Source organism: Arachis duranensis, chromosome 2, assembly GCF_000817695.3.
Source record: "Arachis duranensis cultivar V14167 chromosome 2, aradu.V14167.gnm2.J7QH, whole genome shotgun sequence".
Lineage (NCBI taxonomy): Eukaryota > Viridiplantae > Streptophyta > Magnoliopsida > Fabales > Fabaceae > Arachis > Arachis duranensis.
In genome coordinates this window covers 85,114,633-85,180,521 of record NC_029773.3, presented here as the reverse complement: position 1 = coordinate 85,180,521, position 65,889 = coordinate 85,114,633, and the positions used below count along the sequence as shown (strand labels likewise).

The 65,889-nt window shown below is 36.3% G+C and overlaps 4 protein-coding genes across 10 annotated transcripts; 1 reads left to right on the top strand and 3 right to left on the bottom strand.

Moving 5' to 3' along the window:
* Positions 1-17,246: 17,246 nt before the first annotated feature.
* LOC107475465 (uncharacterized) lies at positions 17,247-27,808 on the top strand. 4 transcript variants are annotated; one of them, XM_016095105.3, is made up of 19 exons: positions 17,247-18,406; positions 19,129-19,671; positions 19,755-19,874; positions 19,958-21,913; positions 21,984-22,100; positions 22,345-22,527; positions 22,631-22,693; positions 23,316-23,387; positions 23,476-23,733; positions 24,455-24,574; positions 24,706-24,765; positions 25,006-25,046; positions 25,149-25,226; positions 25,310-25,394; positions 25,878-26,054; positions 26,199-26,446; positions 26,679-26,741; positions 26,856-27,448; positions 27,552-27,808. In XM_016095105.3, exons 1-15 carry the CDS (start codon positions 17,561-17,563, stop codon positions 26,007-26,009), a joined length of 4,674 nt encoding a protein of 1,557 aa, XP_015950591.1. In that variant the 5' UTR covers positions 17,247-17,560; the 3' UTR covers positions 26,010-26,054; positions 26,199-26,446; positions 26,679-26,741; positions 26,856-27,448; positions 27,552-27,808. The 4 variants fall into 4 exon arrangements, with proteins under 4 accessions (XP_015950591.1, XP_015950588.1, XP_015950587.1 ...); XM_016095102.3 differs by having other exon boundaries at positions 19,955-21,913; positions 26,859-27,448; XM_016095101.3 differs by having other exon boundaries at positions 19,955-21,913.
* A 117-nt stretch (positions 27,809-27,925) lies between these two features.
* Positions 27,926-31,020, bottom strand: LOC107475623 (uncharacterized). The gene is made up of 7 exons (XM_052257929.1): positions 30,939-31,020; positions 29,707-30,041; positions 29,552-29,611; positions 29,314-29,426; positions 28,801-28,869; positions 28,507-28,558; positions 27,926-28,345 (listed from the first exon to the last, which is right to left on the bottom strand). Exons 1-7 carry the CDS (start codon positions 31,018-31,020, stop codon positions 28,214-28,216), a joined length of 843 nt encoding a protein of 280 aa, XP_052113889.1. The 3' UTR covers positions 27,926-28,213.
* A 3,961-nt stretch (positions 31,021-34,981) lies between these two features.
* On the bottom strand, positions 34,982-40,451 carry LOC107475464 (uncharacterized). Of its 4 annotated transcripts, XR_008005870.1 has the most exons (4): positions 40,077-40,224; positions 37,999-38,070; positions 37,543-37,661; positions 36,446-36,528 (listed from the first exon to the last, which is right to left on the bottom strand). XR_008005870.1 is itself a non-coding variant. In XM_016095100.3 (2 exons), the coding sequence occupies exons 1-2, from the start codon at positions 40,341-40,343 to the stop codon at positions 35,251-35,253; spliced, it is 1,545 nt and encodes a 514-aa protein (XP_015950586.1). In that variant the 5' UTR covers positions 40,344-40,451; the 3' UTR covers positions 34,982-35,250. The 4 variants fall into 4 exon arrangements, 1 of the variants encoding a protein (XP_015950586.1); XR_002371046.2 differs by lacking the exon at positions 36,446-36,528 and having other exon boundaries at positions 36,535-37,661; XR_008005871.1 differs by lacking the exon at positions 36,446-36,528 and having other exon boundaries at positions 36,535-37,661; positions 37,999-38,043; positions 40,077-40,207.
* A 22,966-nt stretch (positions 40,452-63,417) lies between these two features.
* Positions 63,418-65,287, bottom strand: LOC107475463 (uncharacterized). Its single transcript, XM_016095097.3, has one exon. It carries the CDS (start codon positions 65,040-65,042, stop codon positions 63,627-63,629), a length of 1,416 nt encoding a protein of 471 aa, XP_015950583.1. The 5' UTR covers positions 65,043-65,287; the 3' UTR covers positions 63,418-63,626.
* Positions 65,288-65,889: the final 602 nt, after the last annotated feature.

Genomic DNA, 65,889 nt, shown 5'->3' with positions numbered 1-65,889 from the left:
TTAGGAGCTCTGTCTATTTGTATGGATTGATTTTATTGCTTTTTCTATTTTAATTTACGCACGGATTTATAATTTAAGAATTATTTTCGCTCTTTATTTTATGAATTTGGGTGGAAAGGAAGTGTGACCCTTTTTCTATTTGAGTTCTTGTAAAACTTGGAAAAACTCTTTACTTGAACAACAGTTTGAAAACATATTCTCCTAAATTTTAATTATCTGGATTTAACAGGATACGTGACATATAATCCTTTTATTTTTGGGTAATTAGAGTTTTTGTGGCATTTAAACTGGAATTTGATCATGCAGCTTCTAATTGGAATTAATTGACCAAGGAATTGGCAGTTAATGAATTTTAGAGGAGACTAGGAAGGTGTAAGGAATTAGGGTCTAGTCACATACAGTTTGCCATAAATTAAATCCTGTATAATTAAATTAGTTAGTAAGAAAAGTTAATCTGGAAAAATAGATAACTCTAAAACCTTAACTATTTCCTCCATATTTTATTCCCAACTCATTGCTGCTTACTTTCTGAAATTCTTAAGTTACTGTTTAATGCTCTTTGAATACCAAAACACTCTTTTCTATTTGTCTAACTAAGCCAATCAATCAATCATTGTTGTTTGATCTATCAATCCTCGTGGGATCGACCCCTTACTCACGTAAGGTATTATTTGGTATGACCCGGTGCACTTGCCGGTTAGTTTGTGGGTTGTAAAATCCCGCACCAATTTTTTGGCGCCATTGTCGGAGATTGACTGTGGTTAACAACTATTCGTTGTTTGATTGCTTAAATTAGATAATTTTTTATTATATTTTTTATTCTATTATTAATTTTTATTTTACATTTTTTTACGTTATTTTTTTTCTTTTTCTTTTTTTCCTTTACGTTAATTTTTTCTTTTTTTCTCCTTTGCGTTATTTTTTTTTCCTTTTCGTTTACTTCCCCCTCCCCTTTATACCATACCCTTTTTTTATTTTACTTTTATTAATTAATTAAAAAAATAATAAATAAATAAATAGATAAAATAAAATAAATAAATAAATAAAATAAAAATAATAATATTTTTATCTCTTTACACAGGTTACCTCACTGGGAATTCTCTACACTCTGACATAGAAATTCCCATCTTTTCTTGTTTTCTGTTTGTTTATGCGCAGGAACAGAGACAAGGAACATCTCTTAGACTTTGATCTTGAACCTGAAAGGACTTTCAGGCGACGTTTACAACAGGCAAGACTTTACAAGGCTGCAGAATCCACTATGGATCCTAACAATGCTGATAATACCAATGTGGCAAATTCTAATGAGAATGAGCAACAAAGGAGAGTGCTTGACTCTTTTTCTGCTCCTACTGCAGATCTGTATGGAAAAAGCATTGTGGTGCCTCCTATAGCTGCGAATAACTTTGAGTTGAAGCCACAATTAGTCACCCTAGTACAACAAAACTGCCAGTATCACAGTCTTCCCCACGAAGACCCAAATCAATTTATTTCTGATTTTCTATAAATATGTGATACTGTGAAGACAAATGGAGTGAACCCAGAGGTGTACAAACTCATGCTATTCCCGTTTGCCTTGAGGGATGGAGCAAAGCTATGGCTAGATTCCCGACCCAAGGAGAGTTTGGATACTTGGGACAAGGTTGTTACTGAGTTTCTTACTAAATTTTTCCCACCAAAGAAGCTGACTAAGCTTAGGGTGGAGGTTCAGACCTTTAGACAGAAGGATGGTAAAACTCTGTATGAAGCTTGGAAGAGATACAAACTACTGACTAGGCAATGCCCTCCAGACATGTTCTCTAAATAGACACAACTAGATATCTTTTATGAAGGTTTGGGTGAAATGTCCAAGATGTGCTTAGATAATTCTGCAGGAGGTTCACTGCACAAGAAGAAGACACCAGAGGAGACTATTGAGCTGATTGAATTGGTTGCAAGCAACCAATATTTATACTCATCTAACAGGAATCATGTGAACTCTGAAACCCCTCAGAAGAGAGGCGTGTTGGAAGTAGAAGCTGTTAATGCTCTTCTTGCTCAGAACAAGCTGATGTCTCAGCAAATAAATTTACTTACTCAACAGATGGGTGGCATGCAAGTCTCAGCTATCAACACCCAAAATTCACCACAGGAAGTCTCCTATGACATGGCAGGTAACTTTATGCAAAATGATAATTATGATTATGCTCAACCCTCTTCTGAACAGGTGAATTACATGGGGAGTGGTCTTAGGAATCCCAACAATGATCCATATTCTAAGACATACAATCAGGGGTGGAGAAATCACCCAAATTTTGGATGGAGGGATCAACCTCAAAACTTCAATAATAGTTCTCAGGGCGGTTTCCAACAGAACAATAATTTGGAAGCAATATTGACAGGTTTTAGACATAAAACCAGAGCATCCATCAAGAACCTGGAGATTCAAATGGGTTAATTAGCCACAAAAGTTAATGAGATTGATCAAAGGACCACTAATAGCCTTACGGGTAACACAATTCCAAATCCAAGAGAGGAATGCAAGGCTATCACCGTGATAAGTGGACAAGTGACAAGTACGGAAGCACAAGTTTTGCAGGAAACCAGAGCCTCAATTAGAAACTTAGAGGTGCTAATGGGCCAACTGAGCAAGCAATTACTTGAGAGGTCTAAAAGTACATTTAAAGGTGATACAGTGGTGAACCCATGAGAAGATTGCAAGGTTATTCAATTGAGAAGTGGTAAAGTAGCTGGCTCTGAGACCAAGGCCAATGAAGAGTTAGTTGAAAAGGAAGCTCCAGAGGAGAAGAAGGGATAAGTAGATCACGCCCCTCCAAAGCGTGCGGATAACCCATTCCCAGATTCTCTTGACACTTATCCTACTTTGCCAAAGGCTCCTGAGTACAAGCCTAAAATGCCATATCCTTAGAGACTTCAAAAGGAGACAAAGGACAAACAGTTTTCAAAGTTCTTGGAAGTCTTCAGAAAGTTGCAAATCAATATTCCTTTTGCTGAGGTTTTGGAACAAATGCATCTCTATGCCAAGTTCATGAAGGAACTGTTGTCAAAGAAGAAGCCTTTAAAGGGAGATGAGACAGTGGTCCTGACTAAAGAATGCATTGCCATCATTCAGAATAACTTACCAAAGAAGATGCCAGATCTAGGGAGCTTTCAAATTCCATGCACCATTGGAAACACAATCTTTGAGAAAGCGTTATGTAATTTGGGAGCAAGCATCAATTTAATGCCCTTGTCTGTGATAAAAAACTGCAAATCCAAGAAGCACAACCCACAAAGATAGCATTACAGGTGGCGGACAAATCTATGAAGCCTGCATACGGATTAGTGGAGAATATCTTGGTAAAAGTGGGTAAGTTCTTCGTCCCAGTATATTTTGTGATTCTTAACACATGGGAAGATGAGAATGCCTCTATAATTCTAGGAAGACCATTCCTAGCCACGGGAAGAGCTCTGATTGATGTAGAAGTGGGTGAATTAGTGCTTAGAGTGCATAATGAGCAACTGATCTTTCATGTCTTCAAAGATATACATTCAACAGGTGAAGAAGAAAGGTGCATGCAGACTGAGCTTATTGATCTAACCCTTCAAAAATCCCCTGATGATACACAGCAGAATCTGCAGCTCAAACCTCCCTTGGCAACAATCAATAAAATTCCTCCTGACATTAAACCTAAGTTTGGTGTTGGGAATGCATCATCTACCAAGGAGGAGGTTCCCAAAAAGAAGAAAGTACCCAGAGGATGGAGAAACAAAAAGACCCCACTGAAGGTTTCTCCCTAGGAATGAAGGTGGTGTTGACCAGCAATCTAGCATGGGTTTATACAGTAATCAGAATTCTCTCTTTGGAGCATATTGAGCTACGTTATGGAGACACAGGAAAGAAGTTCAAAGTAAGGGGTGAAGAGCTGAGTCCCTATGATCCTTCTCCTTAGAGGAGCTGACCGTTAAACTAGTGACGTTAAGGAAGCGCTTGCCGGGAGGCAACCCGATAAATTCGTATCCTTAGCTATTTTTCATAGTAGTAGTTTTCCTTTTTTTATTTGATTTTTATTGAGTTTTTACTGTTTCTCTGATCATGCAGCTATGTTATTCCATGAATCGAACACCTCAAACTAAAAAAAAGCACACGACGCGCAAGCATCGCTGACGCGAACGCGTCAGTCATGTGTGCATGAAAAACAAAATTTGACAGAGAGTTGTGCAGGAGTGGCGCGGGCCCATGCTTGGCGCACAAACATGACCTGTACGCGTGCGCATCGTTTGCAATTATCGCCATCCACACGTGCACATCATTGACGCGTACGCGTGACCTGCAAAATCGACGTAAATGAGTGTTTGGGGAGAGAGTTGTGCTGCCTCGGGGCTGGAAGCGTGCTAGAGGCACAAATTTACTCACGCGTATGCGTCCCTAACGCGTGCGCATCATTCGCAAAAATGGCCATCCACGCGTGCGCGTGCATGACGTGCACGCATCGTATGAAATTATTGGTTCCCAAGCCATGCGAACGGAGAGTTGCACGTGCACGTGGCTGGATTCGCACGAATCGCACAAAATCAAGGGCACGCAGACACGTGCCTGACGTCCACGCGTCATTAAGGAAAATTCACGACCCACTCGTACGTGTGCTGCACGCGTACGCGTCGCCTTCGCCGCACAACTACACTTGTTCATCGCACAGTTTTCACTTTTCTTTCTCTCTCTCCCAATCCTAATTCTCTCTTGTTCTTTTATCTTTATATTCTTCTTTCCTCTCACTATTTGTTTTTATTTTCAGTTCTTCTTTGCTTGAGGACAAGCAAACCTTTAAGTTTGGTGTTAACGCTTCGCTTATGGGTTTTCTGGAATAAAAGGGAGGCGAATCATCTTAACGGAGGAGCACAACCTGAAGAATAAAACGACCACTAGGATAACTAAGGTGGTTGAGTTCCTTTTATTTTTTATTCCTCCCCTCTTTTTCTATGTTATGTTCCGGTTTTCTGCTGTTTTGCTTTGTTTGTTGCATGATCCTTTATTAGTTAGAATTCTAGGACTAGTTTAGTTTTCTATTAATTGCTTTATTTCCGAAAAGATGTCTCATGTATTACTCACTGAGCTTGAATTCAAATAAAAAAATACAGAAGTGATGTATTGCATGAGAAAGTGAGTTTATATTAAAGAATAGTCTTATTTACTTAGATGTGGTGGTATTTTTTGTAATTCTGAATGCATGATATGAACAGTGCATATTTAAATTTGAATAAAAGAATGTTGATGTACAAGAAACAGGAATTTAGAGAATTATTATGATTTCTCTGAAATTAATGAAAGTTTAATCCTTGAAGCAAAAGAAACAGCAAAAGAAAAAAATAAAAGCAAGGTCCAAGGCTCTGAGCATCAATGACTAGGGAGGTCAGATATGATTAAAAGCTCAAAGAGTTGTTTCCCTAGTCACATGCTTGTGGTGTTCTTGTGTCAAGTAATCCTTGAGACAAAACATTTAGAGTCGAGATCAATTACAGAGTACGCCAAAGGCTTTGAGCACCACTGTCTGGGAATAATTAAAAAAAACTAAATTTAAAAATATTTAGAACTTAAAGAGAGTTCCCGAGTTAAGTGCTTGTGGTGTTTCTGTGTCAAGTAAGGTTTGAGACAAAACATTTAAAGTCACGGCTAGGCTCAAGGTGCAAAGCACCAAAGAAAAAAATTGTTGTGTTCAAGGATTAAATTGAGTTACAAAAGATCAGAGAATTCATAATATTATCCGGATTCTAATTCCGAATGACAGTGACATTCTTCTGATTCAAAGGAAAGTGAGATGCCAAAACTATTCAGGATTGCAGTTGTAAACCCCACTATAAGAAGAGACATGGGCTTAATCGAACTCACATTCTCATGCAAATTCACATCCTAAGCTTATATTAGTTCTGGTTGCTTGAGGACAAACAACAGTTCAAGTTTGGTGTTGTGATGCGTGAGCATCTTTCCTATCTTTTCCTAGTGAATTTACATCTAATTTGTTGAGTTTAATAAAGAATTAATTATCTTTTAGCCAATATGGATGCTAGTTTGAGTCTTTTGAAATTTTGTTTATTTTAGGTAGCATTCGGCTGGATTTGGTGGAGTTTCTGCAGCACAATAATCAAAGGAGATGGCAGCAAGGAGTGACGCGTATGCGTGACTGACGCGTACGCGTGATTTGGAGAATTTCACAGTGACGCGTGCGCGTGACCGAGGCATCCGCGTGACTCGCAAAAAAGACCATCGACGCGTACGCGTGACATGCGCCACGTACAAAAAAATACAGAAAATGCTGGAGATGATTTTTGGGCTATTTTGACCCAATTTTCAGCCCAAAAAACACAGATTAGAAGCTGTAGAATAGACAAAACAAGTGGTCCCCACCCATCAGTTGAAGACGTGTTAATTAATTCGAATTTAAATTCAAATCTTATTTTGAGGAAAAGATATTATTTTAGTTTTAGATTGATTTTAATTGAACCTCCAAATTCGGCATTGTAATTGAACCTCCACTCTTCTTCTCATCATTTTGGGGTGAATTTTGAAGTGATGGTAGTCGGTGTCTCTTTCGCATCAGGAATGATGTTGATGAAGATGCACATGCTTCTCCATTTTTCATGTGAATCTTAGTTGGTGTTACCACCTTAATATGTTGTCCATCTGATGCATGAGCATCTTTTCTATTATTTCCTAGTGAATTTGCATCTGAATTGTTAAGTTTAATCAAGATTTAAATATCTTTTTGCAACTATGAATGCTACTTTGAGTTATGTGCAATTCTATTTATTTCAAGTAGCATTCGGATGGAGTTGACGGAGTTTCTGTAGGAAAAGAGAAGAAAGTGAATGATTCTGTCAACTCCGACCTCCTTGCATTCAAACCAAAATAACTTGAGCTATAGATATTCAATTTGACGTGATTTTAGCGGTATTCGAAAGCTTTCCAATGATATATAATAGTCTATCCTTTATTCAAAATAACACTGGCATAGTGGCGCCTAACTTGGGAGCGGAAAAAAAGGAAGTTATGAATGCAAGCTGCCATAGTAATTTAAATTCTTGAAGTTAGGCACCAGTTCAACACAGAACACACCATGGAGGAACTGCAAGGGTAGTGCCTAACTTGGAATTTCCCAAATTAGGTGTCAGTTCATCATCAAGGCATGGTCCCCACACCAATTGAAGCAATGCACGAGACTTTTATTTGATTATTGATTAAAACATTTATTTTAATTATAATTAGGAAAAGATATTATTTAGTTTTAGAAAATATATTTTACATTAATCAGGATTAGATATAAAAGGGAAAAGAATCAGTCATTCGGGCTTTTCTTTTCTCTCTTACCGCAATCCGCACTTTATAGTTTTTCAGAATCCTTATTTTCTCTCTGAACCATGAGCAACTAAACCTCCACTGTTAAGGTTAGGAGCTCTGTTTATTGTATTGATTGATACTATTACTCTTCTATTTTAATTACTATTTTGATTTCAATTTCAAGAATTTGTTTTCGTTCTTCATCTTATGAATCTAGGTGGAACGGAAGTATGACCCTTATTCTATTTGAGTTCTTGTGAATCTCAGGAGAGTTATCTCTAGAGGATCGTCTCGCTTGAAAAACAGGCTCAATTGTGGTTCTCTAGAGAATCTCACTTGAACAATAGCTTGAAAATAATTTCTCCTAAATTTCTAATTATCTGGACTTAACAAGATACGTGACATATAATCCTCTTATATTTGGATAATTAGGGTTTCTGTGGCACATAAACTAGTTTTGAACTTAACCCTCTAATCATAATCAAGTTACCAAGGAATTGGCGATTGATGAAGGTTAGAAAAGACTAAAAAGGTCTAAGAAATTAGGGTTTAGTCACATATAGTTTGCCACGAATTGAATCTTGCATAATTAAAATAGTTGGTAAGAAAAGTTAACCCGAAAAATAAACATCTCTAAAACCTTAACTGTTTTCTCCATATATTTCACAACCCGTTTACTACTTGCTTTATTAATTCTATGAATTTACTGTTTAATGTAATTGAAACCCAAATACCATTTTTTGCTTGTCTGACTAAATGAATCACTTAACCATTGTTGCTTGATCCATCAATCCTCGTGGGATCGACCCTCACTCACCTGAGGTATTACTTGGTACGACCCGATGCACTTGCCGGTTAGTTTGTGGGTTATAAATTTCGCACCAAGTTTTTGGCGCCGTTGCCGGGGATTGACTGTGATTGACAACTATTAGTTGTTTGATTGGTTAGATTAGGCATTTTAGTTTTAATTTTATCTAATTACTGCTCTTTAATATTCAAAAATTCTACCTAGTATTTTTCCTTAATTTTTGAAATTAAGTTTGGTGTTACCTAGTTAATTTTATTTTAATTTTCTGGTTCATTTTTTTATAAATTTTGAATTTTCTAGCTTAATTTTATTTATAATTTTCAAAAATTTTTTGCTTTAACTAGTTAATTGTTTTGTTTTATTTTCTTACACAAGTTACCTCAATTGGGAATTCTGTACACTCTGATATAGGAAATTCCACTTTTCTTGTTTTTTGTTTGTTTATGAGTAGGAACAGAGACAAGGAACCTCTTACAGATTTTGATCCTAAACCTGAAAGGACTTTGAGGTGATGCTTGCAACAAGCTAGACTTTACAAGGCTAGTAAAAATCTAAGTGAGACCTTTGAAAAGGAAACTGCAGAGTTCACTATGGATCATAATCATGCTGTTAATGCCAATGTGGCAATTTCGAATGAGAATGACCAAAATAGAAGGGTGTTTGGCTCATACACTGCTCCCAATCCAGATATATATGGGAAAAGTATTGTGGTGCCTCTTATAGCTGCAAACAATTTTGAACTGAAGTCTTAGTTACTCACTCTTGTGCAGTGAAATTGTCAGTATCATGGACTCCTACAGGAAGATCCAAATCAATTGATCTCTAACTTCCTGTAGATTTGTGACACTGTGAAAACAAATAGAGTGAATTTTGAGGTTTACAAGCTCATGCTCTTTCCATTTGCTGTGAGGGATAGAGCAAAGTTTTGGCTAGATTCTCAATCCAAAGAGAGTCTGGATACTTGAGATAAGGTAGTCACTGAATTTTTGCTAAACTCTTTCCACCACAGAAGCTGACTAAGCTAAGGGTGGAGGTTCAAACCTTCAGGCAGAGAGATGGTGAGACCCTCTATGAAGCTTGGGAGAGGTACAAGCTACTGATCAGGCAATGCCCTCCTGACATGTTTTCTAAATGGACTCAGCTGGAGATCTTTTATGAGGGCTTATGTGAAATGTTCAAAATGTATTTAGATAATTCTGCAGGTGGTTCATTGCACATGAAGAAGACGCCTGAAGAGACTACTGAGTTTATTGATTTGGTTGCTAACAACCAATATCTTTACTCCTCTAATAGAAATCTTGTGAACTCTAAGACTCCTCAGTAGAAAGGCATTTTGGAAGTAGAGGCTTTGGATGCTATTCTTGCTCAGAACAAAGTTATGTCTCAGCAGATTAATATGCTTACCCAACACTTGAGTGGGATGCATGATTTAGCTGTTAATGCTCAGAATGCTCCTCAAGAGGCTCCTTATCACATGAATGGTAGCTTTATGCAAGGTGAGAATTATGATTATGCTCAATTTCTTTCTGATCAGGTCAACTATATGGGGAATGCTCCTAAAAACCCCAATAATGATCCATATGCCAAGACCTATAATCAGCGGTGGAGAAAATCACCTAAATTTAGGGTGGAGAGAGTAACCTCAGAGGCCACAGAATTTTAATAATGATTCTCAGGGCGGTTTCCATCAGAATAATTTCAATAACCACCAGTTTCAATCATCTCAGCAAGCAACTCCTCAGTCTCAAAAGACTATTGATTTGGAAGCACTAATGGCGAGTTTTATACAGGAAATCAGAGCATCAATCAAGAACTTGAAGATTTAGATGGGTTAATTAGCCACAAAAGTTAATGAAATTGATCAGAATACCACTAATAGCCTTCCTGGTAACACAATTCCAAATCCAGGTGAGGAGTGCGAGGCTATCACCTTGATAAGTAGACAAGTGGTAAGTACGGAAGCACAAGTTACTGAGGAGCCAGTTGAAAAAGAAGCTCCAGAGCAGACTGAAGACACAGTAGTACACGCCCCTCCTAGGCGTGCAGACAACCCTTTTCCAGTTACTCTTGACACACATCCAATGTTACCTAAGGCTCTTGAATACAAGCCTAAGATTCTATATCCTCAAAGACTTCAAAAGGAGACCAAGGACAAGTAGTTTTTAAAGTTCTTGGAAGTCTTCAAAAAGTTGCAAATCAATATTCCTTTTGTTGAGGTTTTAGAGCAAATGCCTCTCTATGTTAAATTCATGAAAGAGTTGTTGTCAAAGAAGAAGCCTTTAAAGGGAGATGAGACAGTGGTCTTGACTAAGGAATATAGTGCCATAATTCAGAATAACTTGTTAAGGAATATTCCAGATCTAGGAAGCTTTCAAATTCTATGTACCATTAGAAGCACCACCTTTGAAAAAGTCCTATGTGATCTGGGTACAAGCATAAATCTAATGCCCTTGTCTGTGATGAAGAAATTGCAAATCCAAGAGACACAACCCACAAGAATAGCATTACAAATGGCAGACAAATCTCTAAAGCCTGCATATGGATTAGTTGAGAATATCTTAGTCAAAGTGGGTAAGTTCTTCCTCCCAGCAGATTTTGTGATTCTTGACATAAAGAAGGATGAGAATGCCTAAGTAATCCATAGGAAGACCATTCCTAGTCATTGGGAGAGCTCTGATTGATGTAGAAGAAGGTGAATTAGTGCTTAGAGTGCATAATGAGCCTCTGGTCTTTCATATCTTCAAAGATATGCATTCAGCAGGTGAAGAAGAGAGGTGCATGCAGACTGAGCTTATTAATCCTAACCTTCAAGAACCCCCTGATGATGCACAATAGAATCTGCATCTCAAATCTCCTTTGGTGACAATCAACAAAATTTCTCCTAACATCAAACCTAAGTTTGGTGTCGGAAATACATCATCCACCAAGGAGGAGGTTCCCAAAAAGAAGAAAGTACCCAGGGGATGGAGAAATAAAAAGATTTCCACTGAAGCCTTCTCTCCAGAAATGAAGGTGGTATTCACTGCATGCCCAATCTTGCCTCATACAGTGAACAAGATCCTGTCTCTTGAGCATATAGAGTTGATCCACGAAAACACAGGAAAGAAGTTCACAGTAAGGGGTGAAGAGCTGAGCCCCTATGATCCTCCTCCTTAGAGGAGCTGACCGTCAAGTTAGTGATGGTAAAGAAGAACTTGTTGGGAGGCAACCCGATGTTTTCGTATCCTTAAGTTTAATTTTTTACTTTGATATTTTCTTTTTATTTATTTATTTTTGTTTGAGTTTCTATTATTTTTCCTTTGTTTTACGTGTATTTTGATCATGCAGAGTGATTAAAACAGAAATATGTGTATTAAGACAGAATTTCAAACACTCTGGAGAAAGATGTTGTGAACAGGATGGCGCCTAACTTCACTCCTTAAAATTAAGCGTCAGTCATGCGTACCAATTGATGTTTGTTGCTGGATGGGTTGCACCCAACTTGAGTTTTCTCAAGTTAGGCGCCAGGAGAGAAGAACACACATGAAGTTAGGCGCCGAACACATCAAGTTAGGCGCCAGCCCCTAATCCCCTCTCTTGCCTTTTTCCAAAACACAATCCTGTGATTGCCTAAACCAAATCCCATCATCCCTGGTCCCCACCCTTACACATATTCCCCCCATATCTTTGATTCACCCTTTGTACTTTCCTAATTCATTCCTTCCCTGCCATATATATACATATAATCCGAACCCCCTCTCCCACCTGTAAGCCCCTCTATATATATATATATATATCTTAAAAAAAAAATAAAAAAAAATTAAATTAAATTAAATAAATAAAATAAATACATAAATAACTATATATATAAACAATTTTAAATTTATCTTTCTTGCCCTTTTATCACTCCTGATTTCTTTTGCATTAATATTTGTTTTTATTCATTTGTACATTTTTATGTCCCCCTTTTTTTCAGTTTTTCTTTGTTCGAGAACGAGCAAAGTTTTAAGTTTGGTGTTGTTGCTTCACTTGTGACTTCTCTGTTTATTTTAATGGCACCAAAGGGAGGCAAATCATCTTCACGGAGGAGCATAACCTGAAGAATGAGATAGTCACTAGGATAACTAAGGTGGTTGAGTTCCTTTCATTCTATACTTCCTTCTATTCTTATTATGTTATATTCCTGTTCTCTGCTATTTTACTTGAATGTCTGCATGATCTTTAGTAATTCTGAGTCCTAGGTTCTAGTTTAATTCGGTTATTTTGAAATTTTAGCTATTTATCTTTTAATTGGAGAGATGTCTCATATACTGTTCATTGAGTTTGAATCTAAAAAGAAAAAGAAAAGAAGTGATGTATTGCATGAGAAATTGAGTTTATATTAAAGAGTAGTCTTGTTTACTTAAATGTGGTGGTATCATCTGTGATTTTGAATGCATGATATGAACAATACATATTTGAATTTGAATCAAGGGATGTTGATGTATGAGGAACAAGAATTTAGAGAACTATTATGAATTTTCTGAAGTAAACAAAAGCTTAATCCTTGAAGCAAAAGAAATAGCAAAAGAAAAATAAAAGCAAGGTCCAAGACTCTGAGCATCAATGACTAGGGAGGTCAGACATGATTAAAAGTTCAAAGAGTTGTTTCCCTAGTCACATGCTTGTGGTGTAGCTATGTCAAGTAATCATTGAGACGGAGCACTAAGAGTCGAGATCAAATGCATTTAACAAAGTATGCCAAAAGCTTTAAGCACCACTGTCTGGGAGTAACTGAAAGAAAAATCAGAACCAAAAGAGAGTTCCTCAGTTAAGTGCTTGTGGTGTTTTTGTGTCAAGTAATGCTTGAGACAAAGCATTTAAAGCCATGGCTAGGCTCAAGGTGCGAAGCACCAAAGAAATGAGAATGAAAGAAATTTTGCTGTGTTCAAGGATTAAACCAAAGTATAAAGGCAAGAGAATTCATAATATTATCCGGACTCTAATTCCAAATGACAGTGACATTCCTCATATTCAAAGGAGAGTGAGACGCCAAAACTATTCAGAACTACAGTGTATAAACCCCACTTTGAGAAGAGACAAGAGCTTAATTGAGCACTCACTTCTCATGCAAATTCACATCCTAAGTTTATATTAGTTTTGGTTGCTTGAGGACAAGCAACAATTCAAGTTTGGTGTTGTGATGCGTGAGCATCTTTTCTATCTTTTCCTAGTGAATTTGCATTTGAATTGTTAAGTTTAATTAAGATTTAAATATCTTTTTGCCACTATGAATTCTACTTTGAGTTGTGTGCAATTCTATTTATTTCAGGTAGCATTCGGATGGAGTTGACGGAGTTTTTGTAGAAAAAGAGAAGAAAATGAATGATGCTGTCATCCCCGACCTCCTTGCAGTCAAACAAAAATAACTTGAGCTACAAAGATTCAATTGACGTGATTTTAGCGACATTGAAAAGCTAACTTTTAGGGCTTTCCAACGATATATAATAGTCTACCCTTTCTTCAAAAGTACACTGGCATAGTGGCACCTAACTTGGAGAATCACAAGTTAGGCGCCGGAAGAAAAAGCAAGTTATGAATGCAAGCTGCCATAGTGGTGCCTAACTTAGTTCAACACACAACACTCCCTGAAGGTATTGCAAGGGTGGCGTCTAACTTGGAATTTCCTAAGTTAGGCACCAGTTCATCATCAAGGCATGATCCCCACGCCAATTGAAGCAATGCACAAGACTTTTATTTGATTATTGATTAAAACATTTATTTTAATTATAATTAGGAAAAGATATTATTTAGTTTTAGAAAATATATTTTACATTAATTAGGATTAGATATAAAAGAGAAAAAAATCAACCCTTCAGGCTTTTCTTTTCTCTCTTACCGCATTCTACACTTTACAGTTTTTCAAAATCCTTGTTTTCTCTCTGAACCATGAGCAACTAAACCTCCACTATTAAGGTTTGGAGCTCCGTTTATTGTATAGATTGATACTATTACTCTTCTATTTTAATTACTATTTTGATTTCAATTTCAAGAATTCGTTTTCGTTCTTCATCTTATGAATCTGGGTTGAACGGAAGTATGACCCTTATTCTATTTGAGTTCTTGTGAATCTCAGGAGATTTATCTCTAGAGGATCGTCTTGCTTGAACAACAGGCTCGATTGTGGTTTTCTAGAGAGTCTCACTTGAACAACATCTTGAAAACAATTTCTCCTAAATTTCTAATTATCTGGACTTAACGGGATACATGACATATAATCCTCTTATATTTGGATAATTAGGGTTTCTGTGGCACATAAACTAGTTTTGAACTTAACCCTCTAATCAGAATCAAGTGACCAAGGAATTGGCGGTTGATGAAGGTTAGAGAAGACTAAAAAGGTCTAAGGAATTAAGGTTTAGTCACACATAGTTTGCCATGAATTGAATCTTGCATGATTAAAATAGTTGGTAAGAAAAGTTAATCCGAAAAATAAACATCTCTGAAACTTTAACAGTTTTCTCTATATATTTCACAACCCGTTTACTGCTTGATTTATTAATTCTATGAATTTACTGTTTAATGCAATTGAAACCCAAATATCATTTTCTGCTTGTCTGACTAAATGAATCACTTAACCATTGTTGCTTGATCCATCAATTCTCGTGGGATCGAGCCTCACTCACCTGATGTATTACTTGGTAGGATCCGGTGCATTTACCGATTAGTTTGTGGGTTATAAATTCCGCACCACCATCCTCGTTGGGTCTATCCACAATAGAAATGTAAATTTCTTTTTGTTTGCCTTTGGGAATATTCACTATACTAGGCTTCGCTCTAAAAGTTTTTTTTTTTCTCCACTTTGATTTTTTCTCATAATGGGCTTCTTTTGGTTTTATGTCCCTTTAACACATGAACTCTCTCCAATTCCCATCTTTCCTTTTCCTTTCTTTTTAATAACCTGGATCTAACCTTCTCCATCGTCATAAGAATCCTTAGTGGGTGGGCCTGTCTTGCATAAGTCCCTTCTTGTTCTTTATGACAAATAGTAGTAGTCTGCTCATTAACTTTTGCATGATCTCCTTCCTTATTTCCATGCAACATAAGGGGCGTAAGATCTGGGCTATTCTTAGTAATCAAATCCTTATCATTATTGCCACCGAAAACAATGGAATTTACAAGAGCTTCTATGTTTTCCATTCCTTTCTCTGTGGTTTGATCTTTCGGTGTCGGAACCCCTGTCGCCGGTGATGGAGGTTGAATTTCCTGTGCATAATCCGCTTGCACATGACCATAACATTTACACGCAGTGCATATATGAGATTTAGATTCTCATATTCAACCTGGTAAAGATCCTCATCCACAAAAATTTCAGTGATCACTGGCATTTCAAGATCGATCTCCACACACGCTCGGGCAAACTTGCTTCTCTCTGCTTCCTTCGTAGCAACATCCACTTTGATTGGCTTACCAATAACGGCTACAATCCTATGCATGGCTCTCTCATTGTAATAGATAATATTCAGCCCCGTGATGCGAATCCCAATGGAAGTGGATCCAAACGAGGACTCTCTTGGTTTGAAAGATTGCGTCCATGGTTAAACCGCCAAATAGAAGCCATCAATCATCCAAGGTCCACCCATTAGAATTTTTTTTCGATCTTCTTTCAAGTCACAATTCACTAAAAAATAACGGAAATCCATGTTAAGGATCTCGTACCCTCCTTTCAGTTTCTAAATGAACTTCAAGCGGTGCACCGTAGTCGTATAACTGACATGCTTCCCGAGGACCTTGATCACGATTGAATCTAGATAAGGAGCAGCGATTGCCTTTCTACCCTCCTCAGTGAATATGCTTTTGGCGGCAGGGGATCACCTTGTTTTTCTACTACCAGAGCAAGGCGAGGCCGTCCATCATTTCATCTATCTTGAAAGGTTTCGGATCCGACGCCCCCACCACTTTGTCACAGAAAGAGACCTTAGTTCCCAAGTCAAAAAGTTTTGTGCACAACCCTATCTCCATCCACCTTTACACCAGATACAAAACCCCCCGCACTCTCCCCTTTGTTACTTCTACTAGTCAAATCATTTCCCTCACCGTGTTTTACCGTTAAGCTCTCTCTCTCTTGCTCTCCCCAACACTCATTTCTCTTAAAAAAAATGTTTGTTTCAATTTTTTTTACTCTTAAGAACCTCACCAATCTTACTCCCAACCGATTATATAGTTAAGTAATGAGTAATGAATATTATTACAAAATATGCAAAAGTAATTTTATTTTTTTACAATATTTTGAACATTTCGGTAAACATGGTATTTTTTTAATAACAAATACGTTTATTTATTTCAAAGATCAAATTGGTAATTTATTCAAATAATAGATTACTATTTTTTATCTTAAAAAGTTAAATATTAATAATAACATCTATACAAAAATATAAACTAATTTGGAAAAAATCTTTCATTATTAGTTTATATATCTATTATGATTAAAAGTTATGCAATTAAACTTTTTAGAATTCAATTAGCATGTGTTTTAAAAATATATTTTAAAGTTACTAATAATAAACATTTTAAAACTTTTAATAATTTAAAAGCATATGCTAAACCCAATCTTTTTATGATTAAAAATATAGTAAAGTGATAATTAGATCATCGAAGATATCTTGGATTAATTTGTTCTTAAAAAAAAGTATCAATTAGATCTTTTAAGATAGTAAATGGTGGACATGTACATCCTTCTGTTAATAAATAGTGCGAAACGAAACTGGATTATTCATATATTTCATTATTTCGGTGGTGCATGTCTTATTATTATCATATTAACAGAAAAATGATATAGTTTTAGACATTGAAATATTTATTATTTTTTAAGTTTTCATATATTATTTATCAACTGTTCTCTATTTATCACAAATCCTATCAAAATAAGTAAAGTTTCGCTTTAAAAATTATTATTTATATGACTATCTTTTATAGATAGACATATCTAAATAATTAACAATATATATAAATATCACTATTAAATTTTAGTTGATAAATTAATAAAAAAATATTATATATCTACTATTTATTATTTTTGAAGACCAAATTAATATATTTTTTAGGACTGAACTTTACTCTTAAAAATATTAGCCTAGTCTTCTTCAACCTCAAAGTCTTATTAAACAAGGCATAAAATTTGTAAAATATTGTCTCCTTCGCAGCCCACAGGAAAACACACAGAGCACCGTGACAACGAAAAGCAAAACCACCGTGGGCCGTGGCAGCCACGAAACACCACACAACTAACCAACCAAAATAGAGGTCCCTCATACACCTGCGTCAGCGTACATTCCTCGCATCCCTTTTCGTCATTTCATTTTCCTCTTTCTCTCTTTCTCTGTCTCTGATTCCACTGTCATGAAGATTCATGTCATGTAAAAATGTAACCCCTAACAATAAAACCAAACTATTCAAAACTTTTCTTCTTGCAACTCGCTCCAATGGCTCATCACCAACTCATCGACTCGCTTACCTCTCACATCTCCCTCTACCACTCCCATTCCCAATCCCAATCCTCAAACCCTAACCCTAACCCTAGATCCCAAATTCTCAAATGGTTTTCATCCCTCTCCCTCCAACACCGTCAATCCGCACTCACCATCGTCGATCCAACCTTCGTCCAAACTCTCCTCCGCATGATATCCAAGCTCCGATCCAACGGCCATGGCTCCTTCATTGTTCTTCCTGACCTTCCCTCCACTCACCCTCCATTCCTCCCCACTCTCTGCTTCAAGCGCTCCCGTGGCCTCCTTGCACGCGCTGCCGACTCCGCCGACTCGGCCGTGGCCGGGCGGGTTCTTTTTGACTCCGCCCGGCTGTTCGAGTCGGCTGAGGGAAATGAAGGCGCTGGAGCGTGCTCCTGTTCGGCGGCTTGCCTCGACGCCTTTACCGTTGCTGAGAATTTGGTGGATGACATTGACCGGTTTGTGGACGTTATGGACCGAATTTCGAATGGCGGGTTCTTGAGAGGGGAGGAGAATGAGATTGGGAATAATTGGGTTGAGCTGAATTGGCTAAAGGCAATGGGGTATTATCGGATTGAGGCGTTTTTGGCGAATAGGATTGAGGTTGCGATGCGGCTGGCGTGGTTGAATAGTGGGGGAGGAGGTGGAGGGGGAGGAGGGAGGAAGAGAGGTGTTAAGTTGAAGGAGAAGATGAATTTGGCCGGAGTCTCAGCGAATGTGTTTTGGAGGAAGAAGGGATGTGTGGATTGGTGGAGTAATCTGGATGCTGTGACAAGGAAGAGGGCCTTAACAACAATTTTGAGCAGAGCTGCAAAACCTTTGGTACCTTCCATTTGGGAACTTTCAAAAAAGTTGTTAATTTTGGTTTAATGTTAGTGTGAATTGAATAATTGATGATAAATCATAAATGGTTAATAATTTTCCATATTTGAGCTAAGAAAAAAAAATAAAACGTTAAATGGAAGATGTTAAAGTTAAAAGATGGAGTTACTAGGAAAATTAGGAACATATTAAGCTGAAAGTGGTGTTGCTGGATAATTAGGAAGATTTGAGTGCAAATGCTGTGATAATTACTACTTAGGAAGATGATATTTTGAAAGTCGAGCTAATTATTGGGAAAATTTAGGGAAATTAGGAATATTAAACCGAAATCGGTATTGTTGGGGATAATTAGGAAGATGTTCAGTGGAATTGCTATGATAATTAATACTTAGGAAGACAATTTTTTCAAAGTTGAGCTGCTGGGAATTAGGATAGTTTGGAAAATTTTAACCTGATATAGTTTGTCAGGAAAATTTTTTCATTTTGCCTTCTATACCATTATAGTTAAGTCATATTTAATAATGAATCCATCTATACTTTGTTATATTTAAGTCATATTTCCCATTGTTTAATCTTGGATGAATGGTTCTATTTCTTTCCTTTTCTACGGATTCACATCAGGGGATGTCGTCAGTTGGAATATTCATACATGTAATTTGGGTTAGTATGTTTGTGAGACCTTCTCAAAGCATGGGGCTAACTTTTGAATCATAAGTTTTCAGACTCGTGAAATTTTGGAAGTGGCACATAATGCCTCTCAGGATGAGATTTGGCTATACAGTGTGGGAGTTGATAAATTTCTTCAATATAACCGTACTGCATCTGCTCAAAGGACCACCACAGCATTTCCCAATGATGTAGAATTTGGAACAGTTGTTACACCATTAGCTTTTTGTAACAAACCTTCCGCTTTAGCCAGAGCCCTTAATTCTTTGCTCGTGCTTCTAGATGTTAATATGGTGATAACATCAGTTCTTAATATTGACTACGATATAGGAGAGCTATTCTTTAGTTCATTGGATTCTGTGTGTACTGTTTCTGATTGTATATTGCGAAAAATACGAGGACTCCTAATGGTTATATCACTGGACTGCACAAAATTTGAACTTCTATCAGAGGAGCTTGATAAATCTTCATCAGGAAGGTCTAAGGAAAAGCCTAGTGCGTCTAATCGTAAAAAGAAGGGACGATCCCGCAACACTAAGAAGCAAAATCATGTCCCTTACACATGTGTGAATGGTATTTCACGTGAAAAGCCACAAAAGGTACTATTGTTTAAGAGTTGTCTGCTATTTTATTGCATGGCATGTCTGTTTAAAATCCTGATTTCATCCCTCTAATATTTCAGGACATTGATTGTTTAGTGGATAATGAAAAGAAGGCTGATTTAGTGGGATCCAAGGAACCTCCTAATGATCATCTTGGAAAGGAGATTTCTACTGGGAGCATATCGTCAACTGCAAAAAAGGTTTCTATCTTTTGCCCCATTTAATTTGGATAGTATTTCTCGCTGAAGATTTAAATGGTTTATCACAAACTTCCTGCCAGCAGGATCATACTCGGCGGTTGGACGCTAACAAACTTCGAACTAATTCAAGAAAAAGTAGGAAAGAGAAAAATAAATGTAAAAACACAACCACTGGCCGTGAAGCTAGCAATTTTCAAAAGTCCATTATAGATGCTGCCTCTACGACTGTTATTTCTGAAGGTGAGGTGGGAATATGTGATATGGTTTTTGATAAATCTTCCATTGAAAATGCCAAAAATGATTATTTGAATGGTAGTGACATCCACTCCTCAAGTACAAAGAACAGTTTTGCCGAGGCGATTGAGCAAGAAAATGTTGAGGATCTTTCTAAAAGTTGCAATGGTTTAGGTCCTCAGCGTTGTTTAGCATCAAATCAAGGGAAAACTATGTCTCAGGAAATAGATTGTTCAGCTTGTGATGTAGATTGTAATGGACAAAATCCTCCGGCACATGAATTGAAGCATGGTAGTTTCTCCAGTAAAGAAGATACAGGTTCTCTTAACTCCGTATGTGTTCCAGAAGCTGATGTAAAGCCATCTGTTCCTGACAAACTAACCAGAGAGGTTCATGTAAAGGAATTTGGGCTATTGAAGGAGCGAGATAGATGCCTATTTGAATGTAGAAATTCAGCTTTCTCGAAATGTAGTCCATATGAGTGGCCTGGTGTACCTTCTGTATATTTTCCATCTTTTAATTCTCATCTCCCTCCTGCTACTGATAGATTGCATTTGGATGTTGGGCGGAATTGGCATAATCACTTTTGCCACTCATTTGTCCCCACATTACAGCAGGCAAGAAACACTCCTATTGAAGGTGGACGTAACCCAATACTGTCTCATCCTATTCCTATGAGTTTAGACTGGCCTCCTGTTTTTCGTGGTGGCATGGCTGCACCGCCAAACGGTAATTATGATTCTGGTTTTATGACCCGGCGGCAGTGTACCTTTTCAAAAGGATTGGCTGTTCACAGCGTCCAGGTTGATGCAACAGCTCCAGACGATGAAAGAAAATATTCTGGGGATATATTTGATTTACCTGATATAGCAAATGCGCAAGAGCTAGCAGATGAATTTGACAATAATTGGGTATCAGAAGAAGAGTACGAGGTTCATGCTGTTTCTGGAATAGATTATAACCAATATTTCGGTGGTGGCATAATGTATTGGAACTCTTCTGATTATCCAGGAAATGGTTTCTCCCGGCCACCCTCTCTTAGCTCTGATGACAGTTTATGGGCTCTGCGTGAAGCTGATATGAATAGGGCAGTGGATGACATGGTTGCTTTCTCATCTTCATATAGTACAAATGGTCTGACTTCACCCACTGCTGCTGCCTTTTGTTCGCCTTTTGATCCTGTAGGGACTGGTCCTCAAACTGTCAGTTATGTGATGTCAAGTAATGAAGTACCTGGAAAGATATTGCATTCTTCCTCTGTTACAGATGCTGCAGGGGATGAAGATACTTCTGGTTCTTTGGGTAATAATTTAGCTGGGGAAGTGGAAGGGAAGGCGGGTGATTCACATCCATATCCCATTCTACGCCCAATAATTATTCCTAATTTATCAAGGGAAAGGTCAAGATCTGACTTTAAGCGCAGTGTTGATCATAAAAGCCCTTGTGTTCCCCCGACAAGGCGGGAGCAGCCTCGTATAAAGCGGCCACCATCACCTGTAGTGCTTTGTGTTCCACGGGCTCCACGTCCACCTCCACCATCCCCTGTGAGTGACTCCAGGAAACAAAGGGGTTTCCCTAGTGTTAGATCTGGTAGTTCCAGCCCAAGGCATTGGGGAATGAGAGGTTGGTATCATGATGGAAGTAATTTGGATGAAGCTTGCCTAAGAATGGATGGTGCCGAAGTTGTTTGGCCGTCTTGGAGAAGCAATAATCTTGCAGTGAGATCTATGATTCAGCCTTTACCTGCAGCCCTTCTGCAGGACCGCCTGATTGCTATGTCACAGATACCACGTGACCAGGAGCATGTAAGAAAGATTCTCACCTAAGTCCTACTTTGTGTGTGTTGGTATTCATTGGGTTTCTTTCATTATACAGCCCGATGTGACCATTCCTTTGCAACCTCCCGAGTTACAAAGCTGTTCTGCACGGAGTTCATCTTTGTCTTTGATGCATGGCCTTCTCCATGATGAGATTGATTCTTTCTGTAAACAGGTATAGGACTCATAGCTTTATCTTTTGAGCTGTGTTAATTGAGCATACTTGCACAGTGCTTCCTACAGCTTCATGATCTGTTAATTGTTTTGTCTCCATCATTGTATATCTGCATGGTAGGGCTATATTTGAAAATTTTCCAAATAAAATTCCAACGTCAAGAAACCTCATATTTCATGTTAGTGCCAGCAGAAGAGACAAAGGATTCTAATAGTTATATAATATTATTATTATGGAATCCAAGGTTGCTGCAGAAAATTTGAGTAGGAGGCCTTACATTAATTGGGCTGTCAAGAGAGTTACTAGATCTCTGCAGGTTCTGTGGCCAAGATCCAGGACAAATGTATTTGGTTCAAATGCAACTGGCATGTCTCTTCCCACAAGTGATGTTGACCTTGTGGTTGTCCTCCCTCCAGTGAGGAACCTGGTAAATTGTTTTCTTTGTTCTCTCATGTGTTTAGCTATTGTTTTTACTTTGAAGGGTTAACTTCCCTTTTGTTTCATTTTAATCTTTTGAATAAAATTTTCAGGAACCTATTAAAGAAGCTGGAATACTTGAAGGTCGTAATGGTATCAAAGAAACATGTCTTCAGGTATGTTGACAATGAATGGGGCCCTGTGTTGCCCATATTTTATGTCTGCCAGGTGTGTACAATATATATGTTAAGTAGGATATGTATAGAATTTATGGAAGGTATGGTGAAATATATATAATGCAGTACACAGATTTAAAATAATCTGCACTCACCAGCTTGTTGATTAATTGTTAGATCCTAATAAGTGTACTATGTTATGTGAAAGAAGTGGAAATAATGTGTTGTGAGGTGTTTGAGAGTACAATAAATTATGGTGTTATATTTGATTATACACATGTTGATCATTATATACACAGATTTGTCTAAAGTTACAGCTATCCGTAAAAGGAGACTGCAGAATGTGTTTCCCTTTATTCCTCGGTCACAATATATAATGCATGTGTTCTGCAACTTGTTAGGTGATCCAATTCTGCCTGTTTGAAAGAATAGGTTTAATTTGACAGATATTTAAGAACAAATTGTTCTTGTTTGTTCCTTTTTTTTTTAAGATGAAATTCAAGTAGAATTTTTGCTTTCTTGTTTGGAGTAAATTTTATGTAATAATAAATTAATAATAATGAGAAAATACAATTTTTTTCAGCATATAAAAAAATTGACATTCTATTTGTTTGTAAACCAGCATGCAGCTAGGTATCTTGCCAACCAGGATTGGGTTAAGAGTGATTCACTGAAGACAGTGGAAAACACAGCTGTAAGTTTTCTTCTCCTAAGCTATAAACTATGAAGTATTTTTATCCTTAATTTTATTTTGATTACATTCTGTCTCCTTTTGGTGTCAGATACCTATTATTATGCTTGTTGTGGAAGTACCTCAGGAGGTTATATCTTCTTCTATGGTACAATCATTAAAGGAAGAACCACACTGTACTCATAATGAACATGGTAATGACAGTCATTCTGATGCTATCCAATTAGAAGATTCATCTTTTGCAAATAGCTCTGGAATAAATTTTGATTCCTCCAAAGAGTCCAAATCAGTTCGACTTGACATCAGCTTTAAGTCACCATCACATACGGGACTCCAAACAACAGAAATGGTAATTTTTCCGTGGCTATAGAAAATTACTCTGATTTGTTTTATTCATTGTTATAGTTACTCTTTTGATGTAAATATATCCTTATTTGCACTAAAAGGATACAAGTATTGAATCTTCAGTTCCAATGCTTAGCGTTGGATATTTTCTAAATCTCTTTTATAAATACTAACATTTTGAAATTAACATTGGTTTGGTCCTTAATAAATTTGATCTCAGTGTACTGTTATAATTTTTATGTTATTCTTGCCTATTGAGGTCAGATAATTTCATCTTATGAACTAGATGAAATTTCAAAACTCAGTGTCATGAATAGATGTCAATTCTTTCTGAAACCAAACTGTGTTAAACTTAAAAATGTTTGGACTAAATTGATGTCAATATTTTAGGACAAAGTGACACTGATTTCAAAATGTTCGGAGTGAAAAAGGATATAATCTCAATCTTCTACCTTTTTGTTTGTTTGGTTGTGGATAAAAGTTTTCTTATGTATTGAAGATATATTTTGGATTTTGCAGTAGTATTTAGATGGGTGTTCTGGCACATTGTGAGCATATAGTTTCCATGTTACATATTATAATTGGATGCCCTATCATTTAAGCGGTTCTCTTATTCTCTGTTCTTGAATGTATTCATTATAGTAAAATTAATACTTGTAGTGATATGTATTATGTGCCTTTCACTCTTTTTAGGCAAATCAACATTGTGATATTGCTACTTGTAGGTTAAGGCATTGACAGACCAATTTCCTGCTGCTATTCCACTTGCTTTGGTACTGAAACAATTTTTGGCAGACCGGAGCCTTGATCAGTCCTACTCTGGTGGCTTAAGCTCGTATTGTTTGGTATGTACGACTGCTTTCTTTTACATCTAATAATAATTTCTCAGTGAACTTGCCAAATCCTTTTTGTCCTTTTTGTAGAAAACTGGAGTACGTGTCTGCTAATCTTGCATTTCTTTTGATTTTATATACAGGTTTTACTAATTATACGCTTTCTTCAGCATGAGCACCATCTCGGCCGGTCAATCAACCAAGTAAACTTGGGTCTTTCTGTTATTCAAAATTTTTCTTATCATAGAATCTAGCTGTTGATAGCTATGCAAACCTTATAAATTTGTATCATCGAAAAGCTTTATGTTGACTTCAAATAGTTGACTGAAACAATGGGAAGGAAGCAATATCCGGCATTAGCTCCATTTTTGTCTAATCAACTGTTCAGTTAGTTCTTGTTCCAGGCATTCCGCTGCTACTAAATAAACTTATTTTTCTTGCAGAGCTATGGAAGCCTTCTAATGGATTTTCTTTACTTTTTTGGGTAAGTTAATGATAATTTTATATGCTTCTTTTCTATTACAGTCAACATAAATGACATTTTAAGGTTATTTGGTCAGAACTTGATTTGATGATTTTCTTATAGGAATGTGTTTGATCCTCGACAAATGCGGCTATCAGTGCAGGGAAGTGGGCTCTACATAAAAAGAGAAAGAGGTTGTAGGTAATAAAGCAACTAAGCTTTCTCTCTGTAGTATTATATCATTTTCATTTTCTGCAATTAAGTCATAATTACTGTTTCTGCAGTATTGATCCAATACACATAGATGATCCTCTTTATCCAACAAATAATGTTGGAAGGAATTGCTTCAGGATACATCAATGTATTAAGGTAATAAATAATAGTGCAGTTATAACCAATTACTCTGACTTATTTCTGTTGCAAAGGTTGGCCTTTACTAAGCCATGATGACAAAAAAGAAAACTCACCTAAAGATGGCATGCAAAATCTCTTATCTAGTATTGGAGAATGATAGAGCTTAGTTAACCATCTGTTATACTCGTACTTTATTCTCGTCACTGATTATTATGATGTATTTATATTTTAGGTGACTGAATTTGAAATCTTATTAGATCACAAATACATTTCCAACTTTTTAAGAACTGCAAGTATAAGTGAAGGGATATTTTTTTTTCCTTCTCAAAAAAGGAAAGGGATAAGCCTCTTAAGTCACTAACCCTGAATTGGATTGGGATACACTGAGGTGGATTCTTGAATTATTTTTAATCGTGTCATTCATTCATCTTCTGCCTGTACTAGGTTTTGTTTAAGAATTATGCTTGTATTTAAGAAGTTAAATACTATTTGGTGCAGGCATTTTCAGAAGCTTATTCTGTTCTTGAGAATGAACTCACATTCCTAAACAGTGATGGCGAATCATGTTCAAAGCGACCTTACAGACTGCTTCCAAAAATCATCCCTAATCTTGATGTATCAAACTCATAAGATTCTCATCTCATGAAGACTGGAAAAGTTATTTTTGTCTGAAAGGTAGTTCAAGTCACCAATGACTGGAGACCATGACACTAATATTTATCATGAAGTCGACTTTAATTTTTGCTCATTACAATGAAGGATGTTGAGATGATCGTTTGAGTATCTTTTACCCTATCTTATTCATTTTCTCTTTGGCAGGTTCTTGAGTGGTGCAAGCTGTGCGGATGTCTGGATTGGTCTGGTATTCTGGTTAAGCGGTATGGACGGGATGAAACTGATTGCTAAGTGAAGGGTGATATTCTGAAGTTAATTTCTCATGCCTTGGCCTCCATTCGTGGTACTAGAAGCTGATCACTAGCTGAAGGTTGGTACTCCAAATGCTATATATTGGTGTTGCAGAAGTTGATGAACGTTTATTTTTTCATGCCTTGACCTCCAAGTGCTCGGTAAGCCCCAGCTCAAAGATGTTCTCTTGCTTTTGGTATACAGAATTTTAATAGTTGTATACTAGTATAGTATGTAACATTTGTACCATGCTTCCTCGGACATGTGATTTTTGCCCATGGAACCAAACATTTAATAGTTATTTCGTTAGCAATTAATTTCAATCTAGTTCCATGAGGTGGAAGTTTTTGCACCATTTACTTAGCTTTAGGCTCTTGAATATTTTCTTTGCAGCTGGTGCAAAGAGCGGAAGACGATAATCACACACAGCAGTCTCACCATAATTATGATGTCAGGGTTAGTGTTTCTCTTTCTCTTAAAACTACAGGAATGCATGTTTGTCTGTCTGTCTTTGTTTGCATTGTATTTGTTTCTAGTGAACTCAACTCAAATTTGCTTCCAACATTCCAGCAGGTTGGTCAAAGTGAAATGTGTTGGATTATATGCGACAAAAAGCACCTTCGAAACTCAAGGATAAATTTTTATCGCACTGTCATTAGACCAACTGTATTGTATAGAACGGAGTGTTGGATAGTAAAGGATGAGAATAAACATAAGTAAAGTGTAACCGAGATGGGAATATGCCTGGATGGATGAGTGTTGTACATGTATGGACAGCATAAGGAACAATGATATAAGAGAAAAAATTGTAGTGCATATTGTTGAAAAGAGAGCGAAATTTCGACTTAGATAATTCGGACACGTGAGGAAAAGATCCACTTCTTATTAGTTGGGTGGATCAGATGAAATATAGAGGTGACCAGAAGCAGAAGACTTAAAAAGAGCATGCATGAAGTGATCAAGAGAGATCTATATGTCAATGGTTTTACCACAGATATAATACATGATAGGATACAATGACGACGTTTGATTCATAGCCGATTTCACACCTAATGGGAATAGACTTTGTTGTTGTAAACAAAAAGCTGAATTTATTGTTTGCAAGACATTGAGCTTGCTGTAAACATAAATGTCACCCTAGTTTGTGCAGATGTATGCCCGAGGTACTGTATGCTAGTTGGAAGTTTCTTTCATCTCAATTTGTTTTGTTTTGCCCTCTGATATTATGTTTTCTTTGTTCTCAAATTCTGTTTTCCATTATTTCAGGTTTTTGTGCTGTTTTAAAACTGGCAGTTTCCTTCACCATTCTGAAAAGCCAAAGCAAATAGTAGGACAAGTTGGATAAAGTTGATTAGATACAATTAAATTTATTCCAGGGCATTGAGCAGCTAAAGTGAGATCCTTTTCAAGTATAATCAGAGAGAATTGTAATGTATGATGTTATAATTGAATGAAATAATTATAACTTGCCCAAAAAATACTGTATGATGTTATAATTGAATGAGTTTTCGAAGTTCTTCCTATGTTAATGTTATGAATGTATGTGAGGAAAGGAAAGAAACCCTCATGGGAATGTGTTTTCAATATCAAAATTAAAGAAACAATATTATTAGTATAAATGCTTATCATAATTGTAATGCTTCGAATACTCATATCTTGAATGGACATGTCTTACATTTAAACTGTCGGAAAAAACGTTGGTAGGATCTATAGACAGCTAAATGAGTAGTTAAATTTGGTACTCATACAAGGATAATTTAATCCATCGTCATGATACTGATTGTTGGAATATTTTCCCCACAACATCCTCAAGCTAGCTTGCAATCTGAAAAGAACAGCTCAAATAAGATTCCCCCATGGGTGTTTGACCACTTAAAAATCTCTAGGATTCTCTATAGAGGCTAATAGCCAAAAAGCATGTACTTATATTAATCTTCATCCGAGAAAAAATCGGCATCTTTGGGAGGACCCCTTCGAAGTTTTTCTTGTAATTCAAGGTTCTTGGGCAAAACAAGTTCGGTACCCTGACCTGATGTGGATAGGTATCTTTCCAATACCATCTGAAGAAAAATATATAAAATGTTTTAGAACTGCGTTTTTTTCTGCCTGCATTTATAACAGAAAAAGACCAATAAAGAAAGATATCCCTAACATGATGTATATGAATGAATGAATGAATGAATTATTGCCATGGAAGGCAACAATCAAGATATTGACTTACCATGGCAGCATAGGCATCAAGCTTCCTCTGCTGAGAGGACTTACTTAGACCCCTGAAAGAGTTTTAGATGTATATCAATATTCAATCCGCCAAGAAACTTAAATTTCAACAATAACAAAGTTGTATTCTACTAGGTCAAATTGGCTTCATGGAAACTAGGATGATGTGATTTCTCCTAAAAGAAAACTTCATTTGACTTTATCCTAACCATTCAAATTACTGGAAATTAGCCATCTTAGTGGATAGATTGAAAAGGATACAAGACAATCAATAAAGAAGATTCAAAGTAAATACATAGTGATCATCCGATTTACTGCCTCTGTTGTTGTTCCATGTTCATCCTGTAGGTATACTCTCCAACCCCTGAAATTAGAGCAACATATGAAACACAGAATTAAACGACAAATGATAAAATTATATCAACACAGCATCCATCAGGCACTCTCCTGAAAACCTATTCAAATTTAATGCCTGTATTATATAAATATAAGCAGAAGAATCCAATCATTAATTCCTCATCCTTTTCTAATTAAAGTGATATTGGAAAAGCTACTTAAAATAGTTGCAAGGGTCATTAAACATTGAAGTTCCAATTGACCATAAATTCATAACTTAGAAGAGTATGTTAATCTTGAAAGATTTTATATTCACACTCAATCAAATGCTTCTATTTGCATGATGTGACAGTATATATATCCAAATAGCACAAAACAATGTGCCTGTAATGCAAATTGTACAACCACCAATGCATCCACTTAATGTTCATTTTCCTTGAAACTGGAAAAAAGAGAGACCAAATAGGCATACCTATCGGCAGCTCGAACGGCGAGTCTTCCTGCCACACTACGAACAATGTTGGATTGCGGCGTCTCCTTCCCATCAGAAGATCTCGGAAGTCCAATTATGAACTCATCAGCCTCCTATATAAAACATACATACATATACACGTACAGTTACTTCCACAATCATCATCTTCAAATTTTTTTTTAAAAACCCTGAACACAGAAACAAGAATCTGCATTAACCAAATTTAAAGAATCCACACCTGTTGTTCAGCTATGTTAATTATCTTGAGCTCAAGCTTCTGTCCTCGCAGTTCCAAAACCTAAACCAACTATTATTACGATCATAAGACACAAAATAACATGATTCAGAAATGAAAATTGCAGAGAGAGAGAGAGAGAGAGAGTTAGTTATTACGGTTAAAGGGCGAATGTTGAAGCCTTTAGTGAGGGCGAGGCCAGTGCGGGCCATGCCCAAATCAATTCCGAGGCTGAAGCCACCTCTCCAATTTGGGTCCCTCTTTCTCCGAACCGCGTTTGGTGGAAGCTCTAGGTCTCCTTCTAACTCTGCTATTGCACCCTTTATGATGCTGGTGCTCCAAACACGGTGTTGTTGAAACGACGGCTTTTTAGAAGAAGGAGGATTGAGTAGGAAAGGCTTGTGAATTGGTTCAAGAGTGAGTGGTGGCGGAGCGAAATGACAATGGGAGAGGAAGAGGGAGGAGGGAAGAGAGAGCGGAGGAGGATGGAGGCCTGTGGACAGAGAATGGGGAAAAAGAAGAAAAAAGGAATTAGATTTAGGATAAAAGTGGCATTTTAAAACATAATTATAAGGACAATTTATCAAAATAAATAATTTGGCTTTTAATTTTATCAGAATAAATATTTTGTAATTCACGGTTTACAAATATATTTTTTTTATAAATTATGTAAATTGCGATAGAGATTCAGGATTTTACAAATGAATATAAATTGTTACAGGTTTTGTGGATTATGTTCAAAGTCAAACTGCACATAATTTACTGTAAAAGAGTCGCGGTTTATGGACGTTTGTAATTCACGCACAAACCGCGACACTCCTACCATGGATTATGGACGTTTGTAAACTGTGAGTCCATTGTCAAGGTTTACATAGTTTTGAAAAATATGCATTTTAGTATCCGTTTTGCAAAAGGTGTATTATGGTAAAATTAGAAGCCAAATTATTTATTTTGGTAAATTGCCCTAATTATAAATAAAAATGTAAAAATCTGTGTCGTATCTTTTTTTTTAACAATACCAAATAGTAAATACCGATCAATTTTTGGAAGTGTTTTTTAGTATTTTTGGTCAATATTTAATGAGTGAAATTTCACCCCAACCTCTAACAAATTTACGAAAATCTCTTTTTATCCCTAATGAAAGTATAATCTAAAATTCTTACAATATCCTTATTCTTCTTTTTTCCAAACCAAATCCTAATCCTAATTTTCTAATTACCAACACATATTTTTCAAATCAGAGAAGAGAAGTAGAGAGAGTGAATAAGAGAAAGAAGGAAGAGAAGAAAGGAAGAAAAGAAGGAAGAGGGCCGACAGGGTTAGAGTTGCTGTCATCATTGACAACGAGAGAGACGAACAAGGAGAGAGATGGATAGAGAGAAGGAAGCACCACTATCGTCGCTACTGGGACTTGTCGTTGGAGTAACGGTCGTCGCTGTCGAAGGGGCTACGTCGGAGGGAGACATTGTCATCGCTGAAGCTCACCGCTGGTGCATCCCGAAGCTACCTCCGCCTCTACTCTGCTCCACCGCGGCTAACCCGTGCCTCTCCCCTGTTCGTCAGAGCTTGTAGTGCTGCTGCTTAAGTCACTGCCAGAGGAGAGGAACCACTGCCACTGTTATTCTGCTGTGTCCTTCACCGTCGATGCTGGAGAGGGTCACCGGAACTGCTGATGCTCTATCCCCTTGTTTCCTTTGGTAAGACTAATCTTGTTCTACCTTCTCTTGCCGTAAAGCCTTATTATTGACTTTGTCCTATCTTGTTTGATATTCCTTTCTGCCTTTGCTCAATTTTAAACCACCTTAGACTGTTGGATTCACTGTCATTGTTACCATGGTTGTCTCATGTTGTTGCTATTAGGGCTGTTGTTGACGTTACTACAATGAGAATTGAAATTGTTACTACTACTCCAGTCCAAATTCTGTGCTCTTTAGTATCCTTTAATTCGGCACTTTGGATTTGGTCTATTCGGTTTCTTAGGACTACACTATGAGTAAGCTTTACGTTTATAATTCTTTAGCTTTACATCTATAATTATATGCTGCTTGATTTTATGACTATAATAGTCTATACTTACTAGTTACTAACAAAAGATTTGAATTTGATTTTAATAATGGATTTATAGAACTAAATATTTATTTTTGTAAAATTCAGATTTTCAATTTGTACATGAGACTGTATACATGTTTGATAAAGTTTTGTATTATTTTAGAATATTTGATTTTATTTGAATATGTGTTTCTGAAACATTGAAGTATTATTGATACTCACTTATATATTCTGAATTTGTAAAGTATATTTGACATTTCATATGATTAAAAATGATTTTTGATGAGAAAGTATTATTTAATTTGATTTGATACTGTATATATTTGAAAGATCAAAGATTGGTTATATTTAAAATTATATGTTTTGAATTGGTTTGGGAGACTTGTATTAGAAAACTATAGTTAACAGTGGTTATGACGTTAATCTAGATGCATCTGGCTCAGACCTCAGCTAGCAGGGGCGTTGCTAGACTAACGTGTAGGCCACACGTTGGATCTGTTATTCCGTACGGACACACTAGAGAAAAGGGCTACCCATAGAGGTAGAGCCGCCCCAAGTGTGAAATTTTGATTTGATTTTTATATGAGAACTTTTTTATTGCTTCACTTATGATTATTAACTACTATTTTCTAATTAAAATTAATTTGGTAATAATGTTTATATCATAGTTGTTAGAATCGAACCGGTCGGCTTATTGGGTCACTGGGTCATTGGTTGAACCGATTGACCCGGTCCTATATAAATAAAAAATAAAACATAGTAAAAAATTTAACATTAAAATTTAAAATACATATTTTCACTAATATTTCAAAAATATCAAGCTATTATAAAACAATATGGAACAGAAACAATAAGTATTTTGTTAATTTTACTCTATCATAAATATTTTTATTTTAGTTTTATATTAAAATAACTATTATTTTCAAATTTTAATAATTTATTAATTAGTTTATATCTATTATACTAGTATATATACTACAAGTATTTATTGAAAAATAATATTAATAGATATTATATAATTATGAAAGAAAAAAATAAGTGAATTTATAATTATTGTTAAATAAAAATATAATTAATTTAAGAATGAGTGAGTTTATAATTAAAATTAAAATAAATTAAATAGAAGTAAATTATTTGCTGAAAGATATTTATATGTATTTAATTTGCAAATATATTAATAACAAACAAGTCAGCTTAGTGGTTGTGACTACCATTTCTCTCCTTGAAGAGGGGGTTTGAACCCCATCTCTTTCATTTTGAGAACATTTTGAAACTGAAGCGGTTTGGTCGGATCGGTCTTTACTGAATTTAATCGGTTTCCACTGATTCACTTTGAGTTTGACCGATTCGTACCGATTCGTTGTCTTGTGCGGTCCAATAATCGGACCAGATCAGTATAGAGTTCGGTTTATCGATTTTTTGGTTGAATCGATCGGTCTGGTCTGATTTTAATAACAATGGTTTATATGGTCTCATGTTGATTATAGATATATTGTTTAGTCATTCGATTGTAAAACTCACCCCGTTTTTCTAAAAACATTTTTCAGGAACAAATACTTGACTATGTGAGACTTTCTATTCAAGAGTAACGATCTACACTGGGTACCTATTTTTTGTTGAGTCCCTAGATGTTATATGCTCCATATGTCACAAGCAAGATCCAACTATTTTTAATTATTTTAATTTTTGTTAAAAATGTATAACTATTTATTTTAGAATTTGTAAAATATTTGTAACATTCTTATTCAACTTATATTTGAGTATGTTAGGCTTGCTATGGGATTATTTTCCTAAGCGTCGGTCATGGCTCATTTTGGGGCCGTGACATATAATCTTATTGGGACCCTTAACGATTAACTCCTTGAGACATTCTGCCACTTTCATTAATGTCTCTGTCTAGAGTTAACGGATCGGATCTTACCTACGCAAATCGTTAAGTCAATAATTTAATGAATAAATTGTCCACTAACATTATTTTCTTCTTCTGCTTTTTTATTGCACCAACTCACTATCACCTCCTTTCAATTGAGTAGTTTTATCTGCTTAAATACTTAAATTTGGTTTGGGATATGATTTTAGGAGTTATCATTTTCTAGATTTTGATGATTGAGTATAGATATTTACTTAAAATATCGATTTTTTGATGATTGAGTATGGGATACGTCAGTGTTTTAATTTGTTCGATGTAAGGTTCTCTACTTGAGATGCAGATTTGGAATTTAGTGTGGAATCAAATAGAGACAAGAGCAAGTTAGTGACAGAGGGATTATAAAGATAAGGAGAAAAAGAGAGAGAGAGGGGGTAGCTATGATGGCAGGGGATTGCCGATGGCGAACAGAGAAGTAGGGGGAGAGATATGGCTTCGTGGTTTTGGTTCGGTCAAAAAGAAAAAGAATGATGGCAGTGGAATGGTGCAGCAAAAACAAAGAACGAATGGTGGTGGATGTTGGTAATGATGGTAGTTAAAAATGGTGGAGAGAAGAAAGAGAGAATGCAAAAAAATAGTAGTAGATATGGGTAATGATTAAGGGCCAGGTTGGGGTTATACTCTTTTATTGACGGAAGAGACAGAATGTCCGATAGAAGTAATGGATAAGAGTCACGATGGGATTATGCTTTCGTTAAGGGGACGGAAAGAGATTTTGTGAAATTATTAGGGATTGAGGTAAAATATATTGATTTATGTGTATAAATTTTGATAAATAAATTGAGGCAAAATTTCACTAATATTTAATCAATATAAACTATATTGATTTATGTGTATAAATTTTGATAAATATAAGTAAATTATATATCTCTTATGTACAAAATTTCTATACATATAAATTACTATTAACCAAATATTAATAAAAATTAATAATATTTCCTGAAAATGTAAAATTGACCCGTATTTTATTTATGCTTGTATATAACAGGAACATAAACATAAAACAAACGGAGCCTCAATTAGCACGGACTTCGGATGAAATACAATCACTTCTTTTTTCTTTTCTTTTCTTTTTTTTTTTGCTATTGTTAGCGGTACATTGATTTATTGGAACTGAGTATTGGATAATGGGAAATTGGGAATACTTAATAAACAAATTGTAATCAAAATGATTGAAAGTGTAAGAAGAAATATTTATATAGGGTTGAGTTGAACATTTTTGTTGACATTTCTTTAGACAATTTACTAAAATATAAAATTATCTGGCGGGGAGATGAAGATGATATAGAATTAAACAGAATTTTTTAAAAGCATTAACAATAATATTAAAACGAAGTTTGTAACGCTGCGCATCCCGCAATTCATGCTATATTTCTTTCAAAAATCCGGATATGTTTCATTTTCGTCTTACATCAGTATCTTCTCACAATTATTACAATCTACATGGTCAAAATATATTCAGCTTTTGTCTGCTTAAATGTTAAAAGGATCATCATTCATTCATGAACAAGCTCGCCAATGCATCCCAGGAACAAACATTAAGAAGTTGCAGCAAGCAACATAGAGGAACGTAGCAATAACATTCATTTGAGAATTTCATGCAGCATTCATAGATATATATATCTGGTTGAAACGTAGTCCAAACAACATAAAATGAAATTTAAACCCAAAGAAAGTGCAAAATTCACTGGAGAGAGAGAATATAAAATAAGAGTGGTTCTATCATTTATCTTGGTTGGTTCTGTGAGGTGGAAGCTTCACACTCTGAAGCTATTTGGTCATTTGCTGCACCTGAGTTGTCTGATAAAGTCGCAATTAAATTAGGCTGGGGATACTCATGCTGCTGTTTCAATTCACAATTTCCACCTGCATTTTGGGAACCGGTGTTAGAATCCTCCGGAGCATTAACATGTGCCATAATTTCCAAGGCTTGTGTCTGAGACAGCTGGGGTTCATAACTGGATCCAGCAATAGAGGGCACTGCACCCAGCATCTGAGCAGCCACGGGACCAGTCTGCGGTGCAGTTCCTGGTGTTTGTCCTTGTGCCTGTGCTTGTGCTTGAGATAATACATTCATCAGAAGCTGAGCCAAAAGGACTTGCGGATCATTATCACCTTGTTGGACTTGAGCATTGATTGCATTTGAGAGGGCATTGATGTCAGGGGGGTTAAGTGCTTGTTGAAGCCCTAGTATTCCGGACAAAGCTTGTGGGCCATGGGCACGCTTGAGATTCGACAAGTGCTTTTTCCCGGTCACATGACTCTGGTAAACAACCTCGGACTCACACTTGACATTGCACAATTCACATTTAAAGGGCACAAACTGCTCTGCTTGAGGTTGCACTGACTTTCTTGATCCATCACCAGTCCTCATTGATTTAGATCCTCGTCCCCCTCTCATCTTACGCTTCAATCCCCGTCCCCGTCCAGCAGTGTTATCCCTGAATTTTCCCTCAGGCTCTTCAGCTGAAACTGCTGAAGTCTCTCCAAGGTTATTCTGCAGCTGTGCTTCGTCATTTTGATTAGCAGCTGCAACTTCAGTGCCAATATTTTCTGTCGGGCCTCCATTGTTCCCCGACTCCTTGACTGCCTTAGGCTGAGCTGTATGAATCTGTTCTTTCTTTTGTTCATTTATTGCCTTCTGTCTCTCTAATTCTTCACGGGCTTTCACATTCTTCTTGTGCTTCTTTCCATTCTTATGTTGTTCCATGACTTCCAGAGTATTACATCCAACCTTACAAATTTCACACCATGCCTTAGGTGGTGGTGGTGGTGGTGGTGCGCCAGGCACTTGAGCTTGTTTGGGTGATGTTGATGACGAAGGTTGCACCACTAATGTAACCCCAGCAGCAGAAGTCAAATCTACACCATCAGATACGACAGTTGCAGAAGAATTAGCAGGGAAGTGTCCGCGTCCCCTCCCGCGATTGAACTGGCCTCGCCCACCCCCTCTAAACGACCTACCACCCCTGCCACCCCTACCTCTGTATTGAAATGGCGCAGTCTGTAATAGGAATTCAAGTATGAACACAAGCTTGTATTTACATCGTTGCAATATTCAGGTAAAACATTGTTAAACATAGGAACAAATTAGAATGACAAGATATCTGATATCCATACAAATGACACCATATCAGAAGGGCAGTGATACTCAGCAAAATAAACAGTTATAACAATATAAACTTTCAGCAATACCTCATATCCACAATAATCTGTCAACATTATGGTATGCAAGTCAGTTGATGGAAAACTTGTGACTAACCAAAGCTTGCACATACCAGAGAAACAGTATCATGACAGAGATTAAAATGAAGAAAAGGAAGTATCTGCTTCCGAAAGTTAATAATGAAGGAGAAATTTAGAACCATGACTATGAAATACAAAGTTTAATCTATGTATATCAAAAATCAAAATATCGATTTCAAAATAACAAGTTGTCATTCACCTGAAAACCATAAATAATCAATTCAACGAAAAATTAAAACCCTCAACTGTTGTCAAGCAACAACATAACAAAGATCTAATTGCACGAAAAAGGAACAAAAGAAATGGAAAAGCAATTTTTTTTAATTTGCTTAGATTCTTTGCTATGTAGCTTTAACAATTTTATTCTTTTGGATGCTTTCCTTCGCCATTTTTCAATCCAAAATTAATCAGTTTTGGGCCTCATGCCCTGGTCCACCTTAATTCCAAAACTAAATTGAAGGCTACTAACACTGGATCCAGCATTTAGAAATGTTCCCATATTCTTCCACCATCCCTGTCTCTGTGATCTAACAAGTCAGCAATGCAAGGAGAATATAGAAACATCACCAAAATGTTAAGCATGAGGGCCCTAAACACGGAAAATGCTTTATTTTCCCATTTCAGAGAATCAAATTTCATGTTGATAAACCATTTATCAAACATGGAATTCCCTGATTATGGAGATAACATCAATGGTTAATATACCATTTCTCCATAATTTTCTAATCAATCAATACCCACCCATCAACCGGGGATTTTGACCAAATCATACCCATTGACAATTTTATGAGCCTCAAGATACTGTTGATCAAGCATTCCTGGACAATTTCTCAAGGTCCTGAAAACATGCTCAACGCTTCCCTAAGTCTGAAACTGAAGATAAAACACCCTCTGACAGAAGAAGAAACAAAGATATCAAACCAAAATCATATCCAATGAATGAAAAAAAGAAAAAAGTTTCTTTTCTTTAACTGTAAGGCCTGCTTTTTCAGCTTAAACAGCCAGACAGTTAAAAAGAGAAACATGACGATCTGATGCCCACATCAGCTCTAAAGCAACCAGCAAAGACCCAGCACCATCCGGCATTGATGTAATGATGTGGCACCATAGGTTAACTCATACATTGCAATTACTGTCTTTATCTGGTCACTCTAGGGTGCTGTGGCCAATTTTGCAGAGCTCTCAACACCTTCTGAATGGTTTAGATGAAAAGCTGAGGATATAATACCTATTCAAATATTGGCCTTTTGTCCAGAGAAAGTCCCAAAAGATCCTGAGGAAGCACAGCAAGATATTCTCTCTAAAAGCATAACAAAATGTTTAAAAATGATTAAGTGCTACAAAATCTTTTATGAGCCTTTTCTATTTAATTCTTCAAACATACAATTGTCTTTTAGGTGGAATTGAGAAACTAGCATGTTAGTGTAGCAGCAAATATGCTGAACTGAGTCTACCACATGTTCCTCCCACTAATCTTGTTTAGTGCCAAACAGGGAGACACTTGAGAAAAAGAAGCTGCTATGGCTTTCTTTTTCCCCTGCCACAATCATTGGGAAGAATTAGTAAAATTAGAAAGCACTTTGAACATATGTAGACACTCAGAACTCAGAACATTAACAATGAAGTTTTGAGTTAACAAACTTTTAAATGCAGTCCTGTACTCATGTTCATCTAAAAACAGACCTAGGGAGGAAAAAGACAAAGACCTTATTGTATCAATGAAAAATAAAAAGAAAAAAAAATCTTGATTGATCCCAATGGCATTGATTAAATGATATAGCAAACTCACCTAGTGGTACATTAAAACATGGCTTTTGTTGTTGGTCAAAATTCCAGAAAAAATGTAAAAAATTGATGAGGTGCTTATAGATGTACTATCCAATTATATATCAAGCACCAAATGTCAGTACAAGTAATAAAACTTCCATAGAAGTTTGGGTGGTATTTTGCTCAGTAAGCATGTTATCATAACTAGAGTAAGAAATAGATGAGTAAAACTTTCTATGGAACTGCTATTTGTTCCCTTATGCTCGACACCTGATACAAAGTGTTAGGCAGGTAAGGAACAAAATGTACCAAAGGAGGAAGGACATATAGAAGTTATGCTATAAAATATTCTTTTTTTAATAAAAGCTGTTCTAAAATAGTGATAGTATTTATACTTTCCAAAATAAAGACACTGAAATAGTATGATGTGAGAAGAATCAACAGATAGTCAATGATATCAATCTCAGCAAAGACAATATTGCGGCAGAAAGAAAATATTCAAGAACAACATAGTTATGGCATCCATACCCAATGGCAACACGTTCCATTCCTGTAATAATTCTCATAACACATAACCAAATGTGTAACAAGAAGAGCCAAGTCTTGTCCAACTAGATGTAGTAAGCATATTTATCACACCATAGTCTCCTATCAACTAACAAATTACGTTAATATGTTTAGAAATCTAAATCCTTCTTGACGATTCCATTTATAGATTTCCTTGCCTCATTCTATATTAGCTTCTCAACTACTCTCCATTTGATCCACTCTTCTTACCAAGAGTCTGAGACTTCTACTAATCTACATAGACCCCACTTCCATGCATAGTTAAACCACCTAACACTAGATTTAGATTCTATCATCCCTTTTTGTAGTAGTTATAGCCCAAATTCTCTTTCTGATACTTTCTTTCCTAAACCTATGTTGCTTACTTACCTATTAGCTATGGACTACAAGCTCCTTCCACTAACAAAACAATACCACCAATTACAAATTCATCACCATTTTCACAATAATAAACTACCATAATATTCATTCCAATGTATTCATTTCTAATACCACATTACTGCTGTTTATTACCTATGATTTACAAGCCCTCTGTACATAACCAAACCACCTTATCCGAGATTTTATCATTTTCAGACTAAGTAGTCCCATAATAAAATTTGGGCAAATTACACTCACTCCCATGAAATTTAGTGAAATTCAACCAAACTTCCCTCGATCTCTAATAGCATATACTGGCATTCCTAAATATGTAGGTAATACTTCATCCAATATCCTTGTATTTTCACAAAATGCGACACTAAACACCTCTGTAAAGGGATAAGGTAACATTATCTTCCTTTAAAAAGGAAAGTTCATGGGAGATCAGTGTAATTTGCCCTTCAATTTTCTCTCAGCTCTCTAATGCACTCATTGCAAAATCCAATATTATCCAAATCAAATAAATAAATAAATAAATAATCATATTTTTATCGAAAAACTCAACAAAATTATCAATTAAATTGAAAGAGAAAAGAAAGGGGGAAATTATACCGGGGCGTGCGTGGGTCTTTGAGGAGCCGGTTCAGGATTGACACCGGGAGGGTGAACCGGTGCGGATTCGGGTTGGAATTGAAGGTGAGCTTGAGTTGGATCAGGATAATACGCGTATTGTTGAGTGTAGGGATAATATGGTTGTTGATACGCATAGGATTGATCGTAAGCTTGGATTTGAGATGGATCATACTCATACGAATATGCTTGTTGTTGTTGGTGTTGCTGCTGCTGCTGCTGTTGTTGTTGGTACGCAGAATAATCCATGGCTCTGCAACGAAGAGAAGTCGTCGCAAAAAGAAGAGGAAGAGGAAGAAGAAGAAGATGATGAGGGAATCAAGAAGGGAGATGCTCTTGTTATTGCCAATGCCTGTAGCCGGATGGAACGCACGATTGGGTCGTCGTTTCACTTCTCATTTCACTTAGAGTTTTTCATGATTTTTTTAAATAATATAATATTTACAAAAATAAACACCATTCAAGAAAATTACTTGTTGGCAGTGCCAAGTGAAATAAGTAACAAAATTTAGCTACTAGCGAATCTTTTTATACGGTCACCGAGATAAATAATAAGAATAAAAGGTCAAATTTGTTCCAAAAAAAAATTATTTCGTTCTTTAAAATAGGTTTTAAAAATATTTTTAATTAAATTTTTTTTTAAAAATTAAATTAATCTAGTTAGTTTTTTTTTGTTATTTTTTATTGATTATTCTAAAATTTATTGATGTGGCACATTAAGTGATACTGCAAAAAGATTAATCTCTGCATACAAGCAATTAAGGCTTACAAGTTTTACAAGTCCTTTACCTTCAAACACAGCCTCTTGTGGCATCTGTCTTTCACGCACCTCTTTAACAGAATATTAAATCAATCAAAATTAATTAACGCGCGAATATATAACTTCCAAATTTTAAAAGATTTCGTTTCCTTTTTTGAATCTCTTGCCAAATTTGCTCGATCTCTTTCCTGCGTTTCTTCTCCCTTTTCATTCGTTGTTTTACGTGATTTATCACTGGTTTCTCATTCCTCATTTACGTGCGTTTTTTTCTCTGTACTCTAGCTTCGTTTTTTCGATTTTCATGGTATTTGAATTAATGTTTTGAAATCATTTTGAAGATAATGGATGATTCAAGTTCAGATTGTCAGATGAACCACTGCAAAGTAAATTTTGAATTTGAATCGAACGAAGTTCCTGAGGTGTGATTTAGTTTCAGTTAATTATTGAATCTAAATTTGATGCAGTTAGTCGTTTATAATTGTCTAGCTGAATAATGCGTGAACATTGACTGTGAAATTAATGCGTGAACATTGACTGTGAATTTAATCTAATGTACTAGTTTTAATTAATTTTGTGAATTTTATACCAGACGTTGGGGTGTAGATCAGAACCTTTTGGGTGTATTTTAGGGAAGTTTGGGTGTATTTACAGTTTATGGCTTTTCTTGTTATTTTAGTTGAGTTGTTGTCGTTCGGGTGTAGATCAGGAATTATTAGGTGTATTTTAGTTGAATTGTTATTTTTTTATGAGGTGTAAAAACTCTATAGTATATTCTTATTTTTAACATGGTGTATTTTGCAGCTCCTCTGTGTTGTTGATGACCAGTTTGTTCCCAAGGTTTGAATGACTTTTAACACCCTTGAAGATGCTGCAAAATTTTACAAGGACTATGCCAAGGCTGCAGGTTTTTCTACAAGAGTTCGGAGCACAAATAAGAAGGAAAACGAAATTAAAAATCAATTGATTACATGTAGCAGAGAAGAAAAATGGAAATCTAAAATATCTCCGACCGAGAAGATGGTACACGAAATCGTGAGTTCACACTTTTCTCACAACTTCGCGCAGCTGACCAGCAAGTGCACTGGGTCGTCCAAGTAATACCTTACGTGAGTAAGGGTTGATCCCACGGAGATTGTCAGCTTGAAGCAAGCTATGGTCATCTTGTAAATCTCAGTCAGGCGGATTCAAATAGTTATAAGGTTTTGATGATTAAAAGAGAAATAAAACATAAAATAGGATAGAGATACTTATGCAATTCATTGGTGGGAATTTCAGATAAGCGTATGGAGATGCTTTGTTCCCTCTGAGCCTCTGCTTTCCCATAGTCCTCATCCAATCATGCGTACTCTCTTTCATGGCAAGCTGTATGTTGGTGGATCACCGTTGTCAATGGCTACCATCCGTCCTCTCAGTGAAAACATGTCCGCTACGGTTTCCTGTATGGCTAATCAGCTGTTGGTTCTCGATCGTGTCGGAATAAGATCCATCGATCTTTTTGCACACTGTCACTGTGCCCAACTATCACGAGTTTGAAGCGTGTCACAGTCATCCCATCCCAGATCCTACTCGGAATACCACAGACAATGTTTAGACTTTCCGGATCTCAAGAATGCTGCCAATTGATTCTAGCTTATACCACAAAGACTCTGATCTCACGGAATGGAAGGCTCTGTTGTCAGGAGAGGCAACCATGCGTTGTGAACCAGGAGGCCAAGAGATACACACTCAAGCTCTCGTAGATAGAACAGAAGTGGTTGTCAAGCACGCGTTCATAAGGGAGGATGATGATGAGTGTCACGGATCATCACATCCATCAAGTTGAAGTACGAGTGAATATCTTAGAACAAGAATAAGCGTGAATTGAATAGAGAAACAATAGTACTTTGCATTAATTCTTGAGGAACAGCAGAGCTCCACACCTTAATTTATGAGGTGTAAAAACTCCACCGTTGAAAATACATAAGTGATGAAGGTCCAGGCATGACCAAATAGCCAGCCCCCAAAACATGATCAAGAGATCAAGAGTGATCCTAAGATAGTCTCAAAAATGATCTAAAGATATGAATACAATAGTAAAAGGTGCTATTTATACTAAACTAGTAAACTAGGTTTACAGAAAATGAGTAACTAAGTGTAGATAGTGCAGAAATCCACTTATGGGGCCCACTTGGTGTGTGTTTGGGTTGAGCATTGAAGCTTTTACGTGCATAAGCTCTTCTTGGAGTTTAAACGCCAGTTTTGGTGCCAATTTGGGCATTTAACTCCAGCTTTGGTGCCAGTTGTGGCGTTTTACGCTAGAAAAGGGTCTCTGGTCGGTGTTTGGACGCCAGTTTGGGCCAACAAATCTCGAGAAAAGTATGGACTATTATACATTGCTGGAAAGCCCAAGATGTCTACTTTCTAACGCAATCGAGAGCGCGCCAATTGGGCTTCTGTAGCTCCAGAAAATCCACTTCGAGTGCAGGAAGGTCAGAATCTAACAGCATCTTCAGTCCTTTCTCAGCCTCTGAATCAGATTTTTGCTCAGGTCCCTCAATTTCAGCCAGAAAATATTTGAAATCACAAAAAAACACAAAAATCCATAGTAAAGTCCAAAAATGTGATTTTTTCATAAAAATTAATAAAAATATACTAAAAAGTAACTAAAACATATTAAAAACTATGTAAAAACAATGCCAAAAAGCGTATAAATTATCCGCTCATCACAACACCAAACTTAAATTGTTTCTTGTCCCCAAGCAATTGAAAACAAAATAGGATAAAAAGAAGAGAATATACAATAAACCTCAAAATATCAATGAAACTTAGTCCCAATTAGATGAGCGGGGCTAGTAGCTTTTTACCTCTGAATAGTTTTGGCATCTCACTTTATCCTTTGAAGTCTAGAATGATTGGCATCCATTAGGAACTCAAAATTTAGATAGTGTTATTGATTCTCCTAGTTCAGTATGTTGATTCTTGAACACAGCTACTTTATGAGTCTTGGCCGTGACCCTAAGCATCTTATTTTCCAGTATTACCACCGGATACATAAATGCCACAGATACATAACTGGGTGAACCTTTTCAGATTGTGACTCAACTTTGCTAGAGTCCATAGTTAGAGGTGTCCAGAGTTCTTAAGCACACTCTTTTTGCTTTGGATCACGACTTTAACCACTCAGTCTCAAGCTTTAAACTGGACCTTCATGACACAAGCACATGGTTATGGACAGCTTGAATTAGCCGCTTAGGCCAGTATTTTATTTCTTTGGGCCCTCCTATCCACTGATGTTCAAAGCCTTGGATCCTCTTTACCCTTACTTTTTGGTTTAAAGGGCTATTGGCTTTTTCTGCTTGCTTCTTTTTTCTTTTTCTTTCTTTTTTTTTTTATTTTTTGCCACTTTTTTTTCGCAAGCTTTGTATTTTTCACTGCTTTTTCTTGCTTCAAGAATCAATTTTATGATTTTTTATATTATCAATAATATTTCTCTTTTTTCATTATTCTTTCAAGAGCCAACAATTTTAACATTCATAAACTTTACTATAAAAAATATGCACTGTTTAAGCATTCATTCAGAAAACAAAAAGTATTGCTACCACATCAAAATAATTAAACTAATTTCAAGATAAAATTTGAAATTCATGTACTTCTTGTTCTTTTGTAATTAGGAACATTTTTCATTTAAGAAAGGTGAAGGTAATTATTCATAGCTTTAAGACATAGACACTAGACACTAATGATCATGTAATAAAGCTAAAACATAGTCAAATATAAAGCATAAAAATCGAAAAATAGAAAAATAAGAACAAGAAAATTAAAGAACGGGTCCACCTTAGTGATGGTGGCTAGTTCTTCCTCTTGAAGATCTTATGGAGTGCTTGATCTCCTCAATGTCTCTTCCTTGCCTTTGTTGCTCCTCCCTGATGGCTCTTTGGTCTTCTAATCTCATGTTGGATCTCCGGATATTCATTCCTTTTGAGCATGAAAGGGACCTCGGGGATCACCTTTTTCTTGTCCACAACTTCATAGAAGTGGTCTTAATGGGCTTTTGAGATGAATTTTTCCATCTTCCATGACTCAGAGGTGGAAGCAATTGCCTTCTCTTTCCTCTTCTTTGAGGTTTCTCCGGCCTTAAATGCCATTAATGGTTATGGAAAAACAAAAAAAAACAAGGCTTTTTTTACACCAAACTTAAAAGGTTTGCTAGTCCTCGAGCAAAAAAAAGAAAGAAAAGAGGAGAAGAAGAAGAAAGGGGTGGGTGGCCAAATTGAAGTGGGTGGGTTTGCGATGGAAGTGTTTTGAATTTGAATGGTGAGGTAGGTGGGGTTTAATGAGGGGTGTTTTGGGGAAGAGTGGATGGATTTGATAGGTAAATAGTGGTTTGGGAAGAGTATTATAGAAATGTGTAAAGGGGAGAGAGATTGAGTTGAGGTAGGTGGGGATCCTGTAGAGTCCATAGATCTTGAGGTGTCAAGGATTTCTCATCCCTGCACCTTTCTGGCATTCAAACACCCTCTGTGTGGCATTTCTAGCGTTAAACGCCGCTTTGTTGCCCTTTTCTGGCGTTTAAACGCCAGTCTGTTACCCTTTTCTGGCATTTAAACGCCAGTCTGTTGCCCTTTTCTGGCGTTTAAACGCCAGTCTGCCTGCCACAGAATGGTGCCAGGTTAGGCGTTTAAATGCCCATTTTTCTTCCTTTACTGGCGTTTAAATGCCAGTTTGTCTGCCAGTTCTGGCGTTTAACGCCCAGAATGGTGCCAGGCTGGGCGTTAAACACCGATGTTGGTATCCTTACTGGCATTTAAACGCCAGTAAGCTCGTCCTCCAGGGTGTGCTATTTTTGATGTTGTTTTTTATTTTGCTTTAATTTTTTCAATTGTTTTTGTGACTCCACATGATCATTATCCTAAAGAAAATATAAAATAACAATGCAAAACAAAATGAAAGAGTAATTAATATAGATAAATAAAATTGGGTTGCCTCCCAATAAGCGCTTCTTTAATGTCAATAGCTTGACAAGAAGCTCTTACAAAGCTTCACAGATGCTCAGAGCATGATTGTGGCCTCTGATAGGCAAAATTGAAACACATACTTTTCACAACTCGAACATTTCCTAGCAATGGCTCCAAAAAAAACTTGGTGCACAATACTATGGTTCACACACATTCTTCACAACTTCGCACAACTAACCAGCAAGTGCACTGGGTCGTCCAAGTAATAAACCTTACGTGAGTAAGGATTGATCCCACAGAGATTGTTGGTATGAAGCAAGCTATGGTCATCTTGTAAATCTCAGTCAGGCAGATTCTAATGGTTATAATGATTTTCGAATATAAAGATAAATAAAGCATAAAATAGAGATAGAGATACTTATGTAATTCATTGGTGGGAATTTCAGATAAGCGCATGAAGATACTGTGTTCCTTCTGAATCTCTACTTTTCTACTACTTTCATCCAATCATTCTTACTCCTTTCCATGACAAGCTGTATGTTGGGGGATCACCGTTGTCAATGGCTACCGTCCGTCCTCTCAGTGAAAATGGTCCAGGTGCGCTGTCACCGCACGGCTAATCATCTTTCAGTTCTTGATCATGTAAGAATAGGATTTACTATCCTTTTGCATTGTCACTACGCCTTACAGTCGCGAGTTTGAAGCTCGTCACAGTCATTCAATCCCAGAATCCTACTCGGAATACCACAGACAAGGTTTAGACTTTCTGGATTCTCAAGAATGCTGCCAATGGATTCTAGCTTATAACACGAAGACTCTAATCTCACGAATTGGAAGGCTCTGTTGTCAGGAGAGCCAACCATGTGTCGTGGACCAGGAATCCAAGAGATACACATTCTAGCTTTCGCAGGTAGAACGGAAGTGTTTGTCAGGCACGCGTTCATAAGTGAGAATGGTGATGAGTGTCACGGATCATCACATTCATCAGGTTAAAGTGCAAATGAATATCTTAGAATAAGAATAAGCATGAATTGAATAGAAAATAGTAGTAATTGCATTAATACTCGAGGAACAGTAGAGCTATACACCCTTAATCTATGGTGTGTAGAAACTCCACCGTTGAAAATACATAAGTGATGGAGGTCCAGGCATGGCCGAATGGCCAGCCTCCCCAAATAGCATGTGAATTCGAAATTAGGGAAAAAGACCCCCAGTACAATAGTAAAAAGTTCTATTTATACTAAACTAGCTACTAGGGTTTACAGAAATAAGTCTAAGTGCAGAAATCCACTTTTGGGGCCCACTTTGGTGTGTGCTTGGGCTGAGCTTGAGCTTTACATGTGCAGAGGCTTCTCTTGGGGTTAAACGCCAAGTTGTAATGTGTTTTTGGCATTTAACTCTAGTTTGTGACGTGTTTCTGGCGTTTTACTCCAGAATGCAGCATGGAGCTAGTGTTGAACGCCAGTTTGCATCATCTAAGCTCAAATAAATTATGAACTATTATATATTGCTGGAAAGCCCTGGATGTATACTTTCCAACGCAATTAAGAGCATGCCATTTGGAGTTCTTTAGCTCCAGAAAATTCATTTCGAGTGTAGGGAGGTCAGAATCCAACAACATCTGTAGTCCTTTGTCAGTCTCTGAATCAGATTTTTGCTCAGATCCCTCAATTTCAGCCAGAAAATATTTGAAATCACAGAAAAACACACAAACTCATAGTAAAGTCCAGAAATGTGAATTTTTCATAAAAACTAATAAAAACATCCCTAAAAGTAGCTAGATCCTACTAAAAACTACCTAAAAATAATGCCAAAAAGCGTATAAATTATCTGCTCATCAGCCTCACAACATGAAACTTAGAGTTTGGATGTGGGGGCTTTGTTTGACTCTGCATGGAGAGATTTGGATGAAGCTTTTCATGTTTCTTCTCCATGTTTACATAGGAAAATCCTTGAGCCTTAAACACAAGGTAGTCCTCATTCACTTGAAGGACTAACTCTCCTCTGTCTACATCAATCACAGCTTTTGCTGTGGCTAGGAAGGGTCTTCCAAGGATGATGGATTCATCCTCATTCTTCCCAGTGTTTATGATTATGAAGTCAGCAGGGATGTAAAAGCCTTCAACCTTTACCAAGACGTCCTCTACAAGTCCATAAGCCTGTTTCTTAGATTTGTCTGCCATCTCTAGTGAGATTCTTGCAGCTTGTACCTCAAAGATCCCTAGTTTCTCCATTACAGAGAGTGGCATGAGGTTTACACTTGATCCTAGGTCACCCAGAGCCTTCTCAAAGGTCATGGTGCCTATGTTGCAAGGTATTAAGAACCTTCCGAGATCCTCTTTCTTTTGAGGTAACTTCAGTTGAACCAATGCATTTAATTCACTGATGAGCAATGGAGGTTCATCCTCCCAAGTCTCATTACCAAATAATTTGGTATTCAGCTTCATGATTGCTCCTAGATACTGAGCAACTTGCTCTTCAGTAATAACTTCATCTTCTTCAGAGGAAGAATACTCATCAGAGCTCATAAATGGTAATAGAAAGTTTAGTGGAATCTCTATGGTCTCTAGATGAGCCTCAGACTCCTTTGGTTCCTCAATAGGAAACTCCTTGTTGGCCAGTGGACGTCCCATGAGGTCTTCCTTTCCTCCTCTACAGGTTCGGCCATGTTGGATATGTAGATGGCCTTGCACTCTCTTTTTGAATTCTCTTCTGTATTGCTTGGGAGAGTACTAGGAGGAGTTTCAGTAACTCTTTTACTCAGCTGACCCACTTGTGCCTCCAAATTTCTGATAGAGGACCATGCCTCAGTCATGAAACTGAGAGTAGCCTTAGATATATCAGAGACTATGTTTGCTAAGCCAGAGAGGCTCTGCTCAGAATTCTCTATCTGTTTCTGAGAAGATGATGGAAAAGGTTTGCTATTGCCAAACCTATTTCTCCCACCATTATTGTTATTGAAGCCTTGTTGAGGCTTCTGTTGATCCTTTCATGAAAAATTTGGATGATTCCTCCATGAAGGATTATAGGTGTTTCCATAGGATTCTCCCATGTAATTCACCTCTTCCATTGCAGGATTCTCAGGGTCATAAGCTTCTCCTTCAGAGGAGGCTTCTTTAGCACTACCGGATGCAACTTGCAATCCATTCAGATTCTGAGAAATCATATTGACTTGCTGAGTTAATATTTTGTTCTGAGCCAATATGGCATTCAGAGTATCAATCTCAAGAATTCTTTTCTTTTGAGTCACCCCATTATTCACAGGATTCCTTTCAAAAGTGTACATAAACTGGTTATTTGCAACCATCTCAATGAGTTCCTAGACTTCTATAGGTTTTTTCAGATGAAGGGATCCACCAACAAAATGATCCAATGACATCTTTAACATTTCAGACAGACCATCATAGAATATACATATGATGCTCCATTCTGAAAACATGTCAGAAGGACACCTTTTGGTTAATTGCTTGTATCTTTCCCAAACTTCATAGAGAGATTCACCTTCCTTCTGTCTGAAGGTTTGGACGTCCACTCTGAGCTTATTCATCTTTTGAGGTGGAAAGAATTTGGTCAAGAAAGCATTGACCAGCTTGTCCCAAGAGTTCAGGCTTTCTCTAGGTTGTGAGTCCAACTATGTCATAGCTCTGTCTCTTACAGCAAACAGGGGAAAACATAAGTCTGTAGACCTCGGGATCAATCCTGTTGGTCTTAACAGTTCACAGATCTACAAGAATTCAGATAAGAACTGATGAGGATCTTCTGATGGAAGTCCATGAAACTTGCAGTTCTACTGCATTAGAGAAACTAATTGAGGCTTAAGCTCAAAGTTGTTTGCTCAAATGGCAGGAATTGAGATACTTCTTCCATAGAAGTTGGAAGTTGGTGCAGCATAGTCACCAAGCATCTTCCTTGCATCTCTGGCATTATTGTTATTTTTGGCCGCCATGTCTTCTTCTTTTTCAAAAATTTTTGTCAGGTCCTCTCCAGAGAATTGTGCTTTGCCTTCTCTTAGCTTCCTCTTCAGAGTCCTTTTAGGTTCAGGATCGGATTCAACAATAATATCTTTATCTTTGTTCCTGCTCATGTGAAAAGAAGAGAACAGAAAAGAAGAGGAATCCGTATAAAGATTCCTTTATGTGAGTAGAAGAAGAAAAGAAGAGAAGAATGAGGTAGAGAAAAAATAGAGAGAATTTGAACACAGAGAGGGAGAGAGGGTTCAAATTTTAAGAAGGAGAGAAGTGTTAGTAAATAAATAAATAAATAGAAAGAAATGAGAGAGAGGGAATTCGAATATTAAATAAAAAGAAAAATATTTTTGTTTTTATTTTAGATATTAGTTAGTATTCAAAAATTAAGAAAGGAATAAAATAAAATTAGAGTTTAAAATAATTAGTTAATTAAAAAGATTTTTGAAAAAGTTGTTAGTGGTTTTCGAAACTTGGAGAGAGAAAAGTGGTTAGGTGGTTATGAAAAAGATAAGAATTAGTAAACTTTTTAAAATCAAACAAAAAGTCAAGTAGTTAATTGGAAAAGATTTGAAAATAAATTTTGAAAAGATAAGAAGTTAGAAAAAGATTTTGAAATTAAGTTTTGAAAAAGATATGATTGAAATCTATTTTGAAAAAGATTTGAAAAAGAAATTTATAAAGATTTGATTTTGAAAATTGAAGTTGATGACTTGACTAACAAGAAACTAAAAGATATGATTCTAGAATTTAAAAATTGAACCTTTCTTAACAAGAAAATAACAAACTTGAAATTTTTGAATCAAAACATTAATTGTTAGTGATAATTTCAAAAATAAGAAAAATATTTTGAAAATCAATTTTAAAATTTTTTTCTAAAATATTAAGAAGAAGAATAAAAAAGATTTGATTTTTGAAAAAGGGTTGAAAAGATAGAATTTTTAAATTGAAATTTTGACTTGACTAACAAGAAATAACTAAATTTTAAAAATTTATGAGTGAAATAAGGAAAAGATATTTTTTTATTTTTGAATTTTAAAGAAGAAAGAGAAAAACAACAAAATGACTCAAGACATGAAAATTTAAGATCAAAACCAAAGATGCATGCAAGAACACTTTAAATGTCAAGATGAACACCAAGAACATTTTGAAGATCATGATGAATATCAAGAACATAAGAAAAGAAACACATGCAAGACACCAAACTTAAAAAAATTTAAACTTTTGACTCTAAAACTTCGAAAATGCATATGAAAAACAAGAAAAGACACAACAAGAAAATCACCAAGAACAACTTGAAGATCATGAAGAACATAATGCATGAATTTTCGAAAAATGCTAGAAAAATAAAAACATGCAATTGACACCAAACTTAAAAATTGACACTAGACTCAAACAAGAAACACAAAATATTTTTGATTTTATAAATTTATAATTTTTTTTGAAAAATTTTTGGAAAAACAAAAAAGTAGAAAAAATTTTTGAAAATAAAATAAAGGTTGAAACAAGAAGAAAATTACCCAATCTAAGCAACAAGATGAACCGTCAGTTGTCCAAACTCGAACAATCCCCGACAACGGCACCAAAAACTTGGTACACGAAATCGTGAGTTCACACTTTTCTCACAACTCCGCGCAGCTGACCAGCAAGTGCACTGGGTCGTTCAAGTAATACCTTAAATGATAAGGGTCGATCCCACGGAGATTGTCAGCTTGAAGTAAGCTATGGTCATCTTGTAAATCTAAGTCAGGCGGATTCAAATGGTTATAAGGTTTTGTTGATTAAAAGAGAAATAAAACATAAAATAGGATAGAGATACTTATGCAATTCATTAGTGGGAATTTCAGATAAGCGTATGGAGATGCTTTGTTCCCTTTAAGCCTCTGCTTTCCCATTGTCCTCATCCAATCATGTGTACTCCCTTCTATGGCAAGTTGTATGTTGGTGGATCACCGTTGTCAATGGCTACCATCCGTCCTCTCAGTGAAAACATGTCCGCTACGGTTTCCCGCATGGCTAATCAGCTGTCGGTTCTCGATCGTGCCGGAATAAGATCCATCTATCCTTTTGCACACTGTTACTGCGCCCAACAGTCACAAGTTTGAAGCGCGTCACAGTCATTTCATCCCAGATCCTACTCGGAATACCACAGACAATGTTTAGACTTTCCGGATCTCAAGAATGCTGCCAATTGATTCTAGCTTATACCACGAAGACTCTGATCTTACGGAATGGAAGGCTCTGTTGTCAGGATAGGCAACTATGCATCGTGAACCAGGAGGCCAAGAGATACACACTCAAGCTCTCGCAGATAGAACAGAAGTGGTTGTCAAGCACGCGTTTATAAGGGAGGATGAGGATGAGCGTCACGGATCATCACATCCATCAGGTTGAAGTACGAGTGAATATCTTAGAACAAGAATAAGTGTGAATTGAATAGAGAAACAATAGTACTTTGCATTAATTCTAGAGGAACAGTAGAGCTCCACACCTTAATCTATGAGGTGTAGAAACTCCACCGTTGAAAATACATAAGTGATGAAGGTCCAGGCATGGCCGAATGGCCAGCCCCCAAAACGTGATCAAGAGATCAAGAGTGATCCTAAGATAGTCTCAAAAATGATCTAAAGATATGAATACAATAGTAAAATGTGCTATTTATACTAAACTAGTAAACTAGGTTTATAAAAAATGAGTAACTAAATGTAGATAGTGCAGAAATCTACTTCTGTGGCCCACTTGGTGTGTATTTGGGCTGAGCATTGAAGCTTTTACGTGTATAGGCTCTTCTTAGAGTTTAAATGCCTTCAAGCCAGGACAGGTCCAGCAGACCGGATGCTCTGACCTATCAAGACCCACCAAAATGAGTAGTAACGACTTTCTAAAATAAAATATTATTTTACATTAATGGAATCATAAGATGTCTGTAGAATTGAGTGCTCTTAAAGAAAAACCGCCTACCTGTATACCAAAGGGATACACAAGTGAAGCGAGCGGTCCTCTTCTCTTTTTGAAAGAGCGAAAAAGGGATTCGTGCTTTTAGTGCCAGTTTGGGCGTTTAACTCCAGCTTTGGTGCCAGTTCTGGCGTTTTACACCAGAAAATAGTCTCTGGTGGCGTTTGGACGCCAGTTTGAGCCAACAAATCTCGGGCAAAGTATAGACTATTATACATTACTGGAAATCCCAAGATGTCTACTTTCCAACGCAATTGAGAGAGCGCTAATTGGGCTTTTGTAGCTCCAAAAAATTCACTTAGAGTGCAGGGACATCAGAATCCAACAGCATCTTCAGTCATTTCTCAGCCTCTGAATCAGATTTTTGCTCAGGTCCCTCAATTTCAGACAGAAAATACCTGAAATCACAGAAAAGCAGACAAACTCATAGTAAAGTCTAGAAATGTGATTTTTGCATAAAAACTAATAAAAATATACTAAAAAGTAACTAAAACATATTAAAAACTATGTAAAAACAATGCCAAAAAGCATATAAATTATCCGCTCATCAGAAGACAAATCCCACAGCTGGTTTAAATTGTCCTGCAAGAATTTATATACACACATTGAAGAATGTTGGTGCTTTGATCATTTCGAATGTCGTGCTGCATCATTCACACCCTTGCTGTCCAACTCGAGCAGAGATGCTCAAATAGCACAGAGAACTAAGCATGTCCGTTCGTCATACAATAGAGAATAACTTAGAGGCTGGTTTCAGACCAAGCAAAACTTACCAATCATTTGTTGCGGCAACTGGGGGTCACCGCGAGTTAAATTTTATTGAAAAGGATGTGAGGAATTACATCACAAGAGAAGTGCGAAATGTTTCGAAACAAGAAGAAACAAAGGAATTCGGAAAATATTTATTAAGAATGAAAGAGAAGAATTAGAATTTCTTTTTCGAGGTTGAACTCGAGGACGATCAATTGATTAAGCTAGATTTTTGGGCCAATACAAGGAGCAGAACTGCCTTTGAGTATTTTGGAGATGTTATTTCATTTGACACCACCTACAATACAAACAGGTAATATGTTGTTCTTGTTTATGATGCTAAATTAAATCTTGTTCTATGAATCTGCTGCAGAGGTGTATATTGGATTTTTTTGGGTGTATAAAATCATTATTTGGGTGTACGTAATGATTTTTCATTCTGCAATCTCGTACTTTGTTTCAGGTATAATTTGGTTTGTGGCTCCTTCATCAAGGTGAATCACCACGGTCAGTCAACACTTATTAGATGCTCTTTAATGAAAAATGAAAAAATAGAATTATTCAAATGGTTATTTCAATGTTAGCTTCATTGCATGGGAGGAAATGCTCCAAAAGGGTTTTTCACCGATCAATGCGCGTCAATGAAAAGGGCTATAGAGGCTTGTGTGCCAACAACAATTCACCGTTGGTGTATTTGGCACATCACGAAGAAGATCCCAAGCAAATTAAATGGGTACAAGGGACATGTAGAAATTGAACAAGAATTGAGCCAAGTTGTTTGGAACTCTCATAGCAAAGACTCATTTGATAAAAATTGGAATGATTTTCTGCTGAAGTATGGTCTTGTGGATAACAAGTGGCTTTCAGGTAATGTTGTTTAAAATATGTAGCAGAGGTGGAAATGGCATGTTTTTTGGGTGTAATATAGTCTGGTTTGGGTGTATTCTACATATCTTACGAAGACTGTCATATATGGGTTCCAATTTATCTGGATCACCACTTTTGGGCAGGGATGAGAAGCACACAAAGGAGCGAGAGCATGCATTCATTTTTTAACAAGTTCATTACACGGAACAACTCACTTATCCAATTTGTCAAACAATACGATAATTGCCTCAGAAGTAGGGAGCAAGCAGAGAGAGAATCAGATGCTGCAGATTTTTATACGGTCATACCGTGTGCAACAAAATCCTCCATTAAAGCTCAATTTCAACATGTGTACACTCACCAAAAGTTTAGGAAAGTCCAATCACAATTCAGAGAAAAGGCGAATTGCATCACAAGATTAATGAACTCCACTCTAGGCTATTCAGTATACGAAGTTGGAGAACAAAATTTCAGCTCAATATTCAACAAGCTTGTCGTTACTTATGACTCAGTAGCAGCCCAAGTGAAATGCCAATGATTATTATTCGAGTCAAGAGGGATATTGTGCCGTCACGCACTAAACGTTTTAAGCTTTGAACGAGTACCCAAGTGTCACCGTGATATATATTGGAACGATGGAGCAGGAAGGTAAAGAGGCGACACACACACATCAAGAGCAGCCACGACGAGCCACTGTTGGAGCCAAGAAGCAAGAGGTTTGACGAATTGGTGTTTTGTTCGCAAAATATTTGTGAATTTGCATCAAAATCGGAGGAGTTGACTGCCATTCTGCACCGTGCGTACGATAACATCATGATTGAGATGGAAAAATTGAAAGCCAAAAGGAAGGGGACATGTTCATTATCTCACGAAGATGCCAACTTGGAATCCGTTAACGAGCTTCAAAGCCCTCCAAGAGTTCGAAAAAGAGGACGTCCAAAAAATAGGCTAGGTTCAAAGTTGGACAAACAGATTGCAAATGCATCACAGAAGAAGAAAACGAAAGCTTTAAATGAGGTAAAAGTGATGTTCTTTAAATATGTGGTGATTAAGTTTAATTTTCTTGTTAATAGTTTTGCTAATATGTGAGTTTATTATTTCCAGTTAAACCTCTTTGATGCTGTATAAGTGGTACGTCCAAATTTCAGCCAATATCAACGACATGTTATGACTTATCAGTTCAGGGAACCAATAGTAGGGGATAATTTTTTGGGTGTATAGTTACAGAATATGGGTGTAAAGCTTAGTTTTTTGAGTGTATTTCTGAATATTCTTATGTTTGACATTTTACATTTATATATTTTCAGATGCTGCTGTTTATGTTATAAATTATTGTTTTGTTTAGTTTTTATGGTTTAGAGTTTAGTTTTTATGGTTTAGGGTTTAGGGGTTTAGGGGTTTAGGGTTTAGGGTTTAGGGTTTAGAGGTTTAGGAATCCAGCATTAGATGATAGAAGTTTGGGTGTATATTGAAATTGTTAGGGTGTAAAATTCTATGTTTTGGGTGTATAGTAGGTTGGGTGGCTTAGTGTTTAGTGTTTAGTGTTTAGGGTTTAGGGTTTAGGGTTTAGGGTTTAGGGTTTTAGGGTTTAGGGTTTAGGGATAAAGCATCAAGGGATAGAAGTTTGGGTGTATATTCAGCTTTCCTTGGGTGTAAAATTTCATGTTTTTGGTGTAAAATTTTCTAGTTTGATATTTTCCTTCATATTTTAGCACCTGTAATTCAAACATTTTGAATACAGCAGAGACAGTTTAATTATGAAAAAAAAATTATAATACAACTGGATTATATTGGCAAAATTTTACAGCATGTGTTCAAATTGTTACAAGACTACATAACAGTTAGATTAAACAGTGTCAATATCATTAGAATCTATCTGACAATATGGACTCAATAACAATGAGGATGACTTGGACAGTCTTATTGCATCACTTCCCCTAATGGCTTCAGCTTTGTCTTGATTCATTTCATGGAATAGAATCCGGGAAGCATATTCTACTCTATAGTGGTCCACATTGTCCTACAGTTTAAAAGAATATTCTTTTTAATCAACCATGTTAATTTAGTAAAGTAATACAGAGTTATATATTTTTAAACATAATTACCTGAGTCCAATTGTCCCACTCATACTTCCCCCTTTAACGTTTTCGGGCTGAATTATTTTAAGCCACTTCATTACATAAATAGCACAGTCATAACTGAAAAATAAGAAATAAATTAGCAAATTACATATAGGAAAGATTAATTTTTAGAGTGAAAGATTTATACCTTGTCTTTTGGCCTGAGATGTTAATGTATGGTGGTTCAATTTCCTGATCCTTTCTCTTCAGAGGTGCCCCCAGCATATACTCTCATTCTTGAAATAACATATCCCTTAAAGCACAAAACAAATCAGTAATATATGAATAAATTTAATAAAGGAATACACCCAAAGGAGCACAAACTTACACCTTATATTGAACAGAAATACACCCAAATATTAAAATACAAAACACAGAAACAACTTACAATGAATTTATTTAGGTTCATTCTGGCATCAGAGGGACATGTCTTGTGATATGGGTCGAGTATATAAAATTTTCTCTTTCTTGCATCAGCCACCTATAACCACCAATGGTTTGAATAGCAAACAGGTGCAAAAATCTGAAGCATGTCCACATTGAACAATGTTTTAGTTTATTGGCACATAAGTAAAGAATGGTGATAAGAAGTTTTAGAAATGAAAACTTACATATGGATGTGATGCTAATTTTTTTAAGTCCAAGAAGGGTATAAACATTGGGTAGTCTTCCACCCTGAATGGCTTTTTGGTTTTAGGCTGTAAGAATTTTCCATTTGGATGATTTCTAACGGCCATGTTCTGCAACAATTGTGAAACACCAAATGAAATAATTAATACACCCAAATGAATACAGAAAATACACCCAAATGAATACAAAAATATACCCAAATGAAGACAGAAAATACACCCAAATGAATACCAAAAATATACCCAAGGTTGAATTGAAGTACACCTTACCACAATATCTGGGGGGAGACAGTATATTTCTTCTTGAAATCTTTTAACGTTTTGCTGGTTAAGGATGAGGCACATGGCAAATACAATCTAGAAAAAAAAGCCTAAATCAATTTACATGAATCAATATTGCAGTTACATTTCATGATAAAATCATTAATGTTATTCTAATATTACCTCAGCTTCTATATGTGTATCAGCTTTCAGAGATGCAAAGTGGACTTTTGACAAAATGTATCGATCTTAGGCATTGAGTGTGCACATGGCGTCATACTCATTAGTGCTTCCATCTCCGTATGTCTTCACACGTGTGGTCCAGATGTAGCATTTCTCTTTCATTTCAGCCGAGATGTCGTTTATCCTTGTAGGAGTTTCATATTTTTCAAAACTTTCTTCGCCACTCTGCTTTTGAATCTGTGGACTTTTACCTTCTATTTTCACCCCATTGCTTGCAATTCTTTCCACCAGCTCCCCTAATTGTTCTATTATTTTTGGCATTTCAAAAGTATTTGCCCTCTCCCCCTCTTGCGATATTGCTTCTTCTTGGCTTGAATCAATCAAGCCAAGGCTGAATGATGGCATCAGACCTTCTTTAGGAATGTAGGATATTGTCCGTGCCATCATCATCAGTGTAGCAGCGTCTTCTGGGGTTGGATTACTGCGTGATGACATATAACGTAATATAAGAATAAGAATAGACAAATGATATTGAAAACCAAATTTTACCCTACTGAACTTACATTTTGGATGGAGCTGATGGAACCGTGGGTGTGCTTTCATTAGGTTTCGGGGGTTCGGAGTGCTGAGGGTTAGATAAAATGAATCATTATAAAAAAGAATAGTTACAGATCTTATGTCAGGATATACACCCAAGTAAGTAAAATATACACCCCAACAAGGACAATATACACCCAAACAATAACCAAATACACCCCAATATTATTCCTTACATTTTTGTTATTTCTTCATTATTTTTCTCACTTGGAGACTTTGCAGGGGTTGGTTCAATTTCTAGCACAGGGGTTGTCTGGGACAGAGGGAGATAAACTTGAATCGGAACTCTAAACAAGACAAAAATAAAAAGTTAAGAAAGCCCGAGAAAATTCATGATTATAATGTTGAAATTTACTTGTAAAACTCACATTGAAAGCGCTTCAGTTTGTGACTGTGTCTCTACCCTCAACCATCATGTTCTGTTCAGCTGGGTCATTGGTTGATTCTTCTATCAGACTTAACCTGAAATACACCCAAAGAAAGTAAAAAATACGCCTGAAGCATTCAAAAGAAACACATGCTTTGTTTTTTGAGAACTTACGTAGTTGCAGTTTTGGCTTCTTTTTTCCTGCCTTTTTTTTCTTAAATAAAATAATAAAGGGCTTTTTTTCTAAAAAAATATATACAGAATCAGAAGCAGAAGGTAATAAAAGATAAAAGCAACCAGTATTAGAGAAAGAAATTACATGCTCTCCGCCGGTTTGTTTATGCTGCTTTGATCTGTGTGTCCTTGAGACAAATGATCACTCTCACTTCCTAAGTTCACGTCTGGTATTCTAAACAAAAAATAGATATTATTCAGTGAAAATACCATTGGCTAATTCAGGATAACAAGATTTTATCAAATAAAGGTTCTTACGTTTCAGATGAGTCATAGTGACCTTTTGTGGATCGCAGGTCAGCTCCGTTCTTCTTGGGAAACCAGAAACAATTATTAGTAAATGAAAACACCTTAAAATTGGTAATATACACCCCAAACATAACAAACCCCTGTGCAGTATATTTTTCATTATTTTTCTTCTTTTTAGATTCCCTTAAGAATTCTTCTAATTCTTCAGTTCCAATTTCAGATCTGACGGTACATGCATAAAAGAATATGTTAACAAATATATTTTTGATGATAAACGATAATATAGCTTTACAAAGTATCCAACCCATGATAGTATTGAGTTTGTTCAGGAGATGAATCCTCAACAGTGAGGTTTCTCTTTTTGGATTGCGTCCTGGGGAAAAAAGTATGAATCAGAAAGATAAAATAAAATTGATCATAAAATACTATCTAAAGCAGTGCTTACTTTTTTGCACTAATCTGATTTTTTTCTTTGTTTTTTTGTTTTTTACTGGTGATGATTCTTCGCTTCTGAAAGTTAATAAGAAACGCTCTGTTAATACATGAAATTTTGAGAATAAACGAAAAAAAAACGATGATAATTTCAAAACGTTACTCATCATTTGATTCAGTTTCTGAATCGGAATCCTCCTGAATCTTCTTCCTTTTTTGGATTCCATTCTGAAAGACAAACAATCATTAGTAAAAAACACCCTAAAAGTGACAAAATACACCTAAGTATATTACTTACTTTTTGGCTATTCAGGTGGGTTGTTTCCTTTTTTGTTCCTCTGAGTCTTCTTCAGTCTCAGACTCAAAGAAAGAATAGACTTCAGTTTTAGATGTATCACTCAGATAATGATGAACTTGCCTTCTTTTTTTGTTTTTTTCTTCTTTTTTTCTTTCTTTTCTTTTTTCTTCATTTCTTTCAATTTCTCTTTTGTTTCTGCCATCTTTACTATTTCCTGAAACAGTAGAAATGTTAGTTAACAGCATCCACGTAAATAAAATACACCCAAGGTATTCTGTTCACTTACCATATGTCCATCCATTTCCGCTCTCATCTTTTCAACTAACTGCTCTCTATTCCAGTTGGCAATCCAGGGTTGTGCAAGTCTTTCTTCTCCTTTTTTGTCTTTATTTTTTGATAGATGGAAATAGACTATCATTAGGGCAAATAGGCAGCCGTCGATTGAATTTTTCTTTTTCAGATTGTAATTAGTTATGCCCTTGATGATAAAATTCAGAACATGGGGCTCCCCAGTTGCCCTCCTTTATTTTGTCCATCTTGAAAATTGGAGCTAGGTGCACATGAGAGATTTTATTTATTGTGGTTGGCAACAGAAACGCCATCTGTATATAGAGGATGAAAACCCTCTTGAACATGAGGCAATCTTGTTCATTTCCAACACCAATACTCATCATCCCATCCGTAAGATTTTTTAGAGTCCTCCCTTGGAATCTTCTAAAAATCTGTTTGTTCTCTTCAGAAAGTTCCTTATAACTGACTTTCTCAGGAAATAGATCTCCTATAAAAAAGAAAATAACTTAAACTGAAAATCACTTGAAATACACCCAAACATCACTTATATACACCCCAATATCACTCATATACACCCCAATATCACTCATATACACCTATGTTTATTTCTTGATTATATAATAGCAGAATAATATATTACGAAGAATAGAAGTATAGAGGTTTTTTGTAATGAGTTACCTGATGCGTTGAGGCCAAGCGCAACCCCTATTGTGTTGGGTTTAACTCTAAACGAACCGTAGCTGGTTTCGAGTGTGTTTTTCCCCAATTTAAAGGAGTTAGCCAACTCCTTTAATAGTTTGTGATGCACCCTCATTGGCGGGATGTGCATCAGTCCACCAAAACCTAAATCCCGAACAATTGCTTTCTTTTTCTCGCTCATATGTTCAAATTTTTCACTCAACAAATGGGTTGCACACTTTAAGTCCTTGGTTTGCTGTAAACAAAGCAAAATTAGAGTCATTAGAATAAGATATATTTGTATTAGGAAAAAATTGACTTGTTCTAAGACATATATTTGTTCTTACATTGTATTTTTTTCTACCTTGATTTTTGCTTGCCATTTTTACTGCAATGAAAAAGAGATGCTGTCAATATATAAAAAATACACCCAAAAATCATAAACATACACCCATAGATCAATCAGATACACCCAAATATCAGCCACAAACACCCAAACACATTCCCATAAATATTTTGTTTTTTCAAGTTAATAAAATTAAATCAATTTAAAATCATATTCAATTCACCAAAATACATAAAATGACACTACAAGATCAGGCACAATTAGAACAGTACCAGTTAGACTTCAAAACTCCTAATATATATATCAGTCCTAAACACCTCTACATTTTTTGGATTATATGACATTATATGAGTTCAGAAATATATTTAAGTTCAAAATGCCACTAGAAGCAACAGTCACATGCCAAGTCCGAGATATACATTCGACAATCGGCCATATACACCCAAAAATTTGCCATATACACCTAAAAATCAATTAGAAGAGGAAGAGTCTTTCATGTAAACATGCACAAACCTACATAAAAAAATATGTAAACATGCACAAAATATGTACCAAACAGATCAAAATACACGTTAAAGCATTCACTAGAAGTATAAACGAAGAACAGTTTCATCAGAACATTAATATGAGATCTAAAACAAGAAGAACAGTAAAACCTAGAAGAACCTAGAAGAAACAGAGCGAGAAATACTGACGATATAGTGTTTCGATTTCGAAATCAGAAATAGAAATGTGAAAAACCTTGAAGAACAGTAAAACAATACCTTGAATAACGTTTCTTCGTTTTTTCTGCTGATTTTTTATGGAGATTTGTATCTTTTGTTCTTGATTTCTTCCACTCTTCGCGAAGAGTTGGAACGTTTCTTCAGAATTGTAATTTGTTTTGAATGTGGCTTGAAACTTGACGGTTTGCGTTTTGATTGAGGAAGAAGAGGAAGAGTCTGCCATAATGAGCGTGTTTTGGAAAGCGCAACCATTGTGTAAGGCGCGTGCGTTTTATGCTCCATTCTGAAGAGTGTAGTGCGCGTGGTTTTTTTGGGCTGAGCCAACTTGTATAGCTTGTAAGCCAAAAATATTTATATGTGTAGCAGGCCTGACTGCAAAACACATAAGAATCTTAATTGATTATTAGTATAATAAGTTTATAAAATTAGATTAAATTAAAATCTAATCGAAGAAAGAATTTAAGGCATTGTAGTTTGATCTAATTTCATAAACTTATCATGTTAATCGTCAATTAGGACAACTAGGTATGTATTATAGTGTCACTTAACATGTCACATTAAAATAACTAATTTAAAATTTTTAAAAAATGAATTTGATTAAAAGTTTTTTTTTCAGAAACTATTTTAACCATCTACTCTAAAAAACAAATTTTTAAATACGTCCCATTGACTCATGAGATACATTTATATGTAATAGAAAAGAAAAACGTAATTTTTTTATAAAACATGTCTATATTAATAAACATTATATTTATTTAAAAAAAACATTTGGCCGTTCTTTTTTAAAAAAAAAATAAAATAAAATTTAGATCTAGTTGGTAAAATAATAAAATAATAAATTATTCTCTATTAATTTTATAAGTCTCATTATTTTAGTTTAAAAGTGATTAACTCTTCATTTTAAAATATCTTAATCCTAAAAATTATAGCAATCATAGTCACACACCACATTTTGTAATCTTTATTTTTTTTACACTAACTAAAAAATGGATCTAGCAAATAATAATAATTTTTTCTGGAAAATATATGTATAATTAGAAAAAAACTATACATTTAATTTAATGCATTGAAAAGATCAACACTCTTTTGATTTGTTTCTCTTAAATATTCTTATAGCTTTAACCAAATCGTTAAAAGATACTATAGAACTAACCTGGAAATCTAGTACAAGTGGCTGCATGACTAAAGAAAAGCTATGTCTCAGTTTCGATCTTTGAAAAGTTGTATATATGCAGTAATTTTTATGGCCAAACAGTCAAAGTAAGACTTGAGATTATACATGAAATTCAGCACATGAGGCTTCAAAACTGGTATCAGTTCCTTCCAAGAAAAAAAAAAAAGTAAAAAAAAAAAAAGATTAATGAATTGATGCTTTGCCTTTTGTAATATCTATGTAGTGATAATATTTTCAGAGGAAAAAATAAATGATGTTTTCAACATTAAGTTGGTGAACATTTTTTCATGTTAAAAAATACCCCACTGATAGTTAGTTTGTAATTTATTAATTAAATGTAGTGTTAGCTATACTCAACTAATCAATTACAAATTATTAGGATTTCTATAAATATGTAGTACTATTAAATTAATTAATAGTTTTACTCTTTATGCACATAAACTACTATTACAAAAAGTTGAAAACAAATGTCAATCCCGAGCAACGCAATGCACGTTCACTTTACTAATTTGCATAAAAGGAATTGCACAATAGAAAGAGTTTCTCAAAGAAAAAAGGTTTAGTACAAGGAAAGGGAAGCATTGAAGCAAACACAATTCGTGTCACAGTAGAAATGCTTTATAATTTGCTTGGTAAAACAATAAGTACAAGAAATGAAAACCTCATTGGGCCCCTTCAACCCTTCTATTTCTTGGCAACTGATTGATCATCATCTTCTCAGTTCATCGGTGGTGCTGTTGCTGCTACTTTTGATTGAGATAATGAATCCATCAGGTGCTTAGCTAAGAGGAGTTGTGGATTATTATCACCATGTTGGACCTGAACATTAATTGCTTTTGACAGAGAATCGATGTCAGGAGGGTAAAGTACTTGGAGACCAAACATTCCGGACAAAGCTTGCCGGCCGGGGGCATGGATTAGACGTGATATGTGTTCCTTCCCGTTCACATGACTCCCAAAAGCAATCTCAGACTCAAATCTAACATTGCACAATTTACAATCAAAAGGTATAAACTGCTCAGATATTTGATTTTGCACTGGCCTTCTTAGAGCAGCAGTTATCTTAACGAGTTTAGATCCTTTTCGTTTCTTCTTCGGCTTCAATACATGGTGCTGTACAGGAATGATGTTCCGACTGGTTTTCTTCGCCTCAGGTTCTTCAGCTGGAGCTGCAAAAGTATCTCTCGCGTCATTCTGCACCATTGTTTCAACCTTGTGATTAACAGATGCAACTTCAGATCCAGTATTTCCTGTGGGGCATTCAACTTTTGCAGGCTCCTGAACTTTCTTAGCCTGGTCTGTTAAATTCGATTTAGTAGTAGCAGTCTGTTTATTCTGTAGCTCACTTATTGCTTTTTGTTCCTCTAATCTTTCCTGTCGCTTCACCTTATTCATGTGTCGCCTCCCCTGTTTATGCTCTTCCAACACCCCTAGAGTATGGCACCAAATCTTACAAATTTCACACCATGCCTTTGGTGGTGGTTGCGACGGTGCAGCTGGCTTCTGAGCTTGTTTGGCTGATGGTGCTGACGTTACTGAGGATGAAGATCGTACCACAGAAGAGGCTCCAGCAGTTCCATCTGGCTCTCGAGCTTGTTTGGCTGATGGTGCTGACGCTAAAACTGAGGATGAAGATCGTACCACAGAAGAGGCTCCAGCACCAGCAGCAGCAGCAGTTCCATCTGGCTCTCGAGCTTGTTTGGCTGATGGTGCTGACGCTAAAACTAAGGATGAAGATCGTACAACAGAAGAGGCCCCAGCAGCAGCAGTTCCATCTGGCTTTTGAGCTTGTTTAGCTGATGGTGCTGACGCTATAACTGAGCATGAAGATCGTTCTACAAAAGAGGCTTCAGCAGCAGCAGTTCCATATGGCTTTCGAGCTCGTTTGGCTGATGGTGCTGACACTAAAGGTGCTGACGCTAAAACTGAGGATGAAGATCGTTCTACAAAAGAGGCTTCAGCAGCAGCAGTTCCATATGGCCTTCGAGCTCGTTGGGCTGATGGTGCTGACGCTAAAACTGAGGATGAAGATAGTACCACAGAAGAGGCTTCAGCAGCAGCAGTTCCATATGGCCTTCGAGCTTGTTGGGCTGATGGTGCTGACGCTAAAACTGAGGATGAAGATCGTAACATAGAAGTGGCTCTAGCAGCAGCATGTAGACCTGCTGCATCAGAAATGGCAGGTCCAGAAGAATAAGATGTGAAGTGTCTACCACCATCTGGCCCATGTCTCCAAAAGGTATTGAATGGCCCCCCACCATGCACTCCATATGGTCTATGACTATATTGAGGTGGCCCAACCTGTAAAGAAGAACTCAGTTATGAACTCAAGCATGTATGGTATGGACGCAATATTCGGGAAGAATTAACTAGAAAGTACTATGGAAATAATAGAATGACGAGACAAGCATGCAGATGACTTCATCACACACAGCCAAATGATAATCAGCAAAACAACAAAACAGCTTTAACAAAGAGAACTTTCACTAACTCATCCTATCCAAAAACAAATCTGTCAATATGATGAAATGAAAACCGCTTAATAAAAAATCCATGGTATTCCAAAGTTGTGACAAAAAATTCATCACATATCCCATATCCATGNNNAGCTGTTTATATATGTACAATCTATTATAAACGTGGCAATCATCTAAGTTTGGTACGAGCCATAAAAAAGCGAAGACGTTTTGGTTGGTAGTTTATTATGTTATTATCATAATTGAAGTACGGACGAATCAACTTGAGTTAGTCGAGTGGTCAGTTCATTAGTCGAGTGGTAGTTTATTATGTTATTATCAAGCCATTCACTCCCCCTCTCCCCCCCTTTTCCCCTTCCGGATCCCAGTTTGCAAATATAGCTATGTACACCAATAGGTTTCCTTGTCACCATCTATCTCGAGCAATCGAGGCATCCTCCATCTGATCCATTCACATTACCAAGGCTTCTATTGTTCTACATACTTTCTATAATTGATTAAAC

Bases quoted from the DNA above. Each gene is read 5' to 3' on its own strand.
- LOC107475465 (XM_016095103.3), top strand. From the start codon at position 17,561: ATGGCTCATCACCAACTCATCGACTCGCTTACCTCTCACATCTCCCTC. The intron at 19,672-19,754 runs GTACTATTGTTT...CTAATATTTCAG, and splicing joins CACGTGAAAAGCCACAAAAG to GACATTGATTGTTTAGTGGA. The intron at 22,694-23,315 runs GTATGTTGACAA...TTTGTAAACCAG, and splicing joins TCAAAGAAACATGTCTTCAG to CATGCAGCTAGGTATCTTGC.
- LOC107475623 (XM_052257929.1), bottom strand. From the start codon at position 31,020: ATGACAATGTCTCCCTCCGACGTAGCCCCTTCGACAGCGACGACCGTT. The intron at 30,042-30,938 runs GTGCTTCCTTCT...CTCTGTCCACAG, and splicing joins TCCCAGTAGCGACGATAGTG to GCCTCCATCCTCCTCCGCTC. The intron at 28,559-28,800 runs GTATTTACTTTG...AAACTCTTTCAG, and splicing joins GTAAATCGGATGATCACTAT to GGGTCTAAGTAAGTCCTCTC.
- LOC107475464 (XM_016095100.3), bottom strand. From the start codon at position 40,343: ATGGATTATTCTGCGTACCAACAACAACAGCAGCAGCAGCAGCAACAC. The intron at 36,529-40,076 runs GTATAATTTCCC...TTCCTATTACAG, and splicing joins AAAGACCCACGCACGCCCCG to ACTGCGCCATTTCAATACAG.
- LOC107475463 (XM_016095097.3), bottom strand. From the start codon at position 65,042: ATGTTACGATCTTCATCCTCAGTTTTAGCGTCAGCACCATCAGCCCAA.